Source organism: Alnus glutinosa, chromosome 10 (genome assembly GCF_958979055.1).
Source record: "Alnus glutinosa chromosome 10, dhAlnGlut1.1, whole genome shotgun sequence".
Taxonomy (NCBI): domain Eukaryota; kingdom Viridiplantae; phylum Streptophyta; class Magnoliopsida; order Fagales; family Betulaceae; genus Alnus; species Alnus glutinosa.
In genome coordinates, this window is record NC_084895.1 from 27,665,173 (window position 1) to 27,736,613 (window position 71,441).

At 34.3% G+C, this 71,441-nt stretch overlaps 5 protein-coding genes and 1 pseudogene across 11 annotated transcripts in view; 3 read left to right on the forward strand and 3 right to left on the reverse strand.

Moving 5' to 3' along the window:
- LOC133880058 (carotenoid 9,10(9',10')-cleavage dioxygenase 1) overlaps positions 1-4,846 on the forward strand; it is a 9,273-nt gene extending 4,427 nt beyond the window's left edge. Inside the window, exons 6-14 of the mRNA XM_062318931.1 lie at positions 140-202; positions 514-624; positions 705-889; positions 1,168-1,306; positions 2,157-2,274; positions 2,358-2,459; positions 2,772-3,023; positions 3,928-4,039; positions 4,699-4,846. Of these exons, the coding sequence (XP_062174915.1) occupies positions 140-202; positions 514-624; positions 705-889; positions 1,168-1,306; positions 2,157-2,274; positions 2,358-2,459; positions 2,772-3,023; positions 3,928-4,039; positions 4,699-4,728 (1,112 nt within the window). The 3' untranslated portion in view covers positions 4,729-4,846. The remainder of the gene's footprint in view (positions 1-139; positions 203-513; positions 625-704; positions 890-1,167; positions 1,307-2,156; positions 2,275-2,357; positions 2,460-2,771; positions 3,024-3,927; positions 4,040-4,698) is intronic.
- A 1,323-nt stretch (positions 4,847-6,169) lies between these two features.
- Positions 6,170-10,928, reverse strand: LOC133878846 (putative disease resistance protein At3g14460; annotated as a pseudogene).
- A 10,075-nt stretch (positions 10,929-21,003) lies between these two features.
- On the reverse strand, positions 21,004-26,223 carry LOC133879966 (nuclear transcription factor Y subunit A-1-like). Of its 2 annotated transcripts, none has more exons than XM_062318799.1 (7): positions 25,985-26,223; positions 25,007-25,283; positions 23,417-23,529; positions 23,180-23,272; positions 22,455-22,619; positions 21,465-21,893; positions 21,004-21,353 (listed from the first exon to the last, which is right to left on the reverse strand). In XM_062318799.1, the coding sequence occupies exons 2-6, from the start codon at positions 25,269-25,271 to the stop codon at positions 21,477-21,479; spliced, it is 1,053 nt and encodes a 350-aa protein (XP_062174783.1). In that variant the 5' UTR covers positions 25,272-25,283; positions 25,985-26,223; the 3' UTR covers positions 21,004-21,353; positions 21,465-21,476. The 2 variants fall into 2 exon arrangements, with proteins under 2 accessions (XP_062174783.1, XP_062174784.1); XM_062318800.1 differs by having other exon boundaries at positions 23,201-23,272; positions 25,985-26,219.
- A 6,779-nt stretch (positions 26,224-33,002) lies between these two features.
- LOC133879988 (uncharacterized) lies at positions 33,003-42,687 on the reverse strand. 4 transcript variants are annotated; one of them, XM_062318828.1, is made up of 12 exons: positions 42,510-42,687; positions 42,351-42,418; positions 38,981-39,062; positions 38,282-38,365; positions 38,160-38,199; positions 37,959-38,004; positions 36,967-37,025; positions 36,652-36,719; positions 35,630-35,713; positions 35,481-35,545; positions 33,900-34,019; positions 33,003-33,229 (listed from the first exon to the last, which is right to left on the reverse strand). In XM_062318828.1, exons 1-11 carry the CDS (start codon positions 42,563-42,565, stop codon positions 33,934-33,936), a joined length of 738 nt encoding a protein of 245 aa, XP_062174812.1. In that variant the 5' UTR covers positions 42,566-42,687; the 3' UTR covers positions 33,003-33,229; positions 33,900-33,933. The 4 variants fall into 4 exon arrangements, with proteins under 4 accessions (XP_062174812.1, XP_062174811.1, XP_062174809.1 ...); XM_062318827.1 differs by lacking the exon at positions 33,003-33,229 and adding an exon at positions 33,264-33,792; XM_062318825.1 differs by lacking the exon at positions 33,003-33,229 and adding an exon at positions 33,264-33,671 and having other exon boundaries at positions 42,510-42,685.
- Positions 42,688-50,994: 8,307 nt separating this feature from the next.
- Positions 50,995-59,526, forward strand: LOC133880092 (cellulose synthase A catalytic subunit 3 [UDP-forming]). 2 transcript variants are annotated; one of them, XM_062318972.1, is made up of 15 exons: positions 50,995-51,386; positions 51,721-51,888; positions 52,303-52,498; positions 52,937-53,160; positions 53,274-53,391; positions 53,484-53,682; positions 54,016-54,282; positions 54,421-54,766; positions 54,854-54,991; positions 55,334-55,459; positions 55,549-55,761; positions 55,964-56,228; positions 56,601-56,803; positions 57,831-58,181; positions 58,615-59,526. In XM_062318972.1, exons 2-15 carry the CDS (start codon positions 51,865-51,867, stop codon positions 59,197-59,199), a joined length of 3,255 nt encoding a protein of 1,084 aa, XP_062174956.1. In that variant the 5' UTR covers positions 50,995-51,386; positions 51,721-51,864; the 3' UTR covers positions 59,200-59,526. The 2 variants fall into 2 exon arrangements, with proteins under 2 accessions (XP_062174956.1, XP_062174957.1); XM_062318973.1 differs by lacking the exon at positions 50,995-51,386 and having other exon boundaries at positions 51,698-51,888.
- A 2,667-nt stretch (positions 59,527-62,193) lies between these two features.
- On the forward strand, positions 62,194-63,869 carry LOC133879339 (uncharacterized). Of its 2 annotated transcripts, none has more exons than XM_062317861.1 (3): positions 62,194-62,310; positions 63,346-63,570; positions 63,669-63,869. In XM_062317861.1, the coding sequence occupies exons 1-3, from the start codon at positions 62,254-62,256 to the stop codon at positions 63,819-63,821; spliced, it is 435 nt and encodes a 144-aa protein (XP_062173845.1). In that variant the 5' UTR covers positions 62,194-62,253; the 3' UTR covers positions 63,822-63,869. The 2 variants fall into 2 exon arrangements, with proteins under 2 accessions (XP_062173845.1, XP_062173846.1); XM_062317862.1 differs by having other exon boundaries at positions 63,681-63,869.
- Positions 63,870-71,441: the final 7,572 nt, after the last annotated feature.

The following is a 71,441-nucleotide window of genomic DNA, read 5'->3' on the forward strand; positions in this document are numbered from 1 at the left end:
GTCAATAAGTATCTCTGATACGTGTTATGGCAAAATCTGTATTGTAATGTTTGTATTGGGTATATCTCACATATTTTTTCCTGTTTTTGTGATCCTCATGTGAGGTGCAGGACACTAATAACTTGTCACCCACTTTCAGCTAATACAGCTCTCATATATCACCATGGGAAACTTCTAGCACTTTCCGAGGCAGATAAACCATGTAAGCTTGCCTTCTTATTTTGCTTTTTACTTACGAAATAAAAACAAAAGGGTTGGGTTTTCCCTGGATTGCCATTGATTAGCGAGCCTATTGAGGAATGGTTCTAAATATCCCCATTAAAATATGAAATTGTCTTTCTTTATTTCTGACATCCCTTTTGTAATGCCATGATGATGAAACTTTGTATGGTGGGGCAAAAAGAACCACAGAGCAATGCCAATTTGGTTGGTGTTGTATAGGACTCCAAATAATTTGCTGCAAGTTCCTTGCTTCTAATGTTGAATTGAGATTGTTATCATTGCATTATTTAGATGTCCTCAAAGTTTTGGAAGATGGGGATCTCCAAACACTTGGCATGCTGGATTATGACAAGAGATTGACGCATTCTTTCACTGCTCATCCTAAGGTTGACCCATTCACTGGTAAAGACATCCTCATAAAAGAATTTTGTAAGCCATCATAATGAAGATATCCTTTTAACTTACAGAATCCCTCCATGCAGGGGAGATGTTTACATTTGGTTATTCGCATACACCACCATATATCACTTACAGAGTAATTTCAAAGGATGGCTTCATGCATGACCCAGTACCAATAACAATATCAGAGCCCATCATGATGCATGACTTCGCCATTACTGAGAATTATGCAATTTTCATGGATCTTCCATTGTATTTCAGACCGAAGGTATGGAACTTGCAACTTGTTGCTGCTACAAATTTTAACTTGGTACAAATTACCATGATATTGAATAAATAATTTCAGCATGTATAGTGATGATATACCACTCTGAACAACCTTAGGCTGAAGGAGGCCTGGGGGGTTTAAGTTAACTACTCCAGTAAATATTTGTAACAAACTTAGGTAGAACTCACCTTAAAAACTAGCTTGCAAGGAAAGATTGCTCAAGAGCTTATATGAATCACGACAACTGGAACTTGAAATAATTAGATTTTGATGTTCAGGAAATGGTCAAGGAGAAGAAGCTGATATTCACATTTGATGCAACGAAAAAAGCTCGCTTTGGTGTACTTCCTCGTTATGCAAAGGATGAGCTGCTAATCAGATGGTTCGAGCTTCCAAATTGCTTCATATTCCATAATGGTGTGCTTGTTTCCCTTACAATCTTTTTTTTAGTGACAGAATGTCCTTTAAATTTATATCGTTTATTAGACGAAGTTTACTAGTGGATAATCTGCCGCATGTGCTCAGAGGTAAAATTTAAGTAGTAATCTAGTACCATAGGTATACTCAGTGAGCTTTCTAAGTAGTTTTAAGATTCCATGTCTGCTTCTGGTAATACATCATTGTGGAGACTCGAGAGCATTAATTGTCTATAGAACCAGCTTATCCCTCCTTTAAATTGATGCAGACTATCAGTTATTAAAGTTATTTGTACGATATCTGCATTAGACTCTTTAACACTTGGGGTTGGCTGCATGAATCTTTTCATGCCGATCAGTTCTATATGTGACATCTTTTGTTAAATCTCTTAGGCTGTATCCTTGATTTCTGAGCTGCCTCCTCTTTCTTCTTCAAGCCTTAACAGTTCTTTCCCCATTGATCCTTACGCTGATTTGTTGACTGATATCAAAAGAAAGGGGGTCATTCTCAAGTGCTTAAATCTTCTGATGGAAAGAGTTTTAAATCTATGCTTGTTTATTTCTGGTATTATGAATTTGCAGTTAATCTAAGATGAATTGGTGAATGCTATTATAATTCCATAAAGCCAACGCTGCTGATAAATCTAGAATTAGTTTTATTGCCTCTATTTTGGTCAAGTCAACGTGGGGGAGCAAGATCATCCATTACCTTCTACTGAGCTTTCGCTGATCTCATTCTTTGTAGATTTGCCGATTTATAGTGCTGTTGGTTCATGATTAAGCTATAGTGAAAGTTTATTCTGTCTTTTCATATGTCCATTCTGACCCTTTTAGTCACTTCCTTTCACTAGCCAATGCTTGGGAGGAGGAGGACGAAGTTGTTCTGATTACTTGTCGCATTGAGAATCCAGATCTGGACATGGTCAGTGGGACCGTCAAAGAAAAGCTTGAAAACTTCGGCAACGAGCTGTAGGACAACTTTTTGTCCATTTTATGAAAGTGCAAAGCTCTATGCATGCCTAGGTATTTCTGACAGTTACCATTCTTTTCAGTTATGAGATGAGGTTCAACATGAAAACTGGTCTAGCTTCACAGAAGAAATTATCAGCATCTGCTGTAGATTTTCCAAGGGTGAATGAGAGTTACACTGGCAGGTATCCTTCAACTTTTAGCGATAGGAGATTTTGGATTGACAGTTGTCAGTAGATCTGTTCAAGATTGCAAGAATACTGGTTCTGGCAGCAGATGAGAGAAGCTCGATATAGAGAGGCCATATTTATCTGATCTTTTGGTTTTTTGAAGATATTCTGAAGCTTGTTTTTGTTTCGCAGCGTCCTTTCATAATGTTGCTAGCAGCCATGCTTAATTTATGTTGTTCTCTTGGGTGTCAAATCAATTATTAACTAGAAAACGTTCTTATGTATTCCTATCATATGCATTGTACTAATGCTTTTGTGGGTAATCAGGAAACAAAGATATGTTTTTGGAACCACACTTGACAGCATTGCAAAAGTCACTGGGGTTATCAAATTTGATCTGCATGCTGAACCAGAGACTGGAAAAACAAAGCTCGAAGTTGGAGGAAATGTTGAAGGCATCTATGACTTGGGACCTGGCAGATTTGGTTCTGAGGCTATTTTTGTCCCCCGTGTGCCTGGCATTACTTCTGAAGAAGACGATGGCTACTTAATATTCTTTGTACATGACGAGAAATCCGGGTAATACTTTTCTCTCTCACGCCATTGACAAATGTATTTTCTTTTTCAATACAATGTACAAATTTTTTTTATGATTAATGGTGAAGGATAGGACTGTATTCAAGCCACCGTTCCCAAGACCCCAGTAAGACCAACTTTGGTTACTGACCCTTAATGTTTTGATGATTTATGTTTTTGTTTGTTAAATGGAGGAAATGCTAGTCAGGATATGAACTTGAAAGTGTTTGTAAGAGGTTCATTGATTGCATCAAATTTTAAAAATTTGGGCTCTATAGATTGCATCAGAAGAGAACTCTTTTTACAAATGTTTGTTCCTGATTCGTGAGGAATCTGAAGGCCTCAATGTTTCCAAGTTCTGGAAAGCTAGGTCATTGACAATATTATCAAAAGGAATGAAGCTGTGTAGCCTAACCAAGGTGGCAATATCCATGAATATAATGGATGAGAAAGCATTGATTCATTTTCATCTGCTTAGGATTCTATATTGCTTTTCCTTACACCATGCTTAATTCAGATGAACAAAACATAGTAGTTGGAAACTATTAGTGCCCCTTAAAGGAGCTATAGTTAAATGGAAATTATGAGTAAACTAGTAGCTAGTATTTCTAAATAGGTCTTTGTTGTTCCAGCTAGATCGTGGACAATGCGTTGACTCAAATCTTTGTCTTATGTTATTTTTGTGCACTCCACAAAATCAAATTTCTGGAGAAAAATTAGTGAACATTGCTATAAGAATGATATGCAAACTGCGAGGGAACTCTATAGTCATTGTAGTCTTAGCAACCATCCTTTTCTTTCAGAAGCTATAGTATAGTTATTGAGTGTTGCTAAATGAATCATATTTGAAGTTTGAATATCTTTACAACGAGGATACGATCTCAACTTTTCATCTATAATCATGCAGAAAATCATCAGTGCATGTAATTGATGCAAAAACAATGTCAGCTGATCCTGTTGCAGTTGTTGAGTTACCCCACAGAGTTCCGTATGGGTTCCATGCCTTCTTTGTGTCAGAGGTCAGTGTTACATCAATTGCTTCTGGATATAATTTCTTTCTTTACATTTCTCTTTCACTCCAGCGTTGAAATTAACTTCAAAGCGAAATCCTAAGAGCTTTGTAAAAAATGAAGCTTTAGGACAGACAGGAATGAGACCCAAAAAATAAAAATCTCCATGCAGCTCATAGAAAGTAGGATTAGAACATATGAAGGGTTGGAAAGAGACATAGCTCAACTTTAGTGGATGGCAGAAACGGAGAAGTATATCTGGGATGTTATGTGGTCAATCACCCATTTAATGAGAGATATAAACCCAGAGTCACTTCATGGTACCAAATACTATCCATGAAAACTGAGTGGCATTCTGCGTATACTGTATCCCCCCTATAATGCTGCATTTTAATGAACTATTTTGTGATCTAGATGAGAGCATTCTCATGCTGTTTATTGGTACTTTAATTTTTTTTTTTCCTATTATTTTTGAACCCAAAATTATTTTTATTTCAATCTCTTTTGGCGTCTGTTTTTCTATTGCTCACTTATTTATTGTGGCGATTCTAATTTATGCTCATGGTTTTCAAACAGGACCAACCTCAACTTTTTTTGGCTTCTGCTTTTCTGTTTGCTTAGTTTTTATTGTGGAGATCCTAATTTACATTTATGATTTTCGTCCACAGGACCAACTTCAAGATCAGGCAAAACTCTGATAGATTGTTAGGAACTGCACAATATATTTGAAAAAGAGAAACTGGAACTTAAGGCAAATCCATGTAAATCATACGTATGATATCTCTTCAATAATACTTTCCCCATATTTTCTCTGCACTTCTTTTCTAGCTGGAAAAATATATATATATATATATATATATATATAATAATTCCTCTCGGGATCAGGAAGAGGTATCAGTCTGCTATTCTACATGTTATATCTCAATGATATTTCTTAATTGCAAGCGTATAGGAATTTGTTCTTCATTGGATTTGGCCATCTAGCCGGACACATTTTTAACAGGTGATTCGTACTTAAAAGGTGGTTTGGTAAACCACAAAACTGACTGAACTAGCCCTGAAACAAGGTCGACTTTGAATAGGTCTCCATATATTCTTTCCATTTTTCTATTTGCTATGATGTTTTGGTCAATAAATTCACCAGAAAGGTCTAAATATAGGCTGGATAAGATCTTTTCTATTTCATTTAATTAAACGAAAGGTCAAGATTTAAAGTTAACGCATCTAACAGTATATATGAAATCATTATTGATACGTCTCTTAAAAGTTTAAATAATATGAAATTATGTGTACCATGGATGCATCAATTTTAAATCTTGACCAATAGTAAATGAAAAGTTTAGATGAAACGTGGAAAAAAAAAATCATCTAAAGACTACAAATATGTCACGTCAGATTCTGGTTCTTGAATCTTGGTTATAAGACTGGTTGGAAATGAGAAGAAGCTAACGTTGGTGTAACGTCAAAGTAAACAGGATATTTTCTTGGATGAGTGAGCAGCAACATTTTGACTCTCAGATGATTTTATTTCCACGTGTCATCGTCTCATTTAAAAATGAGAAACATGCTCTTGCATTGGTTAGCTGCCACCAATCTCAAGCCTAAACTAAGTTTGAAGTTCTATTTTGGCTTTCTGTTTGTAAATATCTCTATACAATATGAGGAATAATTTTGGAAGGTGACGCGTTTTAAGTTGTGAATGCTGTGAAATTCACTGGCCACAATTGGAGCAAATATGGTCAAATAGTGGAGGACACATGCGAAGTGTTCCATAGGATAATATTGTGGTCCATCTGTCATGTTAGAAGAGATGCAAATTCACCAAAACAGCAATTCAACAAATCACAGATATTGTCTGGACAGAAGAAATTTCTAGTTGTATATGTGATATTGTTTTGTTAGAGCAACTTAGTCTATCATGCTAATTATGAACGAAATTCTGACTTTTTCAAAAAAAAAAAAAAAGAAAGAAAGAAAGAATAGTTTGTATAAACTTTAGAATTTAAAAAGATGATGAGTTCTCTTCCAAAATATTTTTGTACACACCTATATCAAAGTTGATAGCTTTTGTATGCATAGCACAAGAGCAGAACTGGAATTTCAAATTTTGTTATTTGTATGTGACAACTGTAGCACACCGGTCCCATAACGATAAGATATAAGTAGCCCACATAGAGAGTGAGTGGTTTATAAGATATGTGCATGGATGTTTAAGTCTCATATTCCTTAGTTACTAGGTGAAATTAGGCTTAATAATGAATTCTAGGGGGAAAAAAAAAAAAAAAAAAAATTACAGCAGCTTAAAAGAGGTCAGTAAACAGACTTTAAACAGCCAAAATTGAAAAGTAAAGCATCTATGAGCTGAGAAGGATCTCCACTGACTGCTTCCAAAAATAAAGTTGTGCACATAAACCTGGACAAAGAGCAAAAAATGATCACACAAATTGATCATAAGAGCACAAAGAGACGCTGATCAATGAAAATATACGTACCTTTGAACCACCAGCTGGAACACCTGCAGGCTGAAGCAGAGGAGCTTGTAATCAAAGCAAAAAAGACACCCAGCTCGACGTTGCACCATTTTGGAGCTGTCAGTGGAGTTGCACAGACGAGATGGTTATTCCAACTGAATTTCACAGGCAATAGAAACGACAGCAGAAAAATAAGCACATATTAGATCAAGATGAACAAATGTTCCCTCAAGAAACTCTTCAAATAAAATAAGGAAAACAAGTATGTTAATGTTAGCTCAGATCATCCCAAGAGTGTAAGTTCAAGGCAATTTTTCTTTGTGGGATTTTTCAAAAAACTCACCCTCCAAATATAAAGAACAGTCACATCATCACCAACCCCAATCTCAAAAATGGCAGGAACAATTCTTAAAAAACAAAATATTTGGTTGGCGATTATGTTTTTTTGTTGTTGTCAAATTTGTTGAAATTTAGAACAAGATCGAGAGGACCGATGTCAAATAATTACTGGCTGCTCTAAGAGATAGATAAAAGAGTGGCATGCTGAGGGAATACCAGGTCGACCTCACACAAATGTGCCAACAAACAATACTGTTTAAACAAATTAGACAAATGAGTTCAAATAGAAACATAATAATTAAACGAAAATAATGGAAGGATAAACATTCTGTTCCATCGAGAAATTAGATGGTTGAAGAGAGTGTACCTTTGTGCCTAAATTAATCCATTTGTGCCTGACATGAGAAATCTTGTTCCATTCTTCTCCTTTCCTTTCCCACTCTTTCTCCAACAAAGGGCATCTATAGATATGCAGAGAAGAAAGGGAGGCAGGCAGCCCGTCTTCTGGCATGCACTCGAGCTTAGGGCAGTTCTGGATGTCCAATCCTTTAAGAGCAGTGAGGTGTTGAAGCCCCATCTTGTCCAAAGATCTCAAATTTCGAAAACCATCGATGTGAAGAAAGGTGAGACTGGTAGGCAGCAACCCCACCTCTGGAAAGGACTCCACATCTTCATATTTGCCACAGATTATGAATCTTCTAAAAGACTGGAGTTTTTGCAAACCCCATCCCATCGGACTCGCAAATAGTTTCTCACAATTGAAGATGGAAATTTCATTCAGATTGGAAGGCATGGCCCCTTCATGAAAATACTCAATTTCTGGACAATCTTCTACATACAATTTCTCAAGAGACGGAAGAAGTGTGTTCATCTTGTCATGTAGTGACTGCAAACTTCCACAAGTAATAATGGTGAACGCTTTAAGGTTGGGGGCGTGGAATCCTTGTTTTGGAAAATATGCAAAATCAGGGCACTCATCGATTATTAAAACCGAGAGGAGTAAATCATGTTCATGTTGTTCTCCAACTGTAAGAGATTTTAAATTCCCACAGCCCCGGATATGCAGACGAAGAAGATTTGGGAATAAATATATTGGAAAGGACTCGAGAGAATCACAAAGGTCCAACTTCAAATATTCAAGGGATGAATAGCCCAGGTGCATTGGGAGTTCTAACCTCCCACAGCCTAGAATGGAAAGCTCTAGTGCATCAAATTGTTGAATTCCAAGCTCCTGTTTTCCAGTTGGCAATTCGTTTAACAGAATAGTATTGCAATTTTTGAGTATCAGTTTACATTGAGAAGAAGCCCTGGGGAGGGAAGCCACCAGCTGGGGACATTCACGAATCACAAGTTTGACTAAAGAAGGAAGATGGACGGGCAACCCTCTTGTTAGCTTACGGCATTCATGGATTTCAAGCTCCCTAAGATTAGGAAAAGCCCCACCATCGTTTCCAACCTCAAAACAAAACCATTCCTCCCACTTCCACATATACCAAAAGCTTAGAACTTTCAAGGCTCCAAATGGCTTCATCGAAGAAGATCCACTGCCATAAAACTCAGGGCCCACTGTAACAACTTCACCCAACCCAACAATAGAGAGGTATTGTAGAGAGGGTAGTTGTCCAAGTGGTGGCAAGCTACAACAAAATTTACAGTTTTCTAGACGAAGAGATGTTATATTAGAGAATGAAGCATCCCCTACGCAGTCTGGAAAACTTTTACCGCCATAGCCTTTGATATCGAGGCTTTTCAAGTTTGAATGGGGCTGGAGACCATCGAGTACAATTTTATGACTTTCTGAGACATTTGTATCAGCTTTCCACTCCAATACCAACTTCTCAAGGTGCTTCCAATCCCTCAAATTTACGTCCTTGGCATCTGTAGGAAATCTTACATTTTGTAGCTCCAAAATAGAAAGCGATCCCCGAAGATTTGTGAGTTTTCTCAGCTCTTGAATGCCATATTCACTATGTTTGCTGACCATAAATGTAGATAACGTCTGAAGACATTTTAATCTACCCAAATGTATCGGCATCTCCTTTATGCCAGTTGCAGTAATCTCAAGATGACGTAAATTAACGAGCTTATGCAAATCTCTTGGCAAGGTAGCAAGATTCTCACAACGGAATAATCTCAATGTTTGCAAATTGCACAACTTGCATGTGGAACCAGGCAACCTTTTAATCTTAGTATAAGAAAGATCCAAATAACGTAAATGAATCATTTTGCCAATGGAATCTGGCAACTCAGTTATGTCATGATAGTGAGATAGAGAAAGCACCCGTAAGAATTTTAACATTGGTAAAGAAAATTGATGCATCCTTATCAATCACCTCACCATACACATTTAATTCTAGCACAGTGCGCAACCCCTTGGCCTCATGAAAGGTCTCAAACTTCTTCATTTGAAATTTTGTGCAAGAATACGACAAATGACGAGTCTTGCTTACAATTTGTTGAGAACCATCATCCTCAAACCTTAAAGTAAATTGACCTGATATATATTTTGCTATATCACTAACAAGATCATGCATTATATATTTGTCACCAATTGATTGTTGGAATAATGATCTTGATACAAGAGCAATGAAATAACCATTACCAACTTCTTCCATTGTTTTATTTTTGGGTTGCACCAAGAAACCTTCCGCCATCCATAATAAAACTAATTTGTCTTTTGTGTAAACATAATTCTTTGGGAATATGGAGCAATATGCAAAGCACCGCTTTAGATGTGACGGGAGATATTTATAACTTAATCTTAGGGCAGGAAGGATGTTTGTCTCCTCAATCAGCGAATCCCATAATTCACTTCTTAATACCTCATCCCATTCATCAACATATAATTTAGAACTTAAGATATCTCCAATTGCCTTGATGGCTAAAGGAAGGCCATCACACTTTTCCACGATTTGTCTACCTAATGCTTCTAATTGTGATTGTGCATTAGAGCTAGCATGGTGAAATGCATGTTTTACAAATAGTGACCAGCAATCTTTTTCTGGTAACGTCTTGAGACGACGAGTTGCAGTTGCACTAACGTGCATGATTGATGCAACATCATTATCTCGCGTTGTTACAATGATCCTACTTCCTTGTACCCCAGATTTGAAGGGTTTATTTAAGGCCTCCCAATTTGCAGAAAGATTTTTATTCCAAACATCATCTAAAACAAGTAAAAACTTCTTCCCAATCAATTTATTCTCTAGTGTAACGTGAAGCCCATTTAGATTCTTACTATCCGCCTTAGTTGACGAACCTATTTCCTCAAGAATTGTTTGTGTTACCTTGAACACGTCAAAGTCATCCGAAACATAAACCCATGCTTTAAGGTCAAAACTATCTTTCACCCTATTGTCATTGTATACAAGCTGAGCAAGGGTGGTCTTGCCAATTCCTCCCATGCCGACTATGGCAATCACACCCATGCCATTGCCACATGCACCATCATCTGAGAGCAACAAGTTAATTATGGCCTTCTTATCATCATGCCTACCAAAAATATCAGATTCTTCAACCAAAGAAGTTGTGGGCAACCTTTCTAATGGTTTCCCTCCCCCACCTTCTCTCAGGCCTATACGATCTATATCTTTTGCCAGCTCTTCTAGTCTTTCAACTACCTCTTTTATCTTTCCTTCTATCTTATTGACAAATTTAGAAGTAGAGATGGGGCTAATTGGTACCTTAAGTGCAGTGGTTTGAAATTCAGCATCCAACTTGCGTTGCAAGTCTTTAGTAGCAATTCTATCCAAGACGTCCTCTGCTTCATGGATAACATCTTTCAGCTCATCAAGCCATTGTTTCACAATAGGATTCGTGAACTGCTTGTCCTCCGCGTCTTCGAGCACTGCATTCACCGGCAGCATTGCCATCTTCAACTTTTTCAGGAGTGCGTCGCTGAGTTTTCCGCGAAAGAAGTGAAGGAATTTGCCAGATGCAACTCTTTCATAAACCGTTTTGAGGAAGGGAGAAAGAAGCATGCCTGCTATGGCAACCTCGGCCATGTTTTCTTTCTTTTGCAGATCAAAGGAAATGAAGGAAGATGATTGCAAAGATCGAGCAGACCAAAATCTTTTGCCTTGACACCAAACAACAGGGTCTCTAACTCTCTATAGTCTATTCATTATATATAGCCGGAAACAGCCTATTACAACCGACAACCTTGTTGTACTCATTTGCCAACTTCGGTTAGTTGGGGAGGGAGAGAATTAATTTTACTTTCTAATTTAGTTTTTAAGTTTTGTATTTTATTTTATTTTATTTTTAATTTGAGGGTATTTTCATCCTTTTTTTTTACATCTAAAAAATGCAATAATTTTGCAATGACGCCTTTCCGTTTGAGGGTATTTTTTATTTGAAGACACGTTCCATCTGATTTAACGATCTTAACGAATATAGGGATATTTTTGCAAGAAATGATAGTTTAATATATGAAAAATGTGTAAATTAGTGATAATTTTGAAGGGAAAAGATAATTACCCCAAATAAATTTCATAGTCACCGACTTTTAAACTTGGAGGTTTGACCGAGTGAATTCAGGAAATTGTGCAAGTGGACCTGGAAAGTGGTTATCAACATGAATTATATTATCTTGTTTCGTGGAAGACCCTCTCTCTCAATGATTTTTTTTTTTTAATTCATTGGTTAGTTGGCATTACTTGTACTGTATATTATAATTAGGACCATAAAATCCTCCATCAATAATTTTGCAAGTGGGACGTCAAAGTCTTCATTTTTTTGGCCGGCTAATGATAGTATAATTAAATTTCATTTTATATATATAAAAAAAAAAAAAAATTAAAGCCTTAATTATGACAAAAAAAGTTAGATCAGATGAAATTGTAACACATCATTTTAGAATTAAATTTTGAAGAAAAAATTTGAGACGTGTAGCATTTCCCTAAAGTTTTTAGTTTCTTTGTAAATGTGTGTTTTATTGCGATTTCATAGATAAAAATAACGATTTTAAACCAAATCACAAAAAATAAATCATTTGGTATTGCATTTTAATATATATATAATTATATATGATTTGAAAATAAGAAAAAAAAATCCACATTTTCAAATCGTAAGTAAGTTGGTTTTTTTTTAAAATAAAAAATAAAAAAAAAAAAAAAAAGACAATTTTAAAAGCTAAACTGTAATTTTAAAGTCTAAACTGCAATTTTGACAAACAATTAACTGCAATTTTAAAAATCACGTTTTTAAATCGTACATTTGAAAATCACTATTTTTAAATCGTACTTATTAAAATCACAAATACAAACAAACCTTAAACCCTACAGAATTTATTGCAAATCAATACAATCACAAGGACTAATTTTACATTTTCCTCTATACAAACATTTTGTTAAAGCCCTATTGATAAGGTTTAGTCCTAGTAATTAAGTGTAAATTTGAAGCCTAGTCAAATAGATCGAGGAGTCAATATGAGGCTTATAAACTTAGTAGTTTCTTGAGTGGTCTCAAGGAGAAAGTCAGATGACTAGGGAGGACGTTCAACCCCACTTCTTTGCTGGCAGCTTATGGGCTAGCTAGAATACAAAAAGAACATGTGATTAATGGTAGAAGAGGTTGTAGAAATCCAGAAATTTACTAGGTGTGATAACCCTAAAACAGTGAGGCTGGTGAGAAATGTGTGAAATCAGAAAGTGGTGATCAGAATTGATAGTTTAAGTAAGGAATAGGATCCTCTCAATTTCATTAATGGATACTCCATTTTAAATGAAAAGTCAAGATTTGAAGTTGGTGCATCTAACCGTACACATGAAATTAATGATAGTATTTTCTTAAAATTTAAAATAATGTGAAATCATGTATACCATTAGATATATTAACTTTAAATCCTGACCATAAATTGAATAGCATTCACTTCATTTGAAATGGAGAGAATCATATTCCGTGAAAGTACCATAATTTTATAATAACCAAAAAGTGTAGTTAAAAAAAAAAAAAACTAATTTACAAAACTGAAATCAAAATGGATAAATAAAACTAAACAAACGAAACTAAAAAGCTGGCATTTTTAATATTAATTTTTTAAATTAATTTTCAAACTGTCATGCAGACTCATGCTGTTACTTTGTCAGGCTTTATTGAAAATGGCCGATAATTGAAGAGACTTTTTTTATATTTTTTTCATCCTTTTATTCCAGAATACTCATCTTTTTTTCTTTTTTCTTTTTTCTTTTTTTTTTTTAAGTAGAATACTCATCTTTGACTATTGAATCACGTGTTTTGATGCCATCAGGATGAGAGAGAGAGAGAGAGAGAGAGAGAGTCCTTTTATTATTTTCTTATACTTAATTGAAAATTAATTAATTAATAAAATGAGTAAATAATTGAAAGATACGTGATTTGAGGTGGTAGTCTTCGATTATAATGGAGGAAAGATGGTTGACATTTGTTTTTTTTTTTTTATAAGTAATAAGTTGATGATTGATATTTGAATGGAAAAAAAAAATGGAGGAAGGATGGCTAAATGGCCAATCACATGCTTAATTTCCATAAATTTATGATGAAAAAAAAATTAAAATTTCCATAAATCTACGTAGGCAAAAGATAAATGAGACTAAACAGCTATTAGCGAGCGATGATTTTCCTTCAAATTGGGTTGAGGAGGAAATTCCTTCAACTCAATCTATTAAAATGTCATATGTTCGTTAAGCATGTGAAAAGAAGAAATTTTATTAAAAAGCATGTACTTCCTATATGCTAAGGGACCTATAAGATTCTTATAAATTGGATTGAAGAAAGTTCCTTCAACCCAATTTAGAAGAAATCTTTGTCTTTTAAAGGGTATCATTAGTAGCATAAACAGAGAGTAATGTTACATACCACATTTTTATCTTACGACTATCTTACAATGTTGACGTGATAATGCCAACTAACCATTGATTTTTTTTTTTTAACAATGATTGATCTAATGGTTGATTGAGACTATCACGTCAATATTGTGTGATAATTGTTGAATAAAAATGTGGTATGTAACATGACTTATCCTTGAATTTTTTTTGTTTTTTTTAACAATAATTTATCCAAGGGTTGACTCGAACTATCACATCAGCATTGTGAGGTGGTTGTATAATAAAAATACGGTATATAGCATTACCCAACTAACGGTAACTCATGCAACCCACAAACAAGATCATTGCCAATGCTATCATTATGAGCTAATCAAATATATTGGCCATGGTAGCTGTTATTTGCAAAACCAACCTGCAAGGGAGAAACACTTTGGCAAATGGTTGTAATTGTGGAATATTTGTTTGAATAGTCGTAAAAAGTTATCGATATGATATAAAGTATAAAAAGTTTGAAATTATTTTATAGAAAGGTGAAAAAGTTTTTATTTTATAGTGAATTTTTTTATTTGGATAGTAATAAAAAAAAATATTAATGTGATATAAAAAGTAAAAAAAAAAAACAACAAAAAAAAATGACTTCTTTTAAAAGAAGTAAAAAAAATAGAAGGGGAGTGAGAATTGTTTGCCAAACAACCTCTTAGTCATTCACATAAGATTTTGATAAACAAAGTACCTTTTGCTTTCTGATAAAACTAAGCCTTCCCACGACTAGAAAAAAACTTTTAGATGCAATTATTTGCCTTTTTCCCCACTTTCCCCACACTTGCACAACAATATAGCATTCCAAATATTTTTAATTATTGATAGAAGATCCTGCAAAAGTACAGGCCTTAATACAAGAGACAACATCCTCACATATAGTGTGCTCTTTACACAGCTTCTGCAAAACCGTGGCACATATTAAATCTGTAAATCATCACAGCTGTAGATTCATAGAAGATAAATGTTACATGGACTCTCAAGTCCATATTTTTTTATGTGACAAAAAAAATTATTATTGAATTTTGAATGAATCACCATTAGATTTTGAATTCAATGATATTTTTACTGTCACATCAGGAAAGTACGCACTTTTCATTCTAATTATAAAAGGGAAGTATGCACTTTTCTTTCTAACTATAAAAGGGTAAGAGGGGACGACCAACTGTAACTACTCTACCTAGGCGTAACCATAGCAGCATCTACCTATTAGGAACTAGTGACAAGAATGATTTGGAAAGTGAGAAACCAAGGGAGTATACACTTGATTGAAAATGCATGTAATATTTCTCTACCATTAATTAGTCTATATTTGAAACAATTATTTCCTTCACTATTAGGTAAATTGAAAGGAGTAATGTTACTACTTACCATTAATTAGTCTATAGTATCATCACCAATTGTGAATTCTGTAACCGACAAGAGATTTTGCAAACCCCACCCCACTTGGCTTGCTCTCACAATCGATGATGCCAATCAATCTCATATTGGACGGCAAGCTCCATTCAGGAAACAACTTAAATTCTGGACAATTAATATATGGACAATGTCTCAAGAGATGAAGAAGTGTGTGCATCTTGTCAAGTAGTGACGGCATACTCTCACAATGATGACCCCAAACTCCTTAAGGTTGGGGACACACAATCCTCATTTTGGAAAATATGCAAAATTAGGGCATCCCTTGATGCCTCTATGTATCTAGGAGATGTGTAAATCATGTTCATGTTGTTCTCGAATTGCAAGAGATTCTAGATTCCCACAACGACATATTCGGAGACAACAAAGCTTTTAGAATAAATCTAATGTAAATGACTTGAGAGAATCACAACGGTCCAACATTAAATCTTTAAGGAATTAGGGGTGTAAACCCGGAGCCGATTCCCGGTTATTGGCCAAAACCGAGAACCGGCTCCGGAGTCCCCAATTATTAAAAAATCCTACCCGGCTCCGGAACCGGGGATCGAGGAAGAGAGGTCTTTCCCCTGCTCTAATACTTCAACTCGTCTTCTCTCCTTGAAGATGGCCATCTTCAAAAGGAACTTTCCCCGTCAAGAGCTCAAAGCAAAGCATTCCAAAGTTGTAGACATTTGCTTTCTCAGTGTATTTGGAAGCAGAGGCATTTCCTGGCTGCTCTTGCTTAGCCAGAAGTTTCTGTCATTTTTTTTTTCATACTTTATATACGTATACTCTTACTCATCTATTCTATAAAGTAAAGAGTATACCCTCAGACACCGTTGAGATTACCCTGCTCCATGCTCGTACAATGGAATAAATCTAGTCTGTGCATCCAACAGGATTTTTATAATGATTCATGAATTCTTGCTATCTGACAGTGATGATGCATGGTTAAGCTAACGGTAACAAAGAACTCAATAAAACCCTTATTACAGAAACGCTTCTAGATCAACACGACAGATAAAAGTACCAAGACGAAAAACATTGCACATACCATTCTTGTTTCTTCGAGAGCAATGGTCCAACATTGTCCCCAGTAGCTTTGTTGTGCTTGACATGGCTTGCATCGCACATGGCGCATGCCAAATAAATGGGTTTGTTGAATTTTGTTCTGTGTTTAGTTTTGGTGAGTTTCGAGAAGTAGGACTACTCTTGACTGACGACAAACCAAAACCAGAGACTTTTGCTAAAAAATAACCTTAAGTGGAGTTCCTTGCTTTGAGAAGAACATTAAAAGGGTTCAGATCTCCAAGAAAGATCTTCCTAGAGTGGAGATACTCCATGCCCCTTGCAATTTGAAGCATGATATCAACAACAATAGAGAGAGAGAACAGAATCCTTCCCCTTGAGCCACAATTCTCCTTCAAGTAGGGTAATTTTATATTTTTTAATATATATATATAGACACACACACCCGAAGTCGGTTACCTGATTATAACTAGGTTTCTAAGAATTGAATAACCGGTTCCAGCTCCGACTCCAGGTGCCCGATTATGGTTTCCTGGCTGGTTATAACCGGCCCGAAATTATACCCCTACAAGAAATGAATAGTCTAGGTATGTTAAGAGCTCTAACTCCTACAACTTTCGATGGTTAGGGTTTTTAATGTAGAGGGTTGGGCACCCCAGGAAAGGGACTCTAGTGCATCGAATCATTGAATTTCGAGCTTATGTATTCTAGTTGGCAATTCATTCAATAGAACCTTATTACAATTTTTTAGTAGCAGTCCATGTAGAGCATAAGCCCTAGGGGATGAAGCCACCAGCTGGGGATATTCACCATTCTCAAGTTTGGCTAGAGAATGAAGATGACTTAGGGCATTTATAACTCATAAGTTTCAGGCATAATAGGCAAACGACCCATAATAGCCAAATTTGACTACTATGAGCTATTTTTTTTGTCAAGCAGAGTAGTAACTTTTAATATTTTTTTCTTATAATGTGTACAGTAAATAGGTTTTTCGGTCTATTTACTATTCACACTACAAAAAGTATTTTATTATTTTATCTCTCTCCCTTTTCTTCTTTCACTCTCTCTCTTTCCCTCTTTCTTTCACTCTCTCCCACACAAAATAATATTCAATGAAAATATAGAGTAAAACAGAAAATATGTGGAAGTGTATATAAAAAAATGAGTAGTTAAATAGAAATTTTTACTTTTACAATAGTTATTTTGGTTACTCCGACTAGAGATGCTCTAAGATTAAGAAAAGATTCACCTTCATTTTCAGCGTTAAAAGAAAACCATTCCTCCCACTTCAACATGTTCTTATGGAATCTTAGATATAAATCAAATTAAAACACATTAACAAACAAACTTGTTAAAACAATGTTTTTTTCTTATAAAATGGTTATAAATCACATCTGCACTGTAGTGACTTGAAATGGCTGGAACAACATTTCATATATACATATACCAGCAGCTTATACCGGCATAACCATATCTCCATATAAAATTTCTAGGCAAAGTTGTTTAAGAAAAGAAAGCCTCAAGTGAACCCAGATCAGCAAGCACAGTAAACAAAAAGATCCCTCAGAATGCCTAGTCTCAACCTGGGCAGGGCATGAAACCATGGTTCCTCAACCTCTGCAAATCAGCCTGCCAAAGGGAGCCCCATGTGTCTTCCTGCTATGAATTCCATGCACCCATATTAGATTACTAAACTTTTCCTCACTGGGATATCATAAATCATAGAAATCAAAATAAAGTCATAATCTTTAGCATCTAAGCCACAATCACTACGCCGATGCATATATATGAAGAGAGAGAGAGAGAGAGAGAGAGAGAGAGAGAGTATTATTGGGTCTGTGAGCCGCGAAAGTGTGAGGGCAGTTGTCCCTCTGCGGCGCAGCGTAGGGTTTTGTTGCGGCTTAAAACTGTGTCACAAGAGAGCATGAGGAGTCTTTGTTTTCTAACTTTTCTTTTTACTTCTTTCTCCTTTTTTTTCTTCTTTTTTTTTTTTTTTTTTTTTTTTTGTTCTTTTGTTAAATATAAAAAAGACTCCAAACTAAGAGCCGATTTTAGAACAGCTCTTTGAATTTTTAAGTGTGTTAAAGTGACCCATTAAACTATTATCATGTTCCAAAAATGCCGCTTTTTCCAATAATACCATTATCCTCTAAAAAACAAAAACAAAAAAAAAAATTAATAATAATAATAAACTATTTTTTTAAACCAAAAAGAAATATAAAAAGTTGAAGAAATTAAAAACTTTAAAAATGAAAATTATTTAATTTAAAAAAAAATTGAAATAAGGAAAGGGGCGGGAGCGGCTTGCCGCAGCTGCCCAACCAGCAGCCACCCTTTTTCTTTTTTTTTTTCTTTTTTTTTTAAAAAAATAATAATAATATTTTTATTTTAATATATTGTATTTATTTATTAATAGTGACACATGCCGCCATCTTATTGGCACTGACGTAGAACCTAACAGAATCTGTCAAATTTTTTAACAGAATTTGATTGGAATGAATGATTTGTATTTTTGGCATACCATAGGAACCTCTGAATTTATTTTGATCCTATAAAGTTAATTGTAAAGCAAGTAAACCACAAGAACTAGTTTTGCATTTTTCCTTCTTTTTTTTACTAACAGTCATCATTTTATTAGTGCTGACATGGACATTAACGAAATCTGTCAAGTGTTTTGACTACAGGGACTAAATTGTTATTTTATCCTACCCGGATAACCTCTGAATTATTTGTATACCGCAGAGAGTGATTTATGATTTAAGCCAATTACAGATATTGATTTTGCATTATCCGAAAGAAGGGAAAAAAATAAATAAATAAGAAAACTTAATTTTTTGTTTAAAAAACAGTTTTATTTATTTATTTATTTTAGGGGATAAGGGTTTTTTCGAAAAGAAAAAAATGACATTTTTGAAACGCGGTGGTAGTTTGATGAGTCACTTTAACACACTTGAAAATTCAGGGAGCTATTCTAAAATCGGTTGTTAGTTCATGAGGCTTTTTTAAATTTAACCCTTTTTTTAACAAAAAATTTCCTTTGAACTATACAAATGTTATGTATAATTTTACATTTAAGAAGCACATGTTTTTTTTAATTGCAATGACAGAGTTAAAAGAAATTTTATTAAAAATTAATTTTCTCTTCCAACTTTACCGATGCAATTAAAAAAAAAAAAATGTGATTATCACATGTAAAATGACACATGATATTTTTATAGACTAGGTTGGAGCCTTGGAGATACTTCCTCCAATTTTGAGGAAAATTGTCTCTTTTTTTTGGTACTTTTTTCACTTTCTTTTATTTTTTTGAATTTTTTTTATTTTATAAATGGACATTTTGCTTATTTTTTTCCTTCATTAAGATTTAACAAAAAAACTCAGAAGTTTAGGAGAAACATTAAAAATTGCTTGATAGTTACTAAAGTAAGTGAAGTTTTCCCAAGTTATTTTAAGGGAAAACTTTACTTACCCTGATATTTCGGCACTTTTGCAATTGTACTCTTAAAGTTTAAAAAGTTGCAATATCAAGTTGTTATGTTTTAAAAGTTTGCAATGTCACCCATACCGTTATCATTTAGGGTTAAATCAAACGGTTAATAGATAAAATGCCATCATATTCTTGTAAAACTTATTTTAAAAAAAAATATATCCAAATTAAATAATTAAAAAAAAAAATACACGGAACACACCCACAATTGGCTATGGGTAAGCCGTTGAGCAAACTTTGAAAAAAAAAACAAAAAAATTATAAAAAAAAAAAAGTACTTTGGATATTTTGGTGTCCTCGCAGAAGAGTGGCATTAATGTTAATGTATTATTTACTCTCATAATTTTTATACATTACATATTAATTATGTTATTGTCATTCATTACTCTCATAATTCTCATATGTTACATCATGATTACGTAACTCTCGTAATTCTCATAAGTTACATATTGATTATGTAATTATTATATTTATGGCCTCATTTAACTATAAATAAGTCACATTTCATTGTACTCAATTGGGCTTTATACTGTGCACGTAGACACGATTACGAAAGTATTGAAACATCCTCAAAAAAGTAAAGTTTATCCATATTTTCACTTCTTGGGTAAAATAAGTAATTATTTTTGCCGACAAAGGCTAACACTGTTTTCCTTAAACCAAGTGATTGGAACTGCTTTTCAGTTACTATTCCAAATGCACAATACTGTACGGCCGACTTGATCCTTCAAATGCTTCTCTGAATCAGCATGACACAACACACCCACATACCAAATTGTCGGTTAAGTGTTACGGCAATGTTGGTTGATGTCATACAAATGTGTTGGATATGGTTTTTGCTCGTTTAGGCCGACAAACTCAATGGTCGACTACTGAACTCACTCAACTCAGCAGCCATTAACCAAACGATGATAACCATGAACAAACTCATCCTCGGAATTATGAAAAAGTTGATCTTCATTCACCGCCTCATTCCCCTCAATGTACCCTTACTTTCCGCGGTCCTTCTGTCTGGACTGCATCACTTACCACCCGTCAAGAAATTATAGGACTTGATTTTTTTTTCATTTTTAATTTCTTGGACCACTCCGCGACGGGAGCTGGAGCGGGAGATCGACGAGGTGTATTCGTTGGGCGGAACTAAAAATAATCAGAGAGCTATAAGCTCGCCAAGTGGCAAGCACCCAAGTAACCACCTCACCTCTATGGAGCCTCCTATAAAAGAAAGGGCACACATCCTTCACTCTCTCCATTCAGTTCTCTTTTAGAGAATCAGTTACTGACTTAAGTGGAGCCTCATCGGAGGCTCCACTGGTCCCGGCAGTTTCCGACGAATATGCTTCAATAGTACCAATAGAGACAAACGCCACATAAAATATACAATGACCCAGAGAACAACTCTCAACATTGTCAACATTTAACACTATTATTGTAGAAGCAAACCGTTTCTCATAAACAAGTACGTTTTCACGATTCTGGAACCCTCATACCTAGATTGTTAAAGTTTTACACATTCATAAGTATTTCTTACATGACAAGTTAGAACTTTCTCTCTTTTTTACACTAGGGTTGAATGGAAGGGAAATGTATGAACTGCAGAAAGATCACAGCAGCGAGTCCACCACATATTTGTCTCCTCCATCTCACCCCAATAAAGACAAGTAACCTAGATTTAAGCCAAGAATGAATTGCCTGAGAAACACAACACAAGGAGGGTTTCTGTCCAAGCTGGAAGGGGCAACCGCCTTCAGGTTCACCTGCATAACAGAAGCCTCTCATGAGACACAAACATTCCCAACTAAACCATTACATTGAATATCAAAGAGTCGTTAGTACTGAACTGGTAAAGCAATTCTGGAAGCACCCACCTTCAGCGAATTTCATTTAATGGGGCGCACCCCGTGTGTGACCCCCTTTGCCTGCATACTCTCCCTCTGCTGACCCAAGTAGCATCCCCCCTCCTTAACATCACTAAACAGGGAATGGTAAGTCGCCGACAGACCATGGCCATTTCCGTTACCATTGGACAAATTGCGTGCTTCATGCACGTTGTGAACTACGGACCATGATCCTTCTTGCTGATTACATGAGGACTTCAGATTCCCATTGCCATTGGTGGGCAAGCATTCAGTACCAGATGAACTGATCCGTTGGGTTGAAGGGTTAGCACCCATGTTCATGCCTTCTTCTGAAGTGGGATTGGCAACATTATCAAGCTTTTTTGTATTAAGAAAGCGCCCCCCACAACCTCTTGCCCTTCTCATGGCATGTTGGTGTCGAGACTCGTGGAGATATGGCTGGCACATGAAACAGTCATGCAATGTCAAGAATCCTTCCGGGTCATTCTAAATCTTCAAAAGTCATATAAATATATATAAAAACAAACTATTTTCCCTTATTTCCAAGACCATACTTGCTAATACCTAGTTAATGAATGAAGCGAGCATTAAGAAATCTGTTATTCAAAGAGGAAAACACACACACACACACACGAGTAATTCCTAGTGGCTCCCCTCTGCAAGGGCACCAACCAATCTATGAAACCTATCACGGAAACTGCCAGCACATGTACACATGCACTTGAAGTTTTAATTTCTGTTTGCAAGAGGGCCACATGAAGCTACAAAAACTAGAAGGAAACTTGCCAAGAATGAAGATCTTAAACTGAAGAAAAAAGAACTTTAACCAAAAGCAGACACATACAATGCATTTTTTCTCTCTATGATGACTAATCAATATTATGCCTTCAACTTACAAAAAAAAATATATATATATATATATATTATACCTTCTACTTTTTTGTCATCCCACACAGTAGCACAGCCAGGGAAGAAAAACATTATAAACATTAATTTTACCTTTCGAACTTTTATCGCTTTCTTCTCAAGCTCAGCCTTAGCACGCGACTGTCTTCGCCTCAGAATACCATGATATTGTTTTGCGTTTACATAGACAGGTTCCTCTTCCATTTCAAGAGGTAAAGGCATTCTAGCATGATGCATTCCAAATAACTGGGGAGGTAACTGGCATCAAACGAGGTATTGTCAGAAGATTGTAGTGTCCCAATACAGTACATTAAAAAGAACTACTCCAAACACTAAGCACAATAGCCACTAAACATGGAGATTGAGTTTCTTATAAAAGTGTACGCAGAAATCATCAATGCATAATCTTTTATCAAGAGGATCTTAAATATAATAGGATTGGTAATCAGTTTTCATTGAAGTGAGTGATTACATCAATTTTCATGATTTCCAGTACTTAATTTTGGAATGAATTAAATGTTGTTCAACAAAGATACATAAGACCACCCTTTTTTTTTTCTAAGCAATTACAAGGGGAAGGGAAGAGATACATCAGAGCACCTACTCAAATAATATATGTTTTCTGAAGAAGTATGCACAATTTATATATATCTATATATATATATATATATATGCACAAGTGACATAAATTCATCCTAAACAGGGCAATGAAAAGCTCCCCTCTTTGAGAAACAAGCTAATGCATTTTCTATGAAAAAGCATGTTCGATAAAAAACATTAATACTACTGTCCTTCAAGCTCCCTTACATAGTACATACACTGGACTGCAGATTGCATACCATAGCTTGGGGCCCATAAGAAGCCAACATTCCTCCATACTGTGGATCTGAATACGGATATGATGTCAATACCTGCAAAAATTGAGGAAAAATAGTGCATCTTATTCTTTATCCCAAAAAAAAATATGTGAAGTCCCAGATTATTAATTAAACATCTAAATGTGTGTGCCTCTGATGATATTGAGAGAGAGAGAGAGAGAGATGAGCAGGTCTTACAATTGAGTGACCAATAAGTTCCATCTGGGAGTTTGGATCAAGGTGTTTGCCCATTTTAGGTGTCAAGGATGGAACATGGTTAAAATGTTGGTGCTCTTGCCCAATATTCACATCTGATATTAAATGAAACTTGAAGATCAATATGATACTCTGCATGTGTGAACATGCGTGATCATATAGCAGGAATTCATCACAACCGTAAGAAGAAGATAACATTACACTAAATCAGAATATTGAGCTAAAACTTTAAAGAAATTAAGGCATCAGATTTTAACATAGAAGAAATGTTCCATGCAAATTTTGGTATAATCTATTGCATTGCATTTTTAAAGTTAATATATCTTAAATCACAGGTATCTGTGGACCTACATTTTTCCCCCTGTTTGGGAATATCTAGTGGGTTAGGTTGATGCATGTTCCTAGCAGAATTCCAGTAGAGTTTCAGGGAGAAGAAATTTGGACATGCAACTTGGGGATGACAGAGTCAGTGGATCATGGGGCAAATAATAGGAAAATGATAGAAGAGAGCTGTTGGAATTTTACAGTAGGACTGAACCACTATGTTTGGACATTGGAAGACCCTTAAATGCTAAGAGCCTAAGAGCCCTGTATTCCATCTATGAGAAACTTCAGAGTCATAGAAAAAGATGGCAGTCATGGCAACAAGGTGAAATTGGGAATAGAATCGTCATCAGCAACTGATGATTTTTGTTCAAAGATGGCCCACATTTGCACCTCTTTGAACTTACTCCCGAAAAACAAAGCACAAAAATAGGACTCTCAATTTCTTGGTCTGCTTGCTGCGACAGTCAGCTTCACATTGCACCAGCTGAAAGAAAAACAGAAGAGAGAAAAAGAGGAAAAAAAAACTACATGCCCTTAAATACCAGAGAACAAGATCACAATCTTGCGAAATTTCAATTCAAGAACAATAATCATATAGATGCCTATATATACATATATACAGAATAATTTAACAAATTAGGAGGAGTAACTCCCGTGCTATCCACATTACACCAAATGTTTTCCCCTTTGTCTAGGAAAAAATCCATCTTATTGAGATTTTCAATGTTCTCAATAGTCAGCCCATTAAACTTCCACGAATTTCCATTTGGCTATCTTTATGGCCGATCCAGACTAAATGCAAGCCACCATAAGGGAACTCATCGCAAATTTTAGAAAACAAGATAATTTTGTTGTTCATTAATTAGGAGCATATTTCTATCTTTTTTCTCCTCTTCCTTTCAGCAATAAGAGATCTTCCACCTAAAGCTAAATTTCTCTTCTTCTTTCAGTAGAAAGCTTTTGTTTTTGTTAAATTACAAAGTCTGTCAGGAAAAAAAAAAAATTTAAAAAAAATGGATATGTTTTTATTAAATTACAAAGCAGTAAGCTTTCTATCTTCTTCCGGTGGCAATTACCATTTACCAACCATTTGGATATAGAGAAACAGTTTTTCAAGTTCAAACACCATATAGTTCATTACATCCGATAGATGGTAAACGCGAGTGTGCACACATACACAGAAAATTATAAGAATATCTTCACATGACAATTCAATTAAGAGAGGACAGCTCAAATGATAACTACCAGATTGTGATGCTACAGTTCCCCGAGTTTCTTTGTTAAATTTGGCTCCATCATCCGGCAGACCATTTGCTTTCGACTGTATAGCTCCATTCCTAACAGAACCATTTAGGTGTTCAATTGAAGATGATTTCGAAGCATTTTCCCCAAAGGACCCATTGTTCTCCATGCCACGCCACCAGGGTTGGGAGTAAGCGGTCGACTGCAACACAGTCTGCCCACCATGTTCTAACCGTTCAGCCTCATTTCCAGGCTTTGCCGGCATCATTCACAACTTCCTCTTTCAACCCAAAAAAAAATAAATGAAATGAAACGAAATAAAGTTTGATTCTTTCCAAAATAAACCAAAAGAAAAAAATATATATATATATCTTGGGCAAGTTTTGGACTCTACGTTGTAAGCAAAAAGAGAACATACATGCTCAACAAAATAAAGAAAAATATTACGACACAAAGGAGTACACTAAACTGTTGCTCTTGTTTGGGAGCTGAAAAATTGAGAAGAAATCAGACAAATTTTGGAAGATTCAAGGCTATCCACTCAACTCAGCTTAATACGACTATTTAGCTATAATAAACCAGAATTTCTCATCTGGGTATATCTGTTTCCACTCCAAATTCTGCTACATCCACACGCAACTTCGTCTCCCACAATATATAACAAGTACATACTCAGAAAAACAAAAAATTTAAAACTTTTTTTTTTGATGAGTAAAAAATTTTAAAAAAAAAAAAATTAAAAACTTTTTAAGATAAAGTTCTGGAATTTTGACCACCCTTTTCATTTCCAAGCCTAAAAGACTCAAACTTTTCTCTTCTTTTCATCGGTTTTCTCAACAACAAAACAGAGGCCAACAAAAGAATTTACAGCCAAAAAAAGAAAAAAAGCAAGAATTCTGATCGAACTTTTGAATCGAAGTCCAGAAAGTGCATGGAAATTCGAAGAGATAATGAGAGGAAATATTGGGCGAGAGAGCTTACTGTTGGGTGCGATCACCAAAGATGCTTCTGTTTTTCACGAGTCGAAGCTCATCGGACTGAGTCTCTCTTCTCTTTCTCTCTCTCTCTCTCCGTGTCTCTCTCTGTGCAACCTCAAAGACAGACAGTGGAAGGTGACGGATAAGGAGAATAAAATTAAATTATATTTACAACCAAAAGAAAAGTCTTTTCAAAGGTTTCCAAGAAATGTTTATCAGAATTTGTTTCGCTGTTAACACAAAAGTCGCCCTCTGTCTCCGTTTAAGGAAGAAAAAAACAAAACTTGTTTTCAAAGCTATTCATGACATTCATGTCTATATAAGGTATAGAAAGTGGGGTGGCCGGACGAAAATAGCCCTTTATTTATATATTTCTTCCCTTTATTTTTCTACTAGATATTTATTATTAGGGTAAATTGCATAATTGGCACCTCCCTTCTCTTTTGCCCTTAATTTTGTTACTTTTTAGAATTAAGGTGTCTTTTTATTAAATAATAAATAAATCATGATAGATAATATATACACGGACGAATTCGGGTTGAAAAAAAAAAAAAAAAAAGAATTTTTGAGGCTAAGACTCGGATTAAGAAGATAAAACTCAAACTGCAAGTCTCGGCCAAACCACAAAGGTCATCACAAATGGATAAAACAAAGAATGTCAATAAGGTAGTACAAAAGATTACTATTCCATGATTTCAGTCTAACTTAAATTCAAACAGCTCAAAATTCTACTAAGACCAAAATTTATCAGTGAATACTCTATAAAGAAAAGTCATATCACCGTTTCAGGTGAACCCATGCTAAATATACTCAATACGAGAAAACTCTAACTATCATTACGAGCATTATACAATTCTATTTGTTGAATTAAGCTCCTTACCATGAATTTTTTTTTTTTTTTTTAAGAGAAAGTCTCTAAAATGTTTTCTTCTCCTTTTTTTTATTCTTTTTTTAAAGCTATGTTATACTTTGTTTTGAGGTTTTGTGACCCTTTTTTGTGGAATAACTTTTTAGAGGTAGTCTTGGTGATGTTTTCTAATTTTTTTGTCTCATAATGGGCATATAAGCCTATGGAGCAGCTGTTTAATGTTTACAACTTTTTAATTAAGTGAGCTTTTGGTTATTTATTTCCATATCATTAATTATGATTAAATTGCATGACCTTCTATATATTATAATAGTGGTTAATGTGCTCTTACAACGTGTTAGAATAATAATTTGTGCTTGCAAAATACAAAAATGATAAGCAATGGAGCCTGCTGGATGATACCGATGGAGGATAATTCTAATGTTTAAGCCATCGAAATGTTTTGAGAATGTAAGTAGAAAAACGTTTAGGTGTGGAATATTGTATGGGGGCAAAAAGTTTATTTTACTTTACTGCGAGTTACCTTTAATAGTAGCCTATTTGCAACCGTTTTTTGTCGACTTTTATACCATAATCCATCTTTCATATGTGATTCGTCCCACGTTTACCTTGATTGAAACACATTTTATCGTTTAAATTAGAGATGTGTCATAAACCATAGCCCATGTTGCTATTCAATATTCGGGTAATACGATAATAATGTGGGAATTGATTCCCTTATACAAGTGTGGAATACACTCGGGCTAACGGGCTAATTTTAGGCTTCGCGTGTGGGCCACGCGGACTTACTAGTCCATCCCCAACAGGCGTAATATTGATTATTTTTTATTAACATGATGTGAGAGTCTAGATAATGTATGGTTCAGAATAATCCTATTTGTAGTATACACATATACTACTTGCTAATTTTTAACATTATCATTTTTTTTCTTTTTCTCATTAACAACAAAATTATTCCTAAGTTCGTCCATAGCAGCATATATATTCACTAATTTTAAAGGTAAAGTGTTTCTTTTTTTATTAAAAAAAAAAAAAAAAAAAAAAAAAAAAAAAAAAAGGACAAGTCAAATTGTGAGATTATTGGCTGGTGCAACGATAAAGTCATCAACCTGTAAATGTATATAAGCGAATTTGAGTATCCAAACCACTCCTGGTACCCATTTGAATATAAAAATATAAATAATAAAAACTAAGTTTATTGGTAACATTATTGATTAAAGAATTGTCGAATTAGATTCCTAGCTTCTTTAACCTAAATTATCTTTATGCCTTTGTTGATATGATAGGGTTGAATCAGTCTAAAGTCATATAATGTCAATCATAGAAAAAAAAAAAAAAAAAAAACACCGGATAAAGTTTTCTTCTAAACTGGGTTAAAGAAAACTCTTAGAATCCATTCTATTTATCTCAAAATTATTAGAAAATGCGGGCGCGAAGTCCTAACCAACACTTTGGTCAATTATTGTTAAAAAAAAAAAAAAAATCAAAAAGTTAATTAAGACTGATATATCAGCGTTGTATAATAGTTATGAGATAAAAATGTAATTTATAGCATTACTTTATTCAATATGATTAACAGGGCTCAAGGCACGTGATTCTCACGTGCATTTAAAAAAATAATACTGTTAAATACTCCACTCTCATTTCAATGGGCTAACACGGCAGTGTCTATCAGCTGTTTATTTTTTTTTATTTTTAAACGATAGCTGATTGACACTGTCATATCAATTCAATAAGATAAATGTGTAATATGTAACATTATTTTTAGCCATAATTAATCCCAAGGCCTAATGAATACTTGAGATATGGAAGTGGGATGACTGTCGGAAGTGTAATAAACAATACTTAACTTTTTAGTGATGTTTGTAACGCATATGTTATATAAGTTATTAAATTAATTTAGATAGACTTTATCGTCACCATGACAAGTACGTTAATAGTTATCCTTTAAAAACTTTTAATTACTTTAATATAATTTTTTTATTTGTAAATGCCTAAGAATGTCATTTGGATCCTAGGTAAGAGGGATAAAGAAGGGTCTTGTTGCTTACAATGTTAGACTAGAATCCTCTTGTCACTTTCCACACCAAATTTAAAACAAAACAAGACAAAACACCTACAAAGGCAGGTAAAAGGGTAGGGCCAATGTGGACAAAATCCTATGCTGTTCACTTTGGTTGTCTTCATTGAAACGGTCAAAATATTTTGTATTGGCTATCATGACAATAGATTTTATATATATTCTTGAAAAGAAATTACAAACTAAAATCAAAGCGAAGCTCTAGGCTTAACATAAATGAAAATTACAATAAGCTAGTTACTGAGATTAGCATAAATTAAGGAAGGCCTCCTTTCCGCCGACTATCGGGATTGAGGGGATAGGGGAAGGATCGATGAGAATGTTGCCAGTTTTAAATTTGGTTGCGGCATGTAGTGAGTACAGAAGTTTACACCTTTGTTGACTTTTCGGCCTGACCACGAAGAATCGATAGAAATAGAGTCAATGATATTATAGATAGTATAAGAGATTTGCCAGTCTTGAGCAATTCTATGACTTATGAGTGAGGCTATTAATCAATTCTTAAATTTGTTTCTTTTTAAGGAGTGTTGATTGATAGTGCTACATCAATAAAGTGGAATAAATATGTGGTTTCTAGCATTTTTTAAATTGTTATATATAATATTCTTCTTGTTTCATTTCGCTAAAATTTCAATCTCTTTTGGCCACTTTGGCCTTGTATATTGATTTTGGCTTGATGTTAACTATTACATATTTTGAACATTTTTGAAACTTAAAATGTTAGTTGAGTAATGCTATAAATCACATTTGTATTCCACGACTATCCTACATGTTAGAGAATATGTTCTTCATATAATTGTGATTGGATATGGAAAAAGAATATATAAGATTGTACTGTTTGATTGTAATTTATTATAATCAAATCATAATTGAATACAATCTTAATAGTTGATTGAAACTTCTACCATATCAAACTGTACAATCTTATATATTCTTCTACCGTATCAAATTACAATTATATGTAGGATATATTTTTTAACACTATAATGTTGATGTGTCAGTTCCGACTAACATTTTGATCGGTCCTTATTTAAAAAAATAAAAAAAAAATCTAATAATTAATTGAGACTATTACATCCATTAGCCTTACGAATGTTAGTTCTTTCACTTGGTTCCTTTGGTAGCAATGAGCCTTAAATCTCTTAGATTGATGTATTTTTATTTTTTTGAAATAAGAATTTAAGATGATATATAGTCACATTGGCCTCATGATTATTAATACAAGGCCCTACTCACTTGTTACTGCAAGCAATAGACCGACATTCGAACACAAATTTCTTATAATTCTCTTTCTAAAGAAAAAGGAGCAAAGAAAATTGTAAGGAAGGCTAGGAAGCTGTGAAAAGGGGCTTCCTTGTTTGGGCATGAGAGCCTCTATCATGCTATCATAACCCCTACTCAAAAAAGGAGCAAGAGTAATAAAAGGAATTCAATTGTAGGGAATCCCAATCCCTTACAATCTAGAGAATGAAAAATATCTAAATCTTATAGATTACTATCAATGTCAGAGCCATAATTTTGGTTTAGAGAAGGCAAGATTATAAAAAGAAATTAGACAAAAAAAATAGAATATAACCAATGATATACATTATCAATTCAACAAAATTCAACTATTGTTTAAAATGTATAAATTTATTTTTTCACGCCGGGTGTTAGTTTATTCAATTGTTCTCAAGGAGTTTTCATAATTTGAAATCATTGCATAATTTCTTTAATACCAATAGTCTTGAATATAAAAAAGTTTCTGTAAATAAAGAAACTATATGCAAGAAAGTGGCCCTTGGAGATAACACAAAACTGTGAAATTGAGAGCATTATATATGTGAATTGCCTGTGGGTGGGAAGGGGAAAAGTGTTGGCTTTTCGTAGATGCTTTGTTAGAAAAAAAAAATAAATAAATAAAATAAAAAAGTGGCCTTTTGCTTTCTTCTATGCATTGTCTTTCCACCACATAGTAATTTTTTTATTATTATTATTATTTTATTTTTAATGATCTTCAATGCACAACAGCTAGTTCCTTGGACGTGGTTTTTTAAGCACTATTTTTCAACTTAACTCAATTAAAATAAAAAAAAAAAAAAAAAAAAACCTTATCTTCTCTTACGACCAAGATAAAAAAATAAAAAATAAAAAGAAAAGAAAAAGAAAAAAGAAAAAAGAAACAACAGGTAAACCTTTATTATTCTATCGTTTAGTTCAAAATCAAAAAAGAAATCAATTATTAGTTTTATCTTTTTAAAGCTCTGCACGTTCGCCAGCCTGACACTTGTATTTAATTCATTCGTGTCAGCACCATTGACCCCAATGGATTTCAACCACTGAAATGTCGCCACGTTCCATAATAATTACTCCTCCACTCGCCAACCACAGCTGGCAAGCTAACAGAGAGATAACGGCGCTGAGCCGTCAGAGTACGGCTTTTTGGTTGTCGTCATCACGGGTAGCAGCCAAGATCTGTGCCACCTAACACGCAAAGAGTACGCAAAATTACTCCATCAGGTCAACAGCCGCGTGAGTTGTAAACGTGTCGTTGGACAGCGTTGCGGAGCTCCAGAAAGAGACACGTGGCAGAAGACTGCTCGAACCCGGTGAAACCACGAAAAGGTACAAAAAGTCTCTGCCCTAGATCTTGTCCAGAGCCGGCCCGGCAAGGAATGTTTGCCTTAAATTGTTGGGGTAAAGCTTAGATGAAGTAAAATTTCCGGAATCCATCCGGAAATTTTGCTTGTGAGTGGCATTTTTGTAATTATATTATATATAATTACAAAAATGTCACTCACAAGCAAAATTTTCGGATGGATTCCGGAAATTTTACTCCTCCGTAGCACTGCTCGTATTTGTTGTTCTAAATACTTTTTTTAATAGATGTATTTTGTCTCAACATCAAATAGTCAATTTGGTTTTAAGAAGTATATCAAAAATAATATTTGTGGACAACTTATAAATGCTTGATATAGATCCGTTTATGTTTCATCTAAAAACTTAACGGTTCGCCATGTTAACAGTCCCATATCTCATATGCCATGTGAGTATTATTTAAACAAATAAATAAATAAAATTAGGAGGTGGTTGAGTCACCACATTTGGCAAAAGAGAGTGACTTGATCACCCCCTATATTTTATTTGTTTGTTTATTTTTGTCTATGAAGAACTTTATGCGAGAGTCGAAGCCCCAAAAAGGCAAATTGAGAAATTTTTGTGATAGAGTGAAATGCGGCAAAATAAAGAAAAATTTATGAACCGACCCATCGTCTTCAGCCCTAGTTTTTTTGTTTTTATTTTCAAATAATGCTAATGTGACATATGAAACATGTGACAATCGCTTATAGGTTTTTAACACGAAGGGCCGTCAAGTTTTTAGACAAAAATAGCCGAAAGTACCAATTACTTTTATTTGTTTACAAATACCATTTGTGATATTTTTTGAAACAAGAGGAGGTTACTTATTAATAAATAAATAAACCCTATATTCTTTCTAGCAAAGTCAATGAATTTGGGTCCGTCACTCAAATTTATGACCATCAATCCACCAAATCGCATGGAAGTAAACCTTATTAATAAGATTTAAATTCTTATAAAAAAAAATTGAAGAAACAATCCGTTGTTTGACACACTTGCCAATGGCTCTTTGTGCAAAGCATCCAGAATATTGAATTCTTGTTTGGGATCAAATGCATCTTAACGAGAATATCAATGTGAGCAATCTACAGGCCTGCTTTTGTAGGTTAGTTGCTGACTTGCTGGTATAGACTTTGGGTAAAAAAATGATAAAAGGTTTTGTTTTCCTCTGAAAATAAAAAAACAAAAGAACACTAGTCACAAGGTCTAAAAGTTGAAAAATCATACAAATTTACCCCATACCCATTTCATTTTCAAATCCACAATTGAATTTGTATGACCTATATTAAGTCTCACAAATCCAATGATGAATTTGAAACTTAGTTGCATGGAGATGAGTAGAAAATAAAAGTAAACATAAGTACTACTTTTCGGGCCAAGATTCAGAACAAAAGCTTCTCCTGTAGACTAGGGTGACATATTGCACTCTCTTCTTTTCAGCCAAACAACTCCAGCAAAGCAACAGCCTTTATTTAGTTTTGCCCAATATTTAGTGGCAACGATTGGGCAATGAAAATGGGAATGTTTATTGTCATACAGACCAACACCCAAGTACAAATGAATTCCACATCCTCAATATCAAACATTTTCGTCCGGTCATCATACATGAGAAATGCTAAAATTCTTTCTTACTTTTATCCCATTTTGCTGGTAAGACACTTTCAATCAGCCTTTGATCAATCCTGGTTAAAAAAATAAAAATAAAATAAAATAAAATCCAAGAACCGATCAACGGTGACACATCAACAGAAATGGATAAAAGTGTGGTGTATAACATTACGCTATCATACATACTTAAAAGAAACCAACTCGGCTAATGACCCTAGGGCCAAGTAGCACCTACCCTTTGACCTAAAGTGAGTAAAATGGGTGGCGAGGGAAACCACTTTTTGGGTCAGGCCAAGGGGCTAGTGTTGGAAAAGAAATAGTACACCAGCTTTGAGCCCAATTAACTGACATGTGATATTACATAGACCTTTCTGCCTAGCATAACACATCCCTAGCAAAAGCTATTATTGTCGTTGTTGTTGGTCGTTGTCGTTGTCATCGTCATATCCAGTAAAGCTTTTCTAAGGAAAGGCAACTCATTTTGGCATCATTTTCCCGTCACACTGTTGCAGGCACCTGTATAAGCATGCTCCAAATATGACACCCAATAAGTTGGAAAATATTTTGCCAGGAAGGTGGAGTCGTACCCAGCAAAGCTCAATAAAGAAAAAGCTCTCCATTTTTGGCTTCTTTTTCCCTTCACAATTGAAATGCCAAAATACTATACAATCTTCATGCTGCCTAAGGTTACATCTTTAACTTTTCATCCATTTCTTACGGAAAAACATGCGTTGAAGAGTGTACCTCTGAATAAGGGGCAGCAGTCATTCAGCTAATATCATGGAAACATTCCCTCAAGAAACTCATCAAAGTTGTCATCGTCATCAATTTTTTGATCAATGGTTGAAATTGAAGCCTTTTTCCCTGCAAAGAACAATTCGGGGAGTGTAAGCTCCCCAGTCTACATGAGAACCCAGTAAGGAACTTGCTGGAAAAGATAGGAAGAGTGTACACTAGAGCAAGTCAAGCTAACCAAAATTAATATGAGTTATGTTATAAATCAATTGTAATGCTCAAAATTACAAGCAGACCACCTATGCATAGAAGCTTGTTTAGCTTAATGAAGGTAAGTAAGATACGGTGCACGCGGGCTCTAAAATTTCAGCCCTAATTTTACTTCTATTTGTAAGCAAACAATAAATGTTGACTCTACGAAGAAAATTGCTACCCAGAAATGCAACTTTTATCATATATATCTAATCAACATCTTCACGCATTCTGAGTTGTGAGTTTAGGTGATATATTATATTGGGATGAAAAAATAAGTTGCTTACAAAGATAATTTTTTTTATTTATTTATTTATTTTTTTTTTTTTTTTGATGAGTAAGAGAAGTTGCTTACAAAGATAATTGCTAATTAGTTAACAAGAATGAGAAATCCAAAAGCTTTTCATCAATGAGAATGACGTATAGGAACTTGTTTCCTCCTTTTCTCAGACTACTCCCACTTCGGAAAATAAAAAATAATAATAAACTAGAGGATAAAAAATGGTAGCTATACTGTAGCTTCCACAGATCAAAAACTTTTCTTTCAAGAAAACACATGCTTATCTGTTCTAGCAAAACATGTGAAACCTGGAGAAACCTTATGCAAACTTCCACATCCATGTCTCCATGAAAGGTTTTGGCTCAAACTGCTTAAGTTTTGGGTAGAGTTAACCCTAGCAACTGGGGCAAAACTTTCTTGCTAATCAACACCAAAAAGTAAAAACTTGTAACCGTCAATATATCTGTACCTTTCCACAGATCCATTTAACTAAACAGTAATAATTCAGAAAACAACAAAATCCTAGAAGTGATCAGTCAACCAATGGATGGAATCGATTTTAAGTTTTGAAGATCAAATCCTCTTAGATTCTGGGTTTTGTGGGTTGGTTTTGTAGGGGTTCTGGGTTTCCTTCTGTTTGGGCTTTTCGGGTGTTTTCCCCTTTGCCTCTCTTTCCTGTTTTGGTATCCTTTTGTATACTTCATGTATGCTTAGGGACGCCTTTATGCTTTTTATAAAATTCTCTTCTTACTTATCAAAAAAAAAAAAATCCTCTTAGATTGTAATCATGGTCTTAACCCCTAAAAGTTAAGGTGTTCTACATCTCTTATTCATGGAACTATTGTGCCTAATCACAAATCCAATTATAAGTCGCCAAACAGCAGGATTTAAGAATTGGAGTCCTGATCCTACCATGAACGAAAAGCTAAAAACAAAAAGACTAAATAAAACATACCAATGTGAACAGAAATGAGCACAATAACGTCATCATGAAAAATGCGGGCATGTGCTTAGGAGCTATATGTAACATTGAAGTATAATCAGAGGCAGGTCCAGACCTTTTCTCCTCTCTTTGGCCTCTTCATACTCGATATCTGTTTCATCATCCCTCCTCGAACGATTCCTGGAATAGACTGATTAAGCTACAGGTACTTTAACAGTACATATAGATTCTAAAGTAAAAACGACTATAGCATTGGGTTGGCACCTCTTTCTTTTGTTTTCTTCTTGCTCTCTTTTTTCTTCTAGCTCCTTCTCTTTCCGCCTTTTGTAATGAAGCTTCTCCGCACATCTATTTGAGAGATTAAAAAAAATGAAAATGCTTTGGAGCACAATAATGCATAACTTCAAAAATAGTGAACCAAAACAAAAGGGGAGAGGGGGGAAGACATCTTTGTTCAACCCAAGACATACAGCACCATATGCGATCAGCTTCCTATGATAAGTATCAAATAAAGGATCTCAAATCTCCAACATATTATTCTGTGAAACTAAAGAAGTAATTATTCTTAAGTTGAATTTGAGAGATGGCCTGGTGAATCCCATTATATTACAAGCATTACTTAAGGGCTGATTTTATCACAAGAAGCAATGTTTCTAATATCCAGAGAGAAAAAAATAAAGAGGATCTACACTGGCGGCCAAAAGAAACTTAGAACAAGAACAAAAGGTCTCCAAACTCACGGATTTGGATCAATTCAACAATCAATTGGACAAATATTATTCAGAGGCCTTTCTTTTTCTATCATTGCTCAAGTAAAACACTTTTTGCTCCTCAACACAGCATGTTCTTCTCCCCGACAGTATATCACAATTCCAACTTAGAATGGTTAGTCCAACTTCGTTATTTCCTTGTCAGAAACGTTAGTAAATGGATTGGAAAAACAAAAACATGTCATGTTTCATTCATCATGGAACATGTCAAATCACATCTTGTATGGATCCAGCAAGAATGCAAAGGAAGTGGCAAGACAATGACAAATGTCTCTATCAAAGCCATTTCAAGTAGGCCAGGGATGATCTTTACACTCCATGTGCATGCAAGACATGCTCAAAAAGAACCAGGAGAGCCAAACTTATAACAAAACTTTGCAGAATATGTATTATCACTGCTGTATGAAATATGGATGCTGCTAAGACAACTGTATTGGCTGAATTTAGGTTATTAGAAAAAAACATTTACATAGGCAGACAAACAATTGGACACATAATCAGCAAAAATCCACTAACCTCTCACAAGTTACCAATTTCACAAGGGCTTGCTTGTTTTCTCCAGCTTCAGAATAAGAAAAATTTACCTGCAATGGAACAGCCAGGAAGAGATACAAAACTTGAATAGAGAACCAGAGCTATTATGATAGCATTGCAAGACACAGGCTCGCGCACACACGTGTCCAAAGCTATTATGATAGCAAGACACGTGCGCGCACGACGTGTGTGGGTATAAACTTGTTCAATTCATTTAGATTAAATGCCAAAATCACCCAAAATTATTCCACACCATAAAATAATTAAGAGATCAATGATGTCAAAAGAAACACTTGCCTCATAACTTGTTAAGCCATCTTTCTCATCACAATGTTTGTTACCACAAATAAACTGCCCTGACAGAAAAAGGTAACAAGTCAATTCTAAACTCAAATACCATTCCCCACTATGAGGATTCTTTTAAATTATAAAGAAAAGATAATACCGTGATGCAATAATTCAGTCAAGCAAGGGTAGGAAGAAAACCCAAGAAGCTATAAACTTAAGCAAGACCTCCCCATCAAGGGTTGCCAATATTAGACCCACACATGAAATAGAATCCATACTAACTATGGTGCCCACAAAAGCTCATCAACATTTGGTAACAGCTGGCAAGTATGTCTTTATCTCACATAGGAAAAAAAGAACCCTTAAGAAATAATATGCTCTCCCTAGATAACCAGCTATGGCCAAAATAATCACTCATAAATCATTTCAAAAATAAGTTTAACAAGAGAGACAGAGAGAGAAGAAGAAGAAGAATTCAAAATAAAAAAGAAGATGAAATGAAACCTTATGTCAAAAGAGTGGGTATTCAGCAAAAGAACATAGCCAATGACCCGTAGGTCAAATGGCACCAATTGTTAAATTAAGAGAGTAATCAATAAACCCAGGTTCAAATCTGGGCCAAATGTGTTGCAGAAGAGGGCTGCTCTTTGTGGGCAGACTAAGGAGTTAGAATTGAAAAAACAAAAGAACAATATTATACACGGTTACCTATTTGTCAAAAAGACATAATCCCACAAGAAATCATTGATGGAGAACAAAGTGACCATATTAATCAATGAAGACATTAATATTGGGTGTGTTTGGTAACACACACTTTCCCTTTTTTTCTTTTCTCCCAAAAGCAAGTCAACCTTTTTTTTTCCTATTACCAAACTTTCTTCACTTTTCTCTCAAAAAAAATCCAAAGCTTCTTTCACCTTTATATCACATCAATAAATTCTTATTACTATACAAACAAAAAACCCATAACAAAACTCTTTACCAAACAGGTCCCCCATTACCTTTCCCAGACATCACCTCCTTCTCTGTTCTCCACCGCAGACCAATCTATAAAGAAAAATTTTACAAATCAGAGTTAAAATCTTCTAGACGTGATGTAACTAGTATGACACATTCACAAAAGGGAAGCTATCAAAAAATTAGCCAACATTTATTCTTCAAAGTAACAGATGAGAAATCTATGAACCAAGTAAAAAAATCACCTTGCCACTTTTGTATTGTGACATGTCGGCTATGCAGTATCTTCAGCAAGTTAAGGCAGTAAACAAGGATATGTCTGAAACAATTTAATGACGATAAAATAATATCTGTTTGCAAAGGATACTCTTTAAAAAGCTTATCGTAATAACGCTTCACCAGTCTTTGCTCCCAAGAAGGATTCATGTCATCTTCCTCAGTACGTATGAACCTTTATCAATTGGTGAAAAGACAATTAAAATTACTACAGAAAAGTCCTAGATTTGGGGAGGACAATTTCACAAACACCATATTTCCCAGTAGATAATGAAAGAAAACACACAAACTCATCAAGGTATTTCCCATAATTAAGGGCTTCTCCAATTGGATCCGTGATGAGAAGTGTCTCTGCTCTTCATCTAGTACTAAATGAAGGAATAAATCAAGAGCAAAACTGCATGCTTAACTGAATAAAAAAAATGAAGAGCGAAACAGAGTGAAATTTTCTTGCTTATGCTAATAAACTAGGGGCTTTCAAGAAACCAAAGGTACCGACCAATTCAATCAATATAAAACCGAGCTAAGAGCTTTAGGGTCTATTTGTTGGCACTTATGCGGGAACCAATCTTTTAGACCGAAAAAGCAATTCGGCAGATGTGCCAAATTGGCACTTATGCATAACGTATTTTTGCCAAATAAATGGATCCTAAAACCAATTTTTTGGACCTGTCACAAAGCATTCACTTACCATGAAAATCTATATAAAACACAGAATAGAAACCAAAGAGGTGTAGCAAAGACATGCAACCAGCTGAAAATTTGTAGATAGTAACACAATAGAACATACCGATATCCCTCTCGTAGGGTGTCTTGATCAGTTTTAACAGGCAACTTAACATGTGTAGCTCTTTCTTTCCCATAAAATCCAACTGCAACACAGACCAAGAATTTAACTGCCAAAATGAATATACCGTAATCTTGACTACAACTATACCATGATATTCAAGAAACACGCCCAGATATCAGCTTAAATGGAAGTAAAGATGTCATTTCAAGTGAAACGAGAATTATGGTTTTCCAATTATAACTTCAAAGACAAAAACAAAATAAAAATTGCTTATTGAACATTGAAAACAAGAACAAACCTGTGAATACCATACCAAGAAACGTTAGTAACAAAACATTATAAATCAATGCAAAGCTAGACCAAGTAAAACAGGTTCATCAAGCCTTGGAATTTGAAAGGAAAAAGAAAAGGTTATAGAATTTCAAGTCAATTACAAGTCCACAACATTTTGCTAATTACAACAGTTGAGTACAATTACTGTATAAATCACCATATGCATAAAGTGATGAGGAAAGGGAACACATCATTGGTGGCAGATATACATTATATGTTAACAACCTAATTAGTTAACCCAGTTATCGTTATCATCAGCTGCATGCTTAGGCATGCAAGATGAGTGCTCCTACACCTCAGAGGAGAGAATATGAAATTTCTCTTCTTCTTTTTTCACTAGTTGGTGCATAAACGCGCAGATAAAAGAAAGGAAAACAAATAACTAAAATTGTCCTTGTACACCATAATTTTGCCTCCAAAAAAATTGAGGTTTGGGGAGAAATGTTTGCAGAAGAAACAAGAATTAACTATTTTTCTTCTTTTAAAACTCTCCCCAACTTTCCATGCATAACCAAATAAGGTATAAAAAAAATTATCTTATTTTCTTCTGTGATACTTTTTTTTCCCTGAAAGAAAAAATAAACCAAACTGCAAACAAGGCAATCCACATATGTACCAATATGCTGCAAACACATAGATGCTATAGCCTCCCTCTCAAAACATTTGACTGATATCTAGACCCTTGCTACCTCTTTTGTACCACCTGTTCCCTTAAATAACAAACACGCACACACACACACAAAAAGCAACCACTAGAATAAATCTGTCTATAATGAATACATATATGCGAGACTGTAGCCCCCTTCCTCCTTAGTGGAGAGGATTGTTCATTACCCAAACACTTTAGGACACAAGGACTCAACAAACAAAAAGCTCGTCATTTGCATACTTCCTTCATGTCCATTTCTCTAAGTCAATAATGAATACATATATGGGCGATTGTAGCCCCCTTCCTCCTTAGTGGAGAGGATTGTTCATCACCCAATTGCTTTAGGACACAAGGACTCAACAAACAAAAAGCTCGTCATTTGCATACTTTCTTCATGTCCATTTCTCTAAGTCAATAATGAATACATATATGGGCGATTGTAGCCCCCTTCCTCCTTAGTGGAGAGGATTGTTTATCACCCAATTGCTTTAGGACACAAGGACTCAACAAACAAAAAGCTCATCATTTGCATACTTCCTTCATGTCCATTACACTCACAACCCATTCCCTATCTATTATGACCAAAATTGACGCTTCTTCCTTAAACCTAATTAGATAAGAAACTCATCCAGAGATCATATGACATACAAAAAAAATAAAAAATCGGAATTCTAGATATCAAGAGAAGCTCCTACAATACGTGACCCCCCCAATTTTCGATATTTAATTCAATATGTAGAATTTGTTTTAGAACCAACAAGAATACCCAACCAAAGGGACTAAATTTAATCCATACATTGCTCCCAAAATTAATGTTTCGAGTTCCTAAACTTCTGCACCACTCACAACAATATGTGACCCCCCCCCCCCCCTTCAAAAAAAAATCGCTATCTAGTGCAATATATAGGACTTTTTCAGAATAAATAAAAATACCCAACCAAAGGGACTAAATTTAGTCCATATGTTTTTCCCAAAATTCATGTATCCGAGTTCCTACACTTCTGCACCGCTCACAACAACCCACAAGCAACAAAATTCAATTAGCCCTACAGATAAAACTTGAATCAAAACACACGTAAAGTAAAACAAATTTCCACATCTTGACCTACTAGTAAGTCATTGCCAGCACTAAATATAGCAAACCCTAGCAACAAAGTTGAATCCTATGAACAATAACTCAACTTAAAATACATATAAAGCAGAAAAAAACAAATAAATAAACACGCTTGGCACAAAGCAAGTTACAACCAGAATTTATTTTAGGAATAATTGTACCGTTGGTCCCTGTGGTATGCCATAATTATTTTTCACTCCCTATGGTTTAAAAAGTTTATGGGAGGTTCATTTGCTATGCAATAATCACAAATCGATCCCTAGCGTCAACTTCTGTTAAATTTTTTAACAGATTCTGTCAAATGCCACGTCAGCGCCACGTGTCGCCATCTTAACAGCGACACGTGTCCATCTTAATAAAAAATATAAATTTTTTTAAAAATAAATTAATATACTAATTTTTTAAAAAAAAATTAAAATTCAAAAAAAAAAACAAATGGCCACCCCCGGATCTTTTCGGGCCACCCCCATGCAACTGGGGGTGGCCGCGTGCCACCTTCGGCGGCCCTTGCCTCCCGTTTTTCTTTTTTCTTTTTTTTTTTAAAGAAAATAAGTATTTTTATTTATTTTTTAATAAATTTATATTTTTTTTATTAAGATGGACAAGTGTTGCCATCTTATTGGCGACACGTGGCGCTGACGTGTAGAGCTAACAGATTCCGTCAAAATGGTGGACGGAAAATCGACCCAGGAAGTAAAACGTAATTATTGCATAGCACAAGGACCTCCCATGAACTTTTTAAACCATAAGGACTGAAAAATAATTATGGCATACCACAGGGACCAATGGTGCAATTATTCCTTTATTTTATATGTATATGTTACAATCCTATAAGTTAAGGGTAAATCAATATCCAATAGTCCTAAGGCTTTTGGATCAATGGTTAGGTCCTTAACAATTGGTATCAAAACCAGGTTCTGCGTCACGGTTCAAGTCACGGAAGGAATAACTTATAGGCTGAATTAAAATGTCTATGTATTATGTATGAGCATAGTGTTAATCAATATTGAATAGTCCTAACTCCTAAGGCATTTGAAGAATCAATAGACGGGTCTTAATAGTATATATAACTAACACCAGCAACCAAGTCCAATCCCAAGAACAAGACTCAATTAAAAATACATACAAATCAATTAAAAACAAAAATCAACTTTCTTGGCCCAGAGCGAGTTAAAATCAAAATTTGCACAAACCAATCTACATACGTAGACACACACACTACATGTACGTATACATATACATATACGTAGAAACAGAGAGAGAGAGAGACGCACCGTAATCACTGAGAAACTTCTTGTGGCGTTCATAGGCGTTGAGGCCTCGGATATGAGCCTGGTACTGCCTGAAAAAAAATTAGGGTTTGCGATTACTTGGACGCGTCGAACTGTGCAGTGAAAATCAAATGGGTAAGAAAAGTGGAGAGAGTAGCTCACTGCTTTCGCTCTTCTCGGTCGTAGATTCCCGATCTCAGTGCCCGAAACGACGCCATCTGATACCCCTCGAGAAGAATAGAACAACGGAGAGGCTAACGGTACATATTTCCTCTGCAACTCTTTTATTTCTTTTTCCTTTTGGAAAAACATCCATCAACAGATCGCTCAACGGGGTATAAAAGTGGAATAAGAGGTCTCGTGTTGGCATAATTAAAAAATCGTTTTCTAGAGTTAAATTTTGATTAAAAAAAATTTATCAGATTCCGAGTGTTATGTGAGCGCCAATTTGATTAAAAATTAAGTACTTATTTTTTGTTTAAAAAAAATGGCTACCGGTTGGTAGCCACTCTTAGGGGCCGAGGTGGCCTACGAGCTACCCTGACAACCTTTGGGGGTGACTTGCAAGTTGCAAATCTCTTTGGAGGTGGCCCAACCTTAGCCCTTATAATGGTTACGTGCTACCCTCGACCCTTGGGGCGGCCTCCCAACCGGCAATCATAAATTTTATTTTTTTTTATTTTTATTTTTAAAAAAAATTAATTGTTTAGTTTTTTATTATTATTAAAAATGCCATGTCTCGTTATCTTTTTATTGGTGCTAACGTGATATTTAACGGAATCTATCAACTTTTTTAACAGAATCTAACTTTAAAGTGCAATTTGTAAATTAGGTCAATCATAAAGATCTTTAAATTCACTTTGATACCACATTGAGTAATTTGTAAATTATATCAACTATAGGGACTGATGGTTCAAATTTTTCCTTACTTTTAAAGTTCATATATGTATACATACCTACCATTTATCAAAAAGTTTTATCAAATGTAGCACACAAGAGCCTTGGGCTCTCGACCTCTTAGAGTATTTTTAAGTCTTACTAAAACAATTTTTTGACTATTTTGGTGAGCCAGTTTGTTGAAATTGTTCAAAATGACTCCCCAGCAGGCTCGCCGCTCACCAAATTGTTGAAAAAAAATTGGTGAGTGAAGAGTACTCTCTAATAATAGTGAGCATTGTTCACTCGCCAAATCAATAAAATACTATTTTGGTGATTCTACTAAGAATGCTGTATGATTATTTTAACAATACAGGGAAAGATAAATAGAAGCTATTGTGTAGTGTATTTGTATAGAAAATGAAAATGTGATTTGATTTCATAAATTTAAAAATAAAAAATGATTAGATATCTGCTACTAGTGCCCTTATACCACCAAAAATAAAGTAACTTATCAAAGCATAATAATAAAATTAACAAAGAAGGAAAGAGGGGGTAAGAAAACACAGGTTAAGAGGGGTTTGATTTCCTTTTTGTCTCATGTTCTTCATTTCGTTTGATAAAAAAATTTTATTTCTTTCTTTTTGTTTTATTTTTTTAACCCAAAATATTAAAAACGCTATATGACACAAAATTATTTTCACCATTATATTATATTATTTATTTATTCATATTAGCTTAAGCTTTTAAGACAATTAGTTATTTAGCGTATACCTATCTGCCCCAACAAAAAAACAAGCTGCCCAATAGGGTGCTTAAATAAGTAAATTTTTAAAAATAAAAAATCTCGCGTTTGTTACCCGAATCTCTATCTCATTTTTCTTTTTTCTCTTCTCAGATATTCGATTTCATTTTTTTCTTCTTTTTAGCTCTCTTTCTCACACACGCATGAGGATTCTTTCCAGTTGAAAATAATTGTAAATGAGCTATGTTATAAAGGATCGGCTTCTCTCTAATTTCAACTAGAGAGAATTCTGGTCCCTCGCACATAGAGACCGATGGTAATCTCTCTCCCTATTTTTTAAACCAAAAAAATTAAAATAAGAATATCTTAAAAAAAAAAAAAAAAAAAAAAAAACATTAACAAAAGGTTAGATAAAATATGATCAAAGAATGAAATCACATAAGGCTCAAGGGTCGTGAGGAGTTTTTAGTGGAGGGATTGGGTTGCAGCGTACGTTTTGGAATCTTGGTTGATGAAAGTCTGTTGGGGCTTTTGAACACGTGATGTTTACGTTATCATTTTCAAATGTTTCATCTATAAGTTGAAAAATCAACTCCAGAATTCGTTTTTAGACTATAGGGCTGAATTTGAATCGAATCGAATCGAGTCGAGTCGAGTATTAATATTTAAGTTTTATTTATTTAATTTTATTTCGAACACGAGTTAAATTCGAACTTATCACCGAGTTAGATATTATGTTCAAGCTTGGCTCGTTTAATTTTATTTCAAACACGAGTCGAGTTCGAACTTATTACGAGCTGCTCAATTAACTTATTTATTTCTTATATAAAATAAATATCATGATTGTTTACGTTTTCATAAATTCATACTAATAATTAATTAATTAAGTATTGTTAAAATTTTATCATTTTAATTCATTAAATAAATTAATTTGAATCTTAAATAACATAATCTCCAGTTTATATGTTGTATATAAATTCATTATGCATATACACAAATTACGTGCGTGCATACACACACATATAACCACACATACTCACAAACACACTCATGTACATACAAATCTATAAAATTAAACTCACAATAATAATTCAAGTTATATTTATCATATTAGAAAGATCATTCATTTTTACTTAAGATGTTCTTATTACAAAATTAAAATAATACGAAAAAAAAATTGTAAAAATAAAGTTATACGAGCTTATACAAGCTTATCCGAGTTGAGCCGAGTTTATACGAGTATGTCTCGTTTAATATTCGAACATATTATTGTGTTCACGAACGGCTCATTTATTATTCGAACTGAGACTGAACCGAGCCGAGTTTACAAGCAGCTAAGTTCATCTTACACCCCTATTTTATAGTGTGTTTTTTATTTTTTACTTGAAAATGAATTATTATGTAACATAAAAGTGAAAGTAATTTTAAGAATTTTATATTTTAAATTGTATGTAAATATTTTTATTTTTTTAAATTTTTAAAAAAAAGTTTTATGAAAGGAAGTAAGATTTTTGTATCCAGCATAATAGCTGCCATCATACGAGACCAAAACAAAATAATGAGATGGAGATGATACGATATAAAGTCCATACGTTTTCATTTTGCTTCGACAATAATATTTGCATTTTGCCTTTGCACTCATCATGAAATGATCATTACAATTAAGTTATCTGAATTTTATATAAATTTAGAAACAATCTATGGAGCTCACCTGCCTCAACCAGATTAGAGTATTATTGAGTGCATCTGTGCAGAATAGATAGGCTTCATAATCCCTCTCTTTCGAGTTATTTGAATTTTTGTAAAATTCAAACGACCTAATTGTAATGAATCTCAATCTTCCACAACAATATTTACTAGAAAATGAAACCTTTAGAGAGCACCGTGGTGTTTAATTGTTTATACACTTGCTCTCACGAGTTTTTGTTAAAAATCGATAGGTTTTTTGTGTACTTTGGTATTTCATGCAGGGATGGATTTAGGGAGGCTGATATAGGCCATGACCCGCCCTCAATTTAAAAAAAAAAATATATATATATATATATATATATATATATATATATATATAAAAGTTTGGTAAAAAAAAAGAAAGAAAATTAGCCTGTTGAATCCTACCAACAAATTTGTTTAGCCCTTATCCTCTGCGCATAAAAATTCTAACTCTATCCTGATTTCATGCCTTACCTAACCCAATAGTTTCATGAAAACTGCATTTTCCTTGTTCTTATCATGACCTTTGGGAAAAGGCAACTCAATTCACCAACCTATCTGGGGCCTTCATTTTCTGAGAATGATACTTTTGGCCATTTGGTATTCCTCCTTGAGCAGATTAATTAGGATTTCAGTTTTCAACTGTCATGATTAAGAATACTCCCATCTTTTTCATGCTATTTACCATAAGGACAGTTTTCATCTGCATTGGATTTGATCAAATTTTTTCAACCCAATTTATTAAATCGACGTGCGATCAAAACATTAACATCTCGAAATTATTTTGTCATAATTAGGGTAATTAAACTAACTCTTAAACGATTTCTATACAGTTCATTCATCTTACCCTATTTTGTCCGGCTCGTTTGAGTCAACGGGTCTAGTTTTAGATCTGGTAGTCTCTCTATCCATTCACTACAAAATTATCCCTTTGTTCCTGTTCGCTAGCAATCAATTCCAAACCCAATTTAAAAAATTAACATACGTTTAAAATGCTTATAATTCTCATGTATGTTTTTAATAAATGATGTGATTCTCACAATTATTTTTATAAGAATCATATACATTTCGAACATATATCAATTTAATAGATTTAATTAAAAAAAATTTCCCTAATTAAAATAGGAGGAAAACGTGCTTTTATGTAGGGCCGGCAATTTTGACACGACCCGACAACACGACACGAAATTAGCGGGTTTGGGTCATAAACGGGTCGACCCGTTTATATTGATCTGGTGGGTCGGGTCGTGGGTCACCCACGATTATTATTTTTTTTTTTTAAAGAAAATAAAAACGGAGAAAGGTGGAAAATTGGAAATCCGGAATGGGCCGAACCGAATTAGTAGAAACTGTAGAATTACTGAAATAGTGAAATTTGAAATTACCGAATGAGAAAAAAAGTTGGGGGGAAAGCTGGAAAACAGGAAAAGACAAAAAGTAATTGGGAAACTGAGAAAGCCTGAAACTTCTGAAAGGAAATCCAATTTCCAAATGGGCAAATGGGCAAATTATTAATTTATTATTTAATTATTATCTGAAAACAAAAGATTCAAAGACTCAATTACTCAAAGTTCAAAAAAGTAAAAAAAGTTCAAAAAAGTAGAAAAACAAACAAAACGTAAAAACTCAAAAGATTCAAAAATCAAAATCGGAAAAGTGAAAGAAAAGAAAACCCTAGCTTTTTTTTTGGATTTTTCCTTCAGCCGCCGCCCTTCTCTTTTCCTTCAGCCTCGCCGAGTCGCCTCGCCGCCGCGCCACCGCCCTTCTCTTCTCCTTCAGCCTCGCCGAGTCGCCGCGCAGCCCGCGCTCGATGCTCTCTCTCTCAAGCCTCTGCTCTCCCCGTCTCTCTACCAGCGTGCCGCTCTCTCTCCGGCCGATGTCGCGTCCGGTACCGCCGGGTCTGCCGGTAATATGTTAGATGATTTCTATTTTCAATTTTTTATAGCCTCATTATTGTGGATTTGTGGGTATAAACTATAAATTATAAAATCATAATCCGAATCATCCGATAATCTGTGATCAATGTGATGCTTGCCTCAGTTGCCTGCTTGTTCAAAATCCTACATGGCTACATCATTGTGAGATTGTGTCAATGCATTCCCTTATACATAGGTCAATTAGGTTTACTGATCTTGATTCTGATATACATAGTTAACACAACAAATGCAATTGATCGAGTTCATCCTTATTTCTTTAGTCATGGTGTTATCTTCAGACCAAAAAAACAAAAAAAAAAAATTGATTCTCACCTGCAAAATAAACACGTCATTTTTATACATTGGGACGTTTGGACGAAATTTTTGTCCATAATCAAATATACACTTAGCTTGTTTATAGTAGGACAGTACATTTATATAAATAGGTCTTAGAGAAGGATTAGTAAATAATATTTCAGTTCAAAAGATACCAGTGTGCATAAGTTTCCAATAACTAATTGGTTCTTTTTCCTATTGGTTATCTCCCATATTATAAATCTTTAGGCTAGCCTTAAGATGAATCAGAAATGCATATGAACAGCACTGTACATTTTAGATTGTGTTGAACTTTGCATGTGTTACTTGCTAAGCTTGAGTGAATTTTTTACCCATGTGGTCATGTCATATTGACTTATACATCTTCCTCTCTTATTTCCTTTTTTTATCTCAATTATACTGACAATGCTTCTCAGAGAACATGATTTATTCGGACGACATTTTGGTCATAATCTGAACCTAGATAAGTGTCAAAAACCTTTGAACAAAAACCTACCAAACATTTTGTTGTAGTTCTTCTATATCTGTACAGCCTGTAGAGCTTACATGTGTATAATAAAAAAGTGTGATATGTTGGCCTGTACCCTGTTTCTCTGGATTCCCTAATCATTCCATCTGGCATTTAAGAACCAGTCTTCATTGAGTAAATTTTCAGGTTAATATTTTTTAGGTATGTTTTCATTGTTCCACCGTTGGTGTTTCTGACCCAGTTAATATTATTCTCACTGCATTGCTTCCTGTATGCAGCTCACAACTGCTGGCTGCCTTCTTCTTCTTCTTTTCGGTTGAAATGCAAATAAAGCTACATATTTTAGTTTTTTTTTTTTACCCTGCCAATTTCTGACTTTTGTGATTTTAGCAGCTGATTTTAATTTATTTATTAATAAAATTCCAGCCCCCCCCCCCCCCCCAAAAAAAGTAATTAAAAAAAAAAAAACCTTTTAAACCTAAACGGGTCGTTTCGGGTCGTGTCGACCCGATTCGACCCATTAGGTTAAACGGGTTCACGGGTCGTGTCGGGTGACCCGCGAAATAATCGTGTTGTGTCGTGTCTGGAGCCCCGACCCGTTAACATAAACGGGTCGTGATTGGGTCTAGGCTAAACGGGTCGCGGGTCTTAACGGGTCGTGTCGGGTGACCCGTTTTGCCAGCCCTACTTTTATGACAATTGCATAGTATTCTTGTGGGTTAGTTACATAATTTACACATCATGGTGTTGGAGCATCACAATCTAGACAAAAATGGTGGGGCTGCAGTAGTTATAGGACCATGTGAAGGTGACATTTATTATACATAAAATTATAAAAATATAATAAAGAACAGGACATTTCAATCAAGAGGAGCCATGCAAAACATGGAATATAATCATATATATCAAATCAAGCTGATATTATATAGTTCAATAGTTGAGGGTTTGCCTCATTTGGTATGTACATTTATTTTTAAAAAATTATGGTTTTGCTGGGGGCTTGGCCCCCCAAGCTACCATATTTTTCTTAAAAAAAAAATTAAATTTAAAATTTTATCCTTAATTTTTTTTTTTTTTTCAATTATGTCCCCCAAATTTCAAATGCTAGCTCCGTCTCTTGTTTCATTAATTACATTTTAAAATTATTATTTTTTAATTTATTTTATAAGTAAGTGCAGATTTTATAAATAATAGTGTAAGGCGGCCATAGTATACACGGAGTATACAAAAAACAAATGCATCAACATCGACCCGACCCAAACAAAACCGACGAGAGATCCAAAATACAGTTGAAGACATTGTCAAATACCCCGACCATCCTCGAAAGTACCCCAACCCAACAAACCCCCCAAAACTCATTAGAAACCCTGAACAACCCTACAAAAATAAAACAAACAAACCCAAAACCTAAGAGGAGCACCCAAAATCGGAGCCACGGAAGCCGAAAAATAACAAACCCATATTATTATTTTTTTTAAATTACACATCGAAAAACAAACAAACAAAAAATATCTTATAATAAACATTAGCTCACTTTTAAAACTAATTGACACTGTGGAATGACATACCTAAGTTATCAATATTTATAAGGAGAAATACATTTTTTCAAAAAATACTTAAAAAGTATTCTTAATGAGAAAATTAAAAATATAGAAGGCTTTGCTTGTTAATATTACCTTATTATTCAAAACAAAAATATTAACAAATAATTAAAAACACAAAATACTTACACAACACTAAAATCTATTTTCACATCATGTCAAAAAAAAAAAAAAAAAATTCACATTTACTTCACTTTAACATTTTTTCAAACAAAAACAAAAACACAACACGGTAACAAACCTATAGAAACTGTCACACACGTGACACAACCCTATTCCATGCAAAATAAAACCGATGGTTTTCAAAAAAAATAGATACCTTTTTATTTAAATCTACAATTTAGTGAAAATGAGTGTTAAAATATTGATTAAATAATTAAATTTATCAATTCTTATCAATTTAAGCTTTTAAGACAAATGATTATTTAACATAAACTTATCTTCCCCCAACAATCAAATTGGCCGACCAATAAGTGCTTAAATAAATAAATTCATAAAAAAAATTTCACACTTTCATTACCCGAATCTCTATCTAATTTTTTTTTTTTTAAATAGATTGAAGTGGTGTTTGGTAACGATTGTTGAGTTGATTATTTTTTTAGTAGTAGTTAGAAGTAATTGATGTGATATAAAATAAAAATAATTTGTTTGAAAAAGTAAAAAAAAAATTGTATTATAGTATTTTTTTATTTAAATAATAATAATAAAAATATTGATATAATATATAAAAAAAAAATGTTATAAAGCCGATTTTTTTTTTTTTTTTTTTTTTTTGGGAAAAATGAAAATAAAGAAGAAGAGTAGGTTGTTTGTTGCCAAACGCCCCCCGAATTTCGTTTTTTTTTTTTCGTTCTTTTTTGCTCACTTTCTAGTAAATTTATCTAGAGAACCAAAATGATTGGACTGTGATGTTCTCTTTTACCAATGTCTTTCTCACACGCAGACTGTCGGTTATCTCTCTCCCTCTTTCTCACACACACAACATAGAGACTGTCGGTGGAGTTGGAAGTCTTAGCTCGCAGTTGCTGCGTCTCTTTCGTCTCCTCAAAGACATTTCCTCTAAATATTATTATATCTACTTTAACAATCATTGACAGCTATACACACACTGTTTAAGACTCGGGGAGAGACTCAAGAGTCCAGAGGGAGAGAGAGAGGTGGGCTTAGCATAGCATTGTTCGTCCACTTGCCACTTGGGTCAGTTCGATCTAAAGTCCCTGACTTCGATCTCTCTCTTTCTCTTTCTGGGTCGATTCTTGGAAGGAGATCCAGTGGAGATTTTGGAGAATTGGGCTTTCATTTCCCGAGGAATTTCAATTGGGTTCCTTGGAAATTCCACTGATCGCGTTGTTTTTGTGCTGAATTGTGACAAAGATTGCGTTTGAGGTAAGTTCAGCTCGTGGGATCTGTTTGGTTGCTTAGAAACTGAGAATTCAGGATTGGGTTTCTTCTAGCATTGCCTTAGAATTAAGATTTGGGGTGCTGAGAAAACGAGGAAAAGTGTTTTGTGAAATTACTTTGTTTGCTCAGGTCGTAAACAAGGAAAACTTTTAAGATTGTTAACTTTGCCCGATTCCCGTTTCTTTTTCTATATTTTCTCAGAACCAAACATAAATATATTGAGTTAAAAATTTACATTTACAGGAGCAATTGATGACTTTGGAGAATGCTTGTTGAGGGGACAATATGATTCTTATATATATTTATTTTTATCCTTCAGCTATTCTTATTCAGATCCGGGCTTTCATTTGAGAAAAAAGCTTGCTTTTGAAGCATAGATCTTTGAGCCATGCATAGATCTTGTTGAGACTGAGGTGCCATTTTGATCCATTGTTCACATCTGGGCGAGGAGAAGCTGGTGCCAATGGAATCAGAAGGAGAAACTGTGGTGAGTGTCCAAAAACCTTCAGCTTTAGCTTTCAATCGACCCTTTGTTTGGTTGATGAGAAATGGAAACGGTTAAACGTGATGAAATTAAATTCCTGATGTTGTCTTGGTTGTCAAACTGAGAACTTTTGCCCCCAACTTAGTCAAATAGTTACACTAGGTTCGGTTGAGTTGAAATGTACCATGCAATCAACAATATTTCTACTTATTCAGCAACCAGATGGGGATAGATCATAGATTCATTCAGATTTCTGAGATTGAACTTTGAGATTTTCCTGCGTTTTTCTTGTTCCCTTTTGATTTGAATTAGGCATAAACTCTTAGTACATTTGTTTGGTTTAGATTATTGTGTCGATTGATTCAAATCAGCATCCCGGTTTTGCTGAATGCTATATCTTTTAATGTGATAACCCAGGGGAAGTCCACAAAGAACCTGGGCGGACATGTCTGCCAAATCTGCGGTGATAATGTTGGGAAGACTGTAGTTGGTGAACCATTCATTGCCTGCGACGTTTGCGCTTTTCCTGTTTGCAGGCCCTGCTATGAATACGAGAGGAAGGATGGAAATCAGTCTTGCCCTCAATGCAAAACCCGATATAAGAGGCACAAAGGTAAGTCATATTAGTGGAAATTTTGCCATACACTGGGAAATATGAGAAACAATATGATTTTGATAAATTCGTGTACCCCGCGCCCCCCCCCCCCCCCCCCCCCCCCCCCCCCCCCCCCCCCCCCCCCCCCCCCCCTCCCCCTCCCTCTAAAAAAAAAGGTTAACTGCACCCAAATAGTCCAGGTGTGTCATTCACCAGTTTGTGATATTGCTCAAGAAATTTGTGAAAACTGCAAACACAAAAGCTAAAAAGGTTAGACTAACTGAATATTATAAAATGTGAAAATATGGTTTTGTCTCTGGGTCGTATTCATCCCCCTGAACTTCTTTCAAGGCAGTTTATTGGTGGCAATACTATTAATCTCTGAAGAGCTGTGGATATTTTGTGAATCAAAATATTCCGAGTATATGTTGTCACCGTTTGTGTTGTTAATTCCAGGAAGTCCTGCAATTCTTGGTGATAGAGAAGAGGATGTTGATGCTGATGAGGTTGCTAGTGACTTCAATTACACTTCAGAAGATCAAAACCAAAAGCAGAAGATTGCAGAGCGCATGTTGAGCTGGCATATGACATATGGACGTGGGGAGGATGTAGTTGTGGCTCCCACTTATGATAAAGGGGTTTCTCACAACCATATTCCCCTGCTCACTAATGGAACAGAGGTAATACAACAAGCTTCTGAATACTATTTGTCTTCTTCTTGATTGTTTGGGTTCGGGGGAGGGGGGATGGCTTTTGAAGTGGAGTTAATCTTCCGGCCATTGCTAACTTTTAGGTGTCTGGAGAATTGTCTGCTGCATCACCTGAGCGTCTTTCTATGGCTTCTCCTGGAGTTGGTAGCGGTGGGAAACGTGTCCATCCTCTTCCTTATGGATCTGATGTTAATCAATCACGTATGTCTCTTGCCTTGACATGTGGTATATACTCTGTACTTGTATTTAAGTGTTGCTATCAGATGTTGATTTGAGCTATACTTTACCTGCAGCTAATATTAGGGTTATGGATCCAGTGAGAGAATTTGGTTCACCAGGATTAGGCAATGTAGCCTGGAAAGAGAGAGTTGATGGCTGGAAGATGAAGCAGGAAAAGAATGTTGTTCCAATGAGCACCGGCCAAGCAACTTCTGAAAGGGGAGGTGGAGATATTGATGCCAGCACTGATGTGCTTGGGGATGACTCTTTACTGTGGGTTCCCTCTTGATTGAAATTACTAAATTTTGGCTGCTCTTTTTTTATTTGATTGAGGCTTTAAACTTAGGAATTCTTTACACTTTATGGCAGGTTTAAGACTTCATAGTTTCCTTACTTGATTGCTTCAGCTTTATTTTGTATTTGCATTTTACTGGGCAACCTTGGTCATTACTTTCTAGCAGTAGTTGCAAATGGAGTTCTGACGTTAAACTTAGTATAGTTACTCAGTCAGTTTTCCCAAGTTTAGTTTCTATGATTTTCACTTGTTTCTTAATTCCTGTGTAGAGAAGGGCTGCAAGTAATGCCATACCACTTTTTGTTTTGCAGGAATGATGAAGCTCGGCAGCCTCTCTCAAGAAAGGTTTCTATTCCATCTTCAAGGATAAATCCTTATAGGATGGTCATTGTTCTGCGACTCGTTATTCTCTCCATTTTCTTGCACTATCGAATAACTAATCCTGTACCCAATGCCTATGCTTTGTGGTTAATATCTGTGATTTGTGAGATTTGGTTTGCAATATCCTGGATATTGGATCAGTTCCCCAAGTGGCTGCCTGTAAACCGTGAAACATATCTTGACAGGCTTTCTCTGAGGTAAGAATATCTTTCACAGTCTACCCTCATATATCAGGCTTAGTGATTAAATCTGCATTTATGTGTCTCAAGAGGATGTGTCATTTCAGCCTTGGTGTCATATATGGTTTTAATTCGAAATTTAAATATGAATTACAGATATGACCAAGAAGGAGAACTGTCACAGTTAGCTGCGGTTGATATATTTGTCAGTACTGTTGACCCATCGAAGGAGCCTCCCCTTGTGACAGCCAATACTGTGCTATCCATCCTTTCAGTTGACTACCCAGTTGACAAGGTCTCTTGCTATGTATCTGATGATGGAGCTGCTATGTTGACATTTGAAGCTTTGTCTGAAACATCTGAATTTGCAAGGAAATGGGTTCCTTTCAGTAAGAAATATAACATTGAGCCTCGGGCCCCAGAATGGTACTTTGCACAAAAGATTGACTACTTGAAGGATAAGGTTCAACCATCATTCGTCAAAGATCGTAGAGCTATGAAGGTAAGGTTTTACTATCCCAATGTACCTTTCAACTCCTTTTTTCTACCTTTAAATGTCCTTATGTTACTTCTTTGTCTCATATTGCAGAGAGAATACGAAGAATTTAAAGTCCGTGTTAATGCGCTTGTTGCTAAGGCTCAGAAAATTCCCGAAGAAGGATGGATTATGCAAGATGGTACACCATGGCCTGGAAACAACACTAGAGACCATCCGGGAATGATCCAGGTTTCTTCTCCTTCACATTGGTAGATTTGTTTGTGCTGAACATTGCTAGTTACTGCTCAGTTGTGGTTTTAAGTTTGTTTCTTATTTGGGGCAACTTTTTCCTTGAAGTTCATAAAACAAACTACACATGACTATGATGTTGTGCATATTGCCATTTACTCCTTAGAACCTTCTCCTTTTGGTATACAAGTTGCCTTACCCTCCTTAAGTTTCTCCCCTCCCCCCACCCCTCTTTTCCAAGTAGGGTTCTGCGTCATTGGGTTCTAAAGTGATTCTAGAAGATCTGCTCTCTCAGGATTATCATTTGGTTGGCTTCTAAGTATCTATTTCATTTATGTGAAGGTCTTCTTGGGTCAAAGTGGAGGGCTTGATGCTGAGGGCAATGAACTGCCACGTTTAGTCTATGTTTCTCGTGAAAAGCGCCCAGGTTTTCAACATCACAAGAAGGCTGGTGCCATGAATGCACTTGTGAGTAGTTGACAATATGAAATTTGGAGTATTTCATTCTCTCGATGTTTAGGATTATCTAATATCTAGTGGTATATACTCTGTTGCAGGTTCGAGTATCAGCAGTCCTTACCAATGGACCTTTCTTGTTGAATCTTGATTGTGATCACTACGTAAACAACAGCAAGGCCTTGAGGGAAGCCATGTGTTTCCTAATGGATCCAAACCTTGGGAAACAAGTTTGTTATGTTCAGTTTCCACAGAGATTTGATGGTATTGATAGAAATGATCGATATGCCAACCGTAATACTGTTTTCTTTGATGTAAGTTGTACATCCTCCTATTTAGGCGATGGATTCTTTGTTTCTATCTGATGTTACTGAATGGTTTTAATTGTGTATTCTCATGTGTTATTTGTTTGCGATCACTTAGTGGTTGGACAAACATTTGAAAATTTGTCAAACTATTTGTTATCTTTTTGCTCGGCATCTTTTTGATACTTACCTTTTTCATTGTAAATCTCAGATAAACTTGAGAGGTTTGGATGGCATTCAAGGCCCGGTTTATGTGGGTACTGGATGTGTCTTCAATAGAACGGCTTTGTATGGTTATGAGCCACCTCTCAAACCTAAGCATAAGAAAGCTGGAGTTCTATCTTCACTCTGTGGTGGATCACGGAAGAAGGGTTCAAGGTCTAGTAAAAGAGGTTCCGACAAGAAGAAATCTAGCAAGCATGTGGATCCCACTGTACCTATTTTCAGTCTAGACGATATAGAAGAGGGCGTGGAAGGTACATTGCTTGATTATTATTTTTATTTCTTTTCCATATTCCACTTATAAATATAGCTGTTAACATTCCCCTTTTTTCTTTTTTTCTTGTTTGTCAACTTGGCTGATTGACTAATAATACTCTATATTCCTCGTTTACATGTTTAAAAGGAGACAACTATTGCTTCTTGTCTCTTTATTCTTATTGAGCCGTCAACCTTAACACATGAACAATATCTAATATCTAAAATGGACTGGTTCATATTTTTTTTCCTTTATAAATCAACTTAGTCTTCCTGAAACTATATTTGTATGATGACCATGGCATCTAGTGCCTCTCATTTAATTTGGTTAGACATGAACCTAACCTTCTCTTACTCATTTTTGAATTCAGGTGCTGGATTTGATGATGAAAAGTCGCTACTCATGTCACAAATGAGCCTGGAGAAAAGATTTGGCCAGTCTGCTGTTTTTGTTGCCTCCACACTTATGGAGAATGGTGGTGTTCCACAATCTGCAACACCAGAGACTCTTCTTAAAGAGGCTATTCATGTCATCAGCTGTGGGTACGAGGACAAAACAGACTGGGGAAGTGAGGTGTGTTATCTTTTTATCTAATGCTTTTCTTTTGTAATTTATTTATTTTATTGTACCCTGCATTAGGATTTTTTTTTTTCTACAAAGTATTGCCTTCGCTACAGAATGAAAAGACTGCCACCAGTACTATGGATGAATATCAAAGCAGGCAGGATGGCATTTAGATGAGTGAAAAATTGGTTCGTCAGTAAAATTAACTGTTGAGTAAAATACTGCTTTTCTCCAAATTCCATCTCTGGCTTTACAGATTGGCATCATCGTTGTGTATGTCTGAAAGAATCAGGAACGAGACCTAATTTTAGTCTCATAATGTGTTTAGATACATAGGAGGAAATAAACAGGACCCATTTTCTGTCTTCTCAAGAAACAAATGTACGTTGAACGAAAGTGGTTGGTGCAGTGAGTTCTTTTCTGATACCCATAGAAGATTGAATGAAGAGTCGCTCCTAGGTGTTGGGTATGCTTATATTTTATAGTGTATGCAACTGCAAGTTATTGGGAATTTGGGATGCTTTTTCTTCCCCCAACTTTGAGTCAGGTGCTAAGATTATTTGTTTGGGGATGTGTGCACACTAAAGCTAGAATTCTGGGTTACATAGTCCCCAGTGTTGGATGGGAGGAGACTGTCTAAAGCTAGAATTCTGTTCAAATAAATATCCACCTTTAAGATACTCCCAACCGGTAGGCTGTAGCAGGTTTTTCTTTTCAATGAAATTTGGAAGCTGATAAAAGTTTGTTACAGCAAACTTTTTTTCATTATGTTTTAGTCCACCCTCTTACCCACTAAAAATTTCTTTATGGGTGGAATTTCTGTACTGACAGTTGGTGCCTGTTGTAATTATATATTAATTGACAAACAAGACATCATCATGCATCACCTATTGTGTGTGTGTGGGGTCTTCGCAGTTTAGGATAAATAGATGATAAATTGTATTATTTCTGAACATTGTAAATTGAGTTTTTGATGTCTCGTACTCAGCAAAATGTTATTTCATTTTCTATCATTAATATGTCTCTTGCTCTGCAGATTGGATGGATTTATGGTTCTGTTACAGAAGATATTCTTACGGGATTCAAGATGCATGCTCGTGGTTGGCGGTCAATTTACTGCATGCCCAAGCGCGCTGCCTTTAAAGGGTCTGCTCCTATAAATCTTTCAGATCGTCTCAACCAAGTGCTTCGATGGGCTCTAGGTTCTGTGGAAATTCTTCTCAGTAGACATTGCCCTATCTGGTATGGTTATAATGGCAGGCTTAAGTGGCTCGAGAGATTCGCATATGTGAACACCACCATATATCCAATCACTTCCATTCCTCTTCTCATGTACTGTACTTTGCCAGCTGTTTGTCTACTTACTAACAAGTTCATCATTCCACAGGTTCGTTATATCACCAAACTTTCTGTCTATTCAATTAATGGAGTACTTTTCAATTTATCTTAGTAGGGCACTAGTTGTCTTTTCCGGCAGTCATCCTCTCTGCAGTCCCTGCATCTTACAAGAGCTTACCGTGTCGTGTTATTTGGGGAGTTAGTCGTGATTTAGCTTCGGAATATGAAATTTCCTGTTATGAATTAACATTCCCCAAATAACATGCATGGCATCCATAAATTAGCATGTTTCTCACGAGTTTCTGTTTTCAAAATAAGAAGGGCTTGGAGAAAAAAGAAAAAAACTTGTCTGTATTTTTATGTGCATTGGGAGAAACTTTCTCCATGATGAAACATACCAATTGGTTCTAGCATGTTATAATAGGGATATTGTCTCAAAATGAATGTGCTAAATTCTTTTGCTTGGCTCTTTCCGTTTGCAGATCAGTAACATTGCAAGTATATGGTTTATATCACTCTTTCTTTCCATCTTTGCTACCGGTATCCTAGAGATGAGGTGGAGTGGTGTCGGAATTGACGAGTGGTGGAGAAATGAACAGTTTTGGGTTATTGGTGGTGTTTCAGCCCATCTCTTTGCCGTTTGCCAAGGGTTGCTGAAAGTACTCGCTGGAATTGACACCAACTTCACTGTTACATCCAAGGCATCAGATGAGGACGGAGACTTTAATGAACTGTACATGTTCAAGTGGACAACCCTTCTCATCCCACCAACTACTCTCCTCATCATAAACTTGGTCGGTGTCGTTGCCGGGATCTCCTATGCCATCAACAGTGGTTACCAATCGTGGGGTCCGCTATTTGGCAAGCTCTTCTTTGCCTTTTGGGTGATCGTCCATCTGTATCCCTTCCTCAAAGGTTTGATGGGTCGCCAGAACCGAACACCCACCATTGTTGTCGTCTGGTCGATTCTCCTCGCATCCATTTTCTCTTTGTTATGGGTGCGGATAGATCCGTTCACTACAAGAGTTACTGGACCAGATATACAGTTGTGTGGAATCAACTGCTAGTGGGAAAGAAAAAGACTGCTGGAAGACTGAAAATTCGTTTTAAGTTATTCTCCCTGCCCAACTAAAGTTTGAGAGGTGGGAGAGTTGTGCAATTTTCTCATATTTTTGCTGTAATCTTCTGTCTGTGAGCTTGTTTGTCCTTGTGGAATTTACACTATGTGCAGGGCAGATCATAGGTGGTAAAGAAAATTATTTTGTTGTTACAGGAGTGATATTATGTATTATTTTGAACATAACTTATTCTGAAAACTTTGGACATTGCTTATGGAACCATTTTAGTTATTCTTTATATATATATATATATCCCAAGTTAATAGGTGGATGCAATGTTGAATCTATCGATCTTCATTACCTTCTTCAAGTAATACCCATTTATGGTTTGATTTTGTTTGGTCCTTATAATATATTTTTCTTAGTTTTGATAGTTTTGAATCATTATTTACAAATAAAAGTGCTAGTCAATCAAAGAAATGGGGAAAGAAAGGACAAAGAGTACGCATCAATTGCCAGTTACAGGTGACAACATAGGAGTCTCAAGCTCCTCTTTTTTTTTTTCTTTTTCTTTTTTTATTATTATTTATTTTTAAAAAAAAATGCTCCTTTTGTTTTGTGAGGATGCTATAGCTTTTATTTGTCAATTTGATTAGTTAGCAGTTGATATATATTTATCAACTATATACTTTTAATCATATCACTTATCATGGACTTTTACATCAGTTTGTAAAAAAGCTGTAATAAAAGCTTGCTCCAATTTGTTTGTCAAAATACCTTCTCTTTTCTTTCTTTTTATTTTTTGGTATTTTGTTTTCTTTTCTCAAAACAAAAACATTAACAAATAATTCAAACATAAAACACTCCTATAAACACAAATATTTTTCACATTTATGTCATTTTACAACACTTTTCAAAAAAAAAAAAAAAAAAATCCTTTACACATTAACAAATATATATACCCAAGTATTTTCCAAATAAGAATGCTTTTTTTTTTTTTTTTATAAGTAAATAAGAATGCTTTTAGATGCAACGTGAAACGTTTTCAAAGTATATTGAGGACACTCTTCCCTAGCCTTTTTTTTTTTTTTTTTTTTTTTTTCCATGTATTGCATATTTAAAAAAGAAAAAAGAAAAAGTATGTTGAGGACATAGTCACACTCTCGTGTAATACTATAAATTACATTTTTATCATATAATTATTTCACAATGCTGGCGTGGCAATCTCACATAATCCTTACTTTTTATTTTATTTTTTAATAACAAGTACTGTTTCAAAGGTTGGTTACGACTACTACACCAATATTGTTGGATAATTTTGTGGGATAAAAATGTGGTTTCTAGAATTACTTTATGAGTTACTAGAAATCACACTTTCATCTCACTCAGTGGTGGAGATAAAGAGGGGCGGGCAGGGGCGGCCGCCCACCCTAAATGTCTGAAAAAAAAAAAAAAAAAAAGTAATTTTTTAACCCAAACTCTATTCTGCTCCTACAAGGCTACAAGCCCCTACAAATTAAATCAAAACATTCATTCCCCTGTATTTGCTCAGAAGAAAAAATAATAAAAAAAAAAATTCAAGACAGCTTAGCCCAGCTGCAGCAGCACTCTTAAAAAATGAAAGTTACCCTCAAATTTGAGTTGATATTAAACTAAAAAAACTTAACCCAAAACTAAGAAAACCCAACTCAAAACCAAAATTAGACACCATGAATGATCGATACGTCCATTGCGGAATTATGTCGAGGATTGATAGATACAGGAAAATCAGAGACATACAATCTTATTGATAGATTGATTCGTCTTGTTTTGACTATTCCAGTGTTTATGATGACTACCGAACAAGCATTTTCAGCTATGAAAATTGTTAAAACAAGACTTCGAAACAAAATGGAGGATGAGTTTCTTGCAGATAATTTAGTTGTCTACATTGAAAGGAAAATTTTTGAAAGCTTCAATTCAGATTTGATACTTGATGATTTTGTTTCTCTAAGGGCGCGTAGAATGCAATTTTAGACACATTGTATTTTGTATTTTTGGTTTTTTTTTTTTTTTTTTTTTTTTTTTTTTTTTAATTTTTGTATTAGTGCATACATGTTAACTAATATATCAATTTGGCATATATTTATGAAGTTTGATAGATACGTTTTTTGTGATACATATATTATGTTATAATTTATATTTTGAATTGTAATTACCATACTTTTATATATTACAATAAAAATATAGTATATAAAAAGAACAAAAAAATTATTTATCATTATATTTTATTATTTTAATTCTGCCCCTACTAAAACAGATTCTTGGCTCCGCCACTAAATCTCACTATATGGTAACTGCCGATCAAAACTTTGTTTTTTTGTCTTTTATTTGTTATGAGCTGATTCAAATATTGATTGACACTGTCATGTCAGCATGATAGCATAAAAGTAGGATTTTGACGGAGTCATAGCCTTTCGATTTTGAAATTTTCCTTGATATATATGTGTCTGCATGCGCCCCCTAAGAACCACTTTTAAACATATTTTATAAGCAATGTTAAAAATTATATTTTTATTTTATAATTATCTTATAATTTTGACGTAACAATTTCAATTAATTTTGAATTAATTATTATTAAAAAAAGGGATATGAATATAACGTTACTCTATTTCATTACATAAGAAAGTTTTTTGAGTTACAACCTACGTACACATGCTCCAATTAAACCTAGTTAATGCTCCCCATCTCTCATCTTCATCTAACATGCATGCTGACATACGATCTCGTGAAGCACACGTGCCCACTCCTCATCCATTGCCATGGCCCACTGTCCATACACAATCGTTTATCATCCTCATCCCAACTACCACATCAGCGTAACACGTGTCCGACACCCACATCGACACCTACACTAGATGATGGGCGCGTGGCAACTTGTGACAATTTTTTTTTTCTCTCTCACAGCATGTTACCCTTTTAAAGGAACCTCTTAGAACTTTTAGTTCAAGCATGTCCTTGCCACTTCTCTGAGAAAAAATACACAAAGATCAGTTTGTTTCCCGAGAAAGTATTGTATTGGCAATGGCTGTCGTCATTGAGGAACCCATTATTTCTAGGCTTGATCGTTTGGATAACATGGTAAGTGTCTATAAATTTGGCTTATGTAAAGTTTTCTTCATGTTTATCAGAGTATTTTTTTTTGCCACACGACTATTAAACTGACACGTGTTTTTTCTTACGTATGATTATAAAATTTAGACATGTTTGGGTGATTTTTGTTTTCATTTTTTAAATTTAAATTCTAGTACGATTTTATTCAACTTTTTTTAATTTTGTCTCAAATTTTTTAAATTATTTAAACATAATTTTAAAAAATAAATTTTTTCAATATTCTTAATTTTAAATATTTTTCAAAAAAATCCAACAGCCTTTGCTTTTGGAAAAAGCTTTAATAAAGGGTATTATTACTTAGAAGAAAATATTATTTTCATCTGAAAAGGAGCCTATAAAGTTATCATCATTTTGTTTTGATAAGTGTATCATTGGTTAGGAATATTTTTGTCCTTCTCAATAGCTTGATAAAGACATCTATCACTAGATTTACGTATATGTAGTAGGCAAAGGACAATAGCTTTATCATGTAAAAAAATAAAAAAAAAAAAACAGAAAAAAAAATGTACAATAGATTTAAACTTAATAAATTCAAGATATTTATGTAATGAAAACCCCAAATGAATAAGACTATTGATTCCAATTCATTCTCCCTAACTATGGATGAATAAGTAAGGGCACGTTTAGGTGTGCAACTTTTTATTTAATTATATTATACTAATTGTTTACTATATTTAAAATTATAAATACCGAAGAAAATTATTTTTTAAATTATGTTTGGATAGTTTAAAGACAAAATTTTAAAAAAAAAAAAATTGAATAAAAAAACTTGAATAGAATTCAAATTTAGCAAAAAAACCCAAACATATATTTCAAAAATAATAAAATATAATAAAAAAAATATGTTACTCAAACATGCCCTAAAATATTCAATTGAAATTATTACATACCATCTTGCGAATTTAACCATTTAACCTAAAGTTTGATAATTTTTTTTTCTTTTTTTTTTTTTAATGTGATTTGTGTACAAATTTGATGTACTTGGTTAACACATGGCATCAGTTGAGGCACTTGGAGGATATTAGAGGGTGCAACAGATCTCCAAAGAGCTCTTGTGCATCCGTTGCATCAAGTGGGACCCTGACGAGCGACGGGCAAAGGTCGTCCGATTTCTCCCCAAAGAGCCTAGAGAAGCACAGCCGTCCGATCAACCACATGATAATGGAGACCCAGGAGAAAGGGACTCTTATTGAGAGGCTTGAACAAGTAGAGAACCGTGTACTGAAGGTAAAAGAAAACTAGCACAATGAACCAATCCTGACCGTTCGATCAATGATATAGGGTAAGGAGCATGTTAATCTGATGAGCCTAATGTATTGTATCAGCTGTGTTTGCAGCTGGAGCTGGAATTAGAGGCTGAGAGAACAGTATTGAAGGTGAAAACTGAGAAGAAGAGGGCTCACAAGAAGGGATTGAAGCAACTTGTCAAACAATGTGTAAAGGGAAAAGGAAAACATAATAAAGCAAGGAGTGATTAGTGTTCTTTGAGGTGTGTTCTTTAAGGGGATTTTTTTTTTTTTTTTTTTTTTTTTTTTTTTTTTTTTTTAAAAAAAATCAGCTTAGCTTTTGATATGATATGATATAAAAGTGCAAGTAGTTTTGCGAGTTTTGTTTTTTTTTGAGTTGGTTAATATTTTTATTCTAAAAACAAAAAAAAGAAACAAGATTTAACGACTCAGAGAAAAACGCTAGCCACATCTGCGTTGCACTATCACCCTAAAAGGATCAGTCAATTTAAAGCTTTCTTATAATCCTTTATAAAGTTCAGTTGTACTTAATGGGAGAATGGGACGCATATTCTAATCTCAACGAATCTATTTTTAATTGGAATTGACCTCAAACCAAACTCCTCTTTCTCACGTTTAGATGAAAGGTGTTGACCTAAAAGGAAAATTCAGGTGAAATATTGCTAAAGTTGAAAGCCTTTGAATAAGGGAGAGTTAGGGGGTAGGGAGTGAATGGTATGAAGTGTAGTTGATGAATGGAAAGTCAAAATGGTCCAAGCTGCTGGAGAAGAAGGTAAATGAGGTGTCAATGAGTTTGGTAGAGGGGTTATAGGCCGGCAACTTCCCAAGTTTAGTAGGTCCATCAAAAGGAGTAGACTATACTCTATAGGTGTATCAAGCTATACATAATGCTTGTCTCCTAGGCCTATAACCTGTGGCACACGGTTTGGCCCAACTCTCTTGGCTGTAGGGCTTCCTTTTGGATGAGTGGGGCTTCAAGATCCCATCTTCTTTGAGTTTAATCTTTGTCCCATGTATTGAATTAATATTTAATCAAAGTTGAAGGTGAATAACCGAGAACTTAGTAATTGTATTTGCAAAATCTAAGCAATAGAATCTGTCGTGGATACTTAAATTATTGATGTGTTCAAGAAAATTGTTAAATCTAGTTAAGGGGCAATCTCGAGCCTTAGTGTATTAATCGTTAAGGTCTATCAATCCAATTCCCAACATATGTCATGCGATTTAATTATTTAATTAATATTGTTACATTTCACAAAGTCTAACTCATAGTTTTAATAATTTTCACATTTGTCGGCAAAGTTTTACAGTTTTACTTAAAAAAAAACAAATTTGTCTTAGTTAGTATGATCTTTGGGAAAGTCTTCATCCTATGGGTAAGGGCATTAGCTAAATCTTTTCACCAGCTTCTTCTTTTTTCTTGGGAAAGTCTCCTTTTCCCACATAGCAAGTAATCCTCATGATAGCATTTTTCTATCTAATTGGTACTTCTTCTTTCTGGCCATCTTAATTGGTACTTGAAACTCTAGTACACATATGATATCTGCATGCCCTAAGAAGCTGAAATCCTCCTAATCACTCCACACATGGCCTTCAAACTTTTAAACTTTCTTTTTTCTTTCACTTCAAATCTCTCACTTGCATGCAAAGTGCTTTGGATTTCCATGGCAAAATTTATGTTTTCAGTGTAGTAAGTGTGGATTTCATAAAATAATAATAATAATAATAATAAGCAAAGTAAAATTTGAATTTTTTTTCACGTGACCGAATCCTAAATTTGCATATGAATTTGTCCCGAAAACAAAAAGGGTAACAAATTTGCTACCAAACAAAGTATTTAGAATTCTTACTAGTGTTCATACTAAATGTTATTGATGGATCCTGATATTTTGGATTTTCTTGATCGAAACTTCTGTAAATGAGAAAAGGGTTTAGAGTTTGGATATTCGAGCAGGTGGGCCTTGTATTTCGAGCTTTTATTAAAATTCCTTAAAATTTGAAAAAAAAATTCAATCCAAAAATTAGCACATCAAATTTGGGCAAAATCTCAATCCTGTTATTGGCCACACATGGCCATGTGATTGACAAAGATAGCCCCATACAGTCTATACGGACCATCTGAATTGACCAAATTCTTGCCTTGGAAAAGTTCTGCAAAACGCAATTATTTATAGCCTTGAATATCTCCTAATTGTGGGCCGTACACGTGGAATCAGAAAAAGTTATAGATGGGACCCATCTTAGACAACTCTGTCTAATGGTACAATGATTCAAAATACTTTCGGCAAATCTGACGGCCAAGATTGCCCTATCTAGTCAGCAACAAATCCAGAATTTTCTTCCTTTTATGTGGGACCAAACCGTGTACCATTCTATATAAACCACCCATATTTGATCTTCATCAAGAAGAGGTACAAAGAATCGTTCCCAAAGAAGTATCATTTTCCTTAGCCGAAAAATTGATGGGTGAAGGAGCTAGAAACCTATTAACAAACACACAATGTGATCACATGATGGGAACCGTTGATGAATTATGGGCATGCCAAGTGTACAATGATTAGGGTACATCAAAAAATCCAACATTTGGGGGTCCACATTAGATTGGTTCCCATTAGAGGGAGCTAATTGAAATGGCTAAAATTTGGGTCTTTGTCATATATTTTAGATATGTGATGCTATGGCACCAAAAATTGCTTTTCAAAAGGGACCCAATTGGGTTTTGTTTGTTAATATGTACAATGGCTTCTCTCGAAGGTAGTTGAGGTGGCATTATCCAAACCCTAGTTACAAGTATTGACCTTCATTTAGATCTCTATTTGGAGTGAGTGCATGTATTAGTACAATCTGTCTTTTTGTGTACTCTCAAATAGTGTTGTTTTCAATTACATCCCACTATTTCTTGCATGACTTACATTAACGGTTTAGAGTTAAAGGGTCTGACCGGTTTAATTAAATAGATTTGATTAGTGTTGATCTATATAATTTTATACACATGCATCGACATTACCTAAACTTGATTCACGACATGAAAGGCTATCAATTTTTTACATGAACTTAGTGGTTAGGGTTGATGGATGTAATCCGTTTAATTAAATTGATAGGTTTATGACTGGCTTATATGATTTTATATTTAGGTCATCGACACGATCCGAACCTAACATACGAACAAGAATTGTTGCCCTTACTTTCAAGTTCAAATTTGGGAAAATTATACTACATTTTTATTGTGCAAATTAGATATCAACTTTCTTTAAAAAAAGAAGAAGTTATTAGACAGTTGTTTTCTAATTTTTCAAGTTTCTAGCCTAATTTTAAGAAACCATGTTCTCTTTCAATAATTTAAAAGTATAAACTCTGTTAACTAATTTAAGACTCCAACAGTTAGTACAATGATGAGAATAGTAATTTATACATTTTAATTTATCTCCAATATTTATTTTTATGTTATGAAAATATTTTGTTAGCTTATCCAATAAACATTAGTACTTAATGAATTAATAGTAGTTGGTCTATAGTTCTCTTCAATTTAAGGGATGTTAACTTTTAATTTGAAATTAACAGAGAAATATGGTATGATTTTGTAATCAAAGAGGAGGATAACATAATTTTTCCTTCAACTTCCATGCAAGCTTGATAGTGAAAACAATGAATGACAAATGAGCTGAAAACTATTCTAACAACTTTTGCTTTTATATTCAAAATCTTCAATTTTCAGCTAATTAACTAAAAACTGTTCTTGGAACCAAATTAATCAAGCACCTTTCTCAAAACCCCCCTGGCTCTAAAAGAAAGGCTAAATTTTCTCTAAATTGGGATTAAGGAAATTTTTATATTCAAAATATACAATTTTCAGCTAGCTCAAAACTATTCATGATGGACGCAAATTAATCAAGCATTTTTCTCAACACCCAGAAGAAAAAATGACAAAGTTTTCCTTCAAACGAACATGTGTTATAAGAACATATGATTTTTATATGTATTTTAACGGGACAGCCTATTAAACCAATATGTATCTTTCAAAATATAATTCTCATGACACATGTCAGTACTTTAATAAACTAAATTGAAAGAGTTTCCTTCAATCCATGAATGATCGGAGTTGCCCTTTTACACTAGGGCACGAGGCATGCTTTGAGCAGCTTCACAAGTTAATAGACCAAAGTCAACACACCTGCCTAGATCAAAATAATCCATATATCCAACCATCCCAACAATTCAATCTCTTGCTTAATTCTCTAAATTAATCAACTTAATTGGATGTTTCATTTTGTCACTATGTATCATAGAAGATGCTTTTGGTATTTTTCTTTCATTCTTGTTTTGTTTTTGTTTGGTACCTTCTGCTAGCAATGAAGTGGTAGCCCATAATTTAACTAATTAATTCTTATAATATACATCTTCAATACCTTCTCATGTGGTATTAAACAGTATAGCATTTGTCAATATTCTTCCTCTCTTTTTTTTGGCATCTTTTCAGCTCGTTTGGAAATGAATAATATATAGAACAAAAATGCAAGGAGAAGGAAAAAAAAAAGAAAAAGAAAAATAAAAGGCAAGAGCTCATTGGTTTTGTTAAATTAACGCTTATCTTAAAAATTTAAGCTCGTAGAAAATGGTGAATACAAATAATTTATTTAATATTTTAATAATTTTTTTCACGTATAAATATAACACGTAAAATATTTAAATGAAATAAAAAATAAATCGTAGAAACAATAATCAAATTTAAAATATTTGTTCTCACTATATTAAATTATCCTATGCTTTAAAATTTTAAATTTATAAAAATATTGAATTACTTAGATTTGGTGACAAGTCGCGTCAGAAGCCTCTGCAAAATAATATTATTAATGGAAAGCAATTTCTTATTACTACATAATATTATGGGCATTTATATTTTGTGTCGTTATATATGGACGTCAACTTAAAGATTCTAGTAATACTTCTCTGTGTTTGATTGAGTTTTGAGGTTTGGCCTGTTATACGACATAATGTTCTTTTATTGATTGATTGATTTGTGAGAGATTCTGAGTACTATCTTAGCTCAAACTTTTGTTTATTTTATATTTATGAAATAAAGTTTTTTATTAAATTGGATTGAGTACATGTCATGCTTACTAATGTATTTTATTTTATTTTATTTTGAGTAGAATCGAGCACAATTTTATAAATAAACCTTTTAAGTATAGCGCTCAATAGCAATAATACCTGAAATATATCGGGTGTTTTTTAAAGAAAACATTGCTCATCACTGAGGTATAATGCTTTCTTACCGAGCCTCTAAGCCGCACCATTTAAATTTCGATTAACATAATTAATTTGTCAATTTTGTAGGCTATTCAATATTACCTGAGTGTTCTCAATGAGATGTTCGTGTGTACTCAAATTCCGCTCATCCTTTTTAAGAGCCTGTATGATTTGGAGAGTATCACCTTCTAGGACCACCTTAAAGAAACCCAATTCACTGCTAAATTTGGCTGCCATCAGCGCCGCCGTGTCTTTGCTAATGTATTTTGGGAGATGGTTTTTTATTTGGTTTGTAAAAAAAAGAAGTTCATTTTTTCTAATGTAATTAAGGTCAAAATTGTTTTTATGTTTTTTTTTGTTGTTTGTTAATATTTTTGTTTCGAAAAAAAAAAATCAAATAAATATTTTAACAACCATAACGTGTAGTTTTCACATGCATTTTTAGTAGAGCATGCGATTGGAGCGAAAATTTATCTATTTCTAAGGATGGTTTATGCGAAAACTTGAAAATGTAGTGGTAGGAGAAAGAACTTTGTTTGGTAACACTCTTTATTTCTCCTTTTCTTTTCTTTTTTTTTTTTTTTAAAAAAAAAATCAATAACAAACAACAAAATACTAAAAATAAAATAAAATAGACTTTATATTATATCATAACACTTTTATTTTATTTTATTTTTAAAAAAAGAAAAGAAGAAAAAATACCCTTTAAAAAATCATTAACAAAGTGAGGTAAACTTATCTAATAATGCATGTTAAATCGTTAATTATCCTGTAAACGTGCATTAATATTGGATTCCACCCTTTTCTGGTATTGTAATTAGTAGTTGTGCACTTAATTAAATGAATAAAAAATAAACAATCAGTTTGGCACATCACTCTTACCTGGAAAGCTAATCTTCAACAACAACTACTTCAACCTTAATGGATATGACGGTCTGATTTTCTTAAACATTAATTCACTTCAATCACTTATCTACTTTAATAATTTCTCTCTTTATAAATATTAATTAATTAAAAATATCATTAATTAATTTACTCCTTTTGCCGGGATTATATCCATATCTCCTCAGCAAATGAAAATCTTCACACATTGAGGGTGCCTTTGCCTCTATTATTCAATAACAAGACATTTTCTTGAATATAGACGGTCAAGATATATCATCATGTATTAAGTGAGTTTGTAATAAAAAGAATGACTTTTAATGTTGACCGTCCATTTTTTTTTTAATGAATTTTAATATTGACTTTTCATATTCAATAACAGAAAATGTCATGTTATTGAATATCATGATCCAAGCCCATGTCAACAATTAAAGAATTATTTATACCCTTTGAAGGCGTAGGTTGGTCCAAAATAATTTTTTTTTCAACTATATTATAAATATTATAATTTATAATCTTTTACACATTTAAAAAAAATTATGGGATTTTCTCGAAAAGAGACGAATGAAGATATATACATGAAAAATATTCTTGAAACTAAATAATAGAATTGTCAAAACCATCTAGTCCCAAACCCTAGTCATGTTTAAATATGAAACCTTGGTTCTTATCTTGAGTACGGTTAGAGTTACTGCTGCTTTTATTATAAGTTTTTTACAAACTGATGTGACAATACATATAATACTTGTGTCTGTAACTAAAACATAAATTGTCACGTAATAGTCAACATGAAACTTATAACTGATAATTTTTTTTTCTTTTTGTCTTGTCTCCTATCAAACACAAGACAAATCCATATGTTCGATTTTTTTTTTTCATTGGGTTTCTATTGATTGTAGTTTTTGGTTTGCTAAAAAGGGTCGGATACACAGTCTAGAATGATAAGCCAAAATCTTGTTGAGTGATCGCTAAGTTATTGGATTTTATACACCTTAGTTGTGTAAGAATTGGATCCTTACTAGATGTGGTAAATAATATATAAGCATGAAACTGTATTAAGATTTGAAATCTCTTATGAGTGGGCTCGTTATGATTTTCTATGTATCGGCTAGGTTTCCCTCTCTTCCATATAACACAAAATCCTATTATCTTAGTTTGAGAATTTAGGCTGGCTGCATTGACCATCATCTTGGAGAGGAGTAAATACGGAAAGAATTAATTGCTAAAAATATTTGTATAGATTGAATTAAAGGTAAGCTTGAACGAATATGATTGGAGGTATGTTTAGAGATTTCCGCTACATATTAAAATATTATTTTTATGTTCTAACAATACCATCATCACAATCGACTGGCCAGACAACAAAACATATGTGATGGACCCAAATTATCACCCCTAATACAAGGGTTTTTAATGATGTAACACTATCAAAGGGCTAATGTAATACTATGTACACAAAAGCTTTTATCAAGTTTCACTGATGTGGCACTGGCGACACTCTTAAAAAGACTGATTGACAATGTCATATTAGTAATTCAAGAAAGAAGACAGTGTCATATTAGCAAAATATAATAAAAATTATATTAAAGTGGGGTATATATCAATTGGTTAAAAATAAAACCAAAAACAAAAAATAAAAAACAAAAAATCAAAACAAAACAAAATAATAATAATAAAAAAACAAAATCGATTCCTCCTTTCACATGAAACCTATTTCTTCCC

Coding starts and splice junctions, on each gene's coding strand:
- LOC133879966 (XM_062318799.1), bottom strand. CDS start 25,271: ATGATGCCGGCAAAGCCTGGAAATGAGGCTGAACGGTTAGAACATGGT. Junction 23,273..23,416: donor AACTTATTGGTCACTCAATT/GTAAGACCTGCT, acceptor CAATTTTTGCAG/GTATTGACATCATATCCGTA. Junction 22,620..23,179: donor TATGCAATCTGCAGTCCAGT/GTATGTACTATG, acceptor GTTTGATGCCAG/TTACCTCCCCAGTTATTTGG.
- LOC133879339 (XM_062317861.1), top strand. CDS start 62,254: ATGGCTGTCGTCATTGAGGAACCCATTATTTCTAGGCTTGATCGTTTG. Junction 62,311..63,345: donor TTGATCGTTTGGATAACATG/GTAAGTGTCTAT, acceptor ACATGGCATCAG/TTGAGGCACTTGGAGGATAT. Junction 63,571..63,668: donor TAGAGAACCGTGTACTGAAG/GTAAAAGAAAAC, acceptor GTATTGTATCAG/CTGTGTTTGCAGCTGGAGCT.
- LOC133879988 (XM_062318828.1), bottom strand. CDS start 42,565: ATGGCGTCGTTTCGGGCACTGAGATCGGGAATCTACGACCGAGAAGAG. Junction 35,714..36,651: donor AAATTGGTAACTTGTGAGAG/GTTAGTGGATTT, acceptor TCTCTCAAATAG/ATGTGCGGAGAAGCTTCATT. Junction 35,546..35,629: donor GAAGAAAACAAAAGAAAGAG/GTGCCAACCCAA, acceptor AGTCTATTCCAG/GAATCGTTCGAGGAGGGATG.
- LOC133880092 (XM_062318972.1), top strand. CDS start 51,865: ATGGAATCAGAAGGAGAAACTGTG. Junction 53,161..53,273: donor TGCTCACTAATGGAACAGAG/GTAATACAACAA, acceptor GCTAACTTTTAG/GTGTCTGGAGAATTGTCTGC. Junction 55,460..55,548: donor CTGGTGCCATGAATGCACTT/GTGAGTAGTTGA, acceptor ACTCTGTTGCAG/GTTCGAGTATCAGCAGTCCT.